Genomic DNA, 72,089 nt, shown 5'->3' on the forward strand with positions numbered 1-72,089 from the left:
GGAAGAGACGTGGAGGTCACAGTAGCTTAACAAGATGGTTTTAATGCCCCTTGGAAGAGACGTGGAGGTCACAGTAGCTTAACAAGATGGTTTTAATGCCCCTTGGAAGAATGGTGGAGGTTACAGTGGAATAAAAAGACAATATCAGTGCCCCTTGGAAGAGTGGTGGAGGTCGCAGTGGAATAAAAGACAATATCAATGCCCCTTGGAAGAGTGGTGGAGGTCGCAGTGGAATAAAAAGACAATATCAATGCCCCGTGGAAGAGACGTGGAGGTCACAGTAGCTTAAAAAGACGGTTTTAATGCCCCTTGGAAGAGTGGTGGAGGTTAAAGTGGAATAAAAAGACAATATCAGTGCCCCTTGGAAGAGTGGTGGAGGTCGCAGTAGCTTGAAAACACGATTTTAATGCCCTTTGATAGAGTAATGGAGGTTGCAGTGGGATTAAAAGACAATATCAATGCCCCTTGTAAGAGTGGTGGATGTCGCAGGAGCTTAGCAAGACGTTTTAATTTCCCCTTGGAAGTGTGGTGTAGGTCGCAGTGGAATAAAAACACAATATCAATGCCCCTTGGAAGAGTGGTGGAGGTCGCAGTAGCTTAACAAGACGGTTTTAATGACCTTTGGAATATACGTGGAGGTCCAAGTAGCTTAACAAGACGGTTTTAATGCCCCTTGGAAGAGTGGTGGAGGTTACAGTGGAATAAAAACACAATATCAATGCCCCGTATAAGTGGCGTGGAGGTCACAGTAGCTTAACAAGATGGTTTTAATGGTCCTTGGAAGAGTTGTGGAGGTAGCAGTGGAATAAAAGACAATGTCAATGCCCCTTGGAAGAGTGGTAGAGGTCGCAGTAGCTTAACAAGACTGTTTTAATGCCCCTTGGAAAAGTGGTGGAGGTTACAGTGGAATAAAAAGACAATATCAATTCCCCTTGGAAGAGTAATGGAGGTAGCAGTAGCTTAACAAGACGGTTTTAATGTCCCTTGAAAGACGCGTGGAGGTCAGAGTAGCTTAACAAGACGTTTTTAATGCATCTTGGAAGACTGGTGGAGGTTACAGTGGAATAAAAAGACATTATCAATGCCCCTTGGAAGAGTGTTGGAGGTCGCAGTAGCTTAGCAAGACGGTTTTAATGCCCCTTGGAAGAGTGGTGGACGTTACAGTGGAATAGAAAACAATATCAATGCCCCTTGGACGAGTGGTGGAGGTCACAGCAGCTTAACAAGACGGTTTTAATGCCCCTTGGAAGATACGTGGAGGTCACATTAGCTTAACAAGACGGTTTTAATGCCCCTTGGAAGAGGGGTGGAGGTTACAGTGGAATAAAAAGACAATATCAATGCCCCTTGGAAGAAGGGTGGAGGTCGCAGAAGCTTAACAAGACGGATGTAATGCCCCTTGGAATAGTGGTGGAGGTTACATTGGAATAAAAAGACAATATCAATGCTCCTTGGAAGAGTGTTGGAGGTCGCAGAAGCTTAGCAAGACGGTTTTAATGCCCTTTGGAAGAGTGGTGAACGTTACAGTGGAATAAAAAACAATATCAATTCCCCTTGGAAGAGTGGTGGAGGTCGCAGTAGCTTAACTAGACGGTTTTAATGCCCCTTGGAAGAGTGGTGGACGTTACGTTGGAATAAAAAACAATATCAATGCCCCTTGGACGAGTGGTGGAGGTCACAGTAGCTTAACAAGACGGTTTTAATGCCCCTTGGAAGATACGTGGAGGTCACATTAGCTTAATAAGACGGTTTTAATGAACCTCGGAAAAGGGGTGGAGGTTACAGTGGAATAAAAAGACAATATCAATGCCCCTCTGAAGAGGGGTGGAGGTAACAGTAGCTTAACAAGACGGATGTAATGCCACTTGGGAGAGTGGTGGAGGATGCAGTGGAATAAAAAGACAATATAAATGCCCCTTGAAAGAGTGGTGGAGGTCGCAGTGGAATAAAAAGACAATATCAATGCCCCTTGGAAGAGACGTGGAGGTCACAGTAGCTTAACAAGACTGTTTTAATGAGCCTTGGAGAGTGGTAGAGGTCGCAGAAGCTTAACAAGATGGTTTTAATGCCCCTTAGAAGAGTGGTGGAGCTTACAGTGGAATAAAAAGACAATATCAATGCCCCTTGGAAGAGTGGTGGAGGTCGCAGTAGCTTAATAAGACGGTTTTAATGCCGCTTGGAAAAGTGGTGAAGCTTACAGTGGAATAAAAAGACAATATCAATTCCCCTTGGAAGAGTTGTGGAGGTCACAGAAGCTTAACAAGTCGGTTTTAATGCTCCTTGGAAGATACGTGGAAGTCAAAGTAGCTTAACAGGATGGTTTTATAGCCCCTTGGAAGATTGGTGGAGGTCGCAGTGGAATAAAAAGTCAATATCAATGCCCCTTGGAAGAGTGTTGGAGGCTACAGTGGAATAAAAAGACAATATCAATGACCCCTGGAAGAGCCGTGAAGGTCACAGTAGCTTAACAAGATGATTTTAATGCTCCTTTGAAGAGTGGTGGAGGTTGCAGTGGAATAAAAGACAATATCAATGCCCCTTGGAAAAGTGGTGGAGTTCACAGTAGCTTAACAAGATGGTTTTAATGCCCCTTGGAAGAGTGGTGGAGGTTACAGTGGAATAAAAAGACAATATCAATGCCACTTGGAAGAGTGGTGGAGGTCACAGTAGCTTAACAAGACGGTTTTAATGCCCCTTGGAAGATACGTGGAGGTCACATTAGCTTAACAAGACGGTTTTAATGCCCCTTGGAAGAGTGGTGGAGTTTACAGTGGAATAAAAAGGCAATATCAATGCCCATTGGAAGAGTGGTGGAGGTCGCAGTAGCTTAACAAGACGGTTGTAATGCCCCTTGGAAGGGTTAGGAGGTTGCACTGGAATAAAAAGACAATATCAATGCCCCTTGGAAGAGTGGTGGAGGTCGCAGTAGCATAAAAAGACGGTTTTTATGCCACTTGGGAGAGTGGTGGAGGTCGCAGTCAAATAAAAAGACAATATCAATGCCCCTTGGATGAGTGTTGGAGGTCGCAGTGGAATAAAAAGACAATATCAATGTCTCTTGGAAGAGTGATGGAGGTTACAGTCGAATAAAAAATAATATCAATGCCCATTGCAAGAGCGGTGGAGGTCACAGTAGCTTAACAAGACGATTTTAATGCCCCTTGGAAGAGTGGTGGAGGTTACAGTGGAATAAAAAGACACTATAAATGCCCCGCGGAAGAGACGTGGAGGTCACAGTAGCTTAACAAGATTGTTTTAATGCCCCTTGCAAGAGTGGTGATGGTTACAGTGGAATAAAAAAGACAATATCAATGCCCCTTGGAAGAGTAGTAGAGGTCGCAGTCGCTTAACAAGACCGTTTTAATGCCCCTTGTAAGAGCGGTTGAGGTTACAGTGGAATAAATAGACAATATCAATGCCCCTTGGAAGAGTGATGGAGGTCGCAGTAGCTTAACAATACGGTTTAAATGCCCCTTGGAATATACGTGGAGGTCACAGTAGCTTAACAAGAAGGTTTTAATGCCCCTTGGAAGAGTGGTGGAGGTTACATTGGATTAAAAAGACAATATCAATGCCCCGAGGAAGAGACGTGGAGGTCACAGTAGCTTAACAAGACGGTTTTAATTCCCCTTGGAAGAGACGTGGAGGTTAGAGTAGCTTAACAAGACGATTTCAATGCCCCTTGGAAGATTGGTGGAGGTTACAGTCGAATAAAAAATAATATGAATGCCCAGTGGAAGAGACTTGGTTCTCACAGTAGCTTAACAAGACGGTTTTAATGCCCCTTGGAAGAGTGGTGGAGGTTACAGTCAAATAAAAAGATAATATCAATGCCCAGTGGAAGAGACGTGGAGGTCACAGTAGCATAACAAGATGGTTTTAATGCCCCTTGGAAAAGAAGAGGATGTCACAGTAGCTTAACAAGACAGTTTTAATGCCCATTGGAAGAGTGATGGAGGTTACAGTCGAATAAAAAATAATATCAATGCCCTGTGGAAGAGACGTGGAGGTCACAGTAGCTTAACAAGACGGATTTAATGCCCCTTGGAAGATAAGTGGGGGTCATAGTAGCTTAACAAGACAGTTTTAATGCCCCTTGGAAGATACGTGGAGGTCACAGTAGCTTAACAAGACGGTTTTAATGCTCCTTGGAAGAGTGGTTGAGGTTACAGTGGAATAAAAAGACAATATCAATTCCCCTTAGAAGAGTGGTGGAGGTCGCAGAAGCTTAACAAAACGGTTTTAATACCCCTTGGAAGATACGTGGAGGTCAAAGTAGCTTAACAAGATGGTTTTATTGCCCCTGGTAAGAGTGGTGGAGTTCGAAGTGGAAGAAAAAGGCAATATAAATGCCCCTTGGAAGAGTGGTGGAGGTCGAGGAGGAATAAAAAGTCATTATAAATGCCCCTTGGAAGAGTGGTGGAGGTCCCAGTGGAATTAAAAGAGAATATCAATGCCCCGTGGAAGAGACGTGGAGGTCAAAGTAGCATAACAAGTGAAAAGAAAAGAAAGGGCGCATGTGTAGACTCACAGGGCTATTTGCTGAATTTAAAAAGTGCCAGTACACTCACCTGTGAAGGTTGTGTACGTCTACACAACCAAGATTAAGCGTGTAATTAATGAGGCTCCGGGTCACCTCTATTTGTAGTACCGTCCTGTCGGTGTTTGCCTCGCAACTCCGTGCTCCTCAAGTGGTCACACGATCCTGCTGGACCAGATACCACGTCACCGCAGGTCCTCAGTAGTTTAACCCGGTGGTTGGATACCGCAGGTCCTCAAACATCCAAATAGACCAGGCCGCTCCTGCCGCTTTAGCTCCGCATGGAGATATCTCACAAGTAAACAATGGTGCAGCGGTCTCAGGGAGCGCCAAAGGAATACTGGACAATTTAGTAGATGTCAACCGACTTTTATTCTTCCTCCAATACCACTGCCACAACGCGTTTCAACGGTCTAAGCCGTCTTCATCAGGTGGGGTAAAAGTCGGTTGACATCTACTAAATTGTCCAGTATTCCTTTGGCGCTCCCTGAGACCGCTGCACCATTGTTTACTTGAAAGTAGCATAACAAGACTGCTTTAATGCCCTTTGGAAGAGACGTGGAGGTCACAGTAACTTAACAAGATGGTTTTAATGCCCTTGTAAGAGTGCTGGAGGTCGAAGTGGAATAAAAAGGCAATATCAATGCCCCTTGGAAAAGTGCTGGAGGTCGAAGTGGAATAAAAAGGCAATATCAATGCCCCTTGGAAGTGTGGTGGAGGTCGCAGTGGAATAAAAAGACAATATCAATGCCCCTTGGTAGAGTGGTGGAGGTCTCAGTGAAATAAAAAGACAATATCAATGCCCCTTGCAAGAGAGGTGGAGGTCGCAGTAGCTTAACAAGATGGTTTTATTGCCCCTTGGAAGACAAGTGGAGGTCACAGTAGCTTAACAAGATGGTGTTAATGCCCCTTGGAAGAGTGGTGGAGGTTACAGTGGAATAAAAAGACAATATCAATGCCCCTTGGAAGAGTGGTGGAGGTCGCAGTAGCTTAACAATACGGTTTTAATGCCCCTTGGAAGATACGTGGAGGTCACAGTAGCTTAACAAGAAGGTTTTAATGCACTTGGAAGAGTGATGGAGGTTACATTGGAATAAAAAGAAAATATCATTGTCCCTTGGAAGAGACGTGGAGGTCACAGTAGCTTAACAAGACGGTTTTAGTTCCCCTTGGAAGAGACGTGGAGGTCACAGTAGCTTAAAAAGACGGTTTTAATGCCCCTTGGAAGAGACGTGGAGGTCACAGTAGCTTAACCGATGGTTTTAACGCCCCTTGGAAGAGTGGTGGAGGTTACAGTCGAATAAAAAGATAATATCAATGCCCCGTGGAAGAGACGTGGAGGTCACAGTAGCTTAACAAGATGGTTTTATTTCCCCTTGGAAGAGACGTGGAGGTCGCAGAAGCTTAAAAAGATGGTTTTGATGCCCCTTACAAGAGCCATGCAGTACAGCATATTAAAAACATTATTTCCATTATTGGGTAGTTGGTCTCCCATAGTCTTTGCCTATGCCTTCCATCAAAAGCTGCCAAAAATTAGGACAGAGGAAGTTGCAATGTTGGCAACACGGACCACAGTCACCCTGGTGGTATAGTGGTGGTGGAGGCTGAAGATAAGGAGAAGAGCAAAAAACAGCCAAAATGAGGAAGCGCATACCAATGTGTGGGTGTGAAGCGGTGCATGGGAATACACCTCCCGAAACAACACAGTGGATTTGACTTTATGCTACTTTGCTGTCATTTGGTGGTGTTGAGAAGCCTGGCCCAATCCAGCCCTTGTTCATTTTGATAAGGGTCAGCTTGTCAGCATTGTCAGTTGACAGGCGAGTGTGCTTATCAGTTATAATTCCCCCAGCGGCACTAAAAACACGCTCCGATGACACGCTAGCGGCAGGGCAGGCCAGAACCTCCAAGGCGTACAGAGCGAGTTCATTCCAAGTGTCGAGCTTTGATACCCAATAATTAAAAGGCACAGAGGAATCATGGAGGACACTGGTACGGTCGGCAAGGTACTCCCTCACCATCTTTTGAAACTTTCCACTCCTTGTGAGAGTACCCCGCGCCTCAGGGCCTATAAGCTGGGTGGGTCTCAGAAAACTGTCCCATAATGTTGACATTGTTCCCCTGCCTCTGCTGGATTGGAGTTGCATCTCTCTCGCCTGTACGCCTTGGTTGGTAAACGAACTGTGACCTCTGCCGCTAGCATGTTCAGATGGGAATTTTTTTTAACAGTTCTGCAGCAAGGGTCTTCTGGTACTGCCACATTTTTGTTGACCTCTCCACTTCAGGAATAAGAGAGTGAAGTTCTCCTTGTAGTGGGGGTCTAAAAGTGTCACCAACCAGTAATGACTGTCACCCAACATTTTGACAACGCGAGGGTCACGGTTAAGGCAGCGTAACATAAAGTCAGCCATGCGTGCCAGACTGGTAACGGGAAAGACTTCCGTGTCCTCACCAAGATGACGACTGACCATGCTCTCTTCCTCCTCCTCCCCCTCCCCCCTGTCCTCAGGCCACCCACGCTGAACTGACGGTATGACAGTTGTACAGGTACTACTGTCTACAGAGCATGATATCAGCTGCTGTTCTTCCTCTTCCTCCTCTCCCTCATTGTCGCCCAATGCACGTTGGGATGAGATGAGGCTGGGCTGTGTGTAATCGCCCGCTTTGGCTTCTTGATCCATCTCATCATACTCTGGCTGCAATGCCTCCTCTTTAATTCTCTGCAGAGAACGTTGCAAAAGACAGACGGCATCATCGCCACTCACCATCTTGGTGGACTCCTCAAAGTTTGTCAGGATGGTACATATGTCAGACATCCAGGTCCACTCCTGAGGTCTTATGTGTGGAGTCTGACCTGAATATCGATGGCCTTGTTGCAGCTGATCCTCCACAACTGCTCTCTTCTGCTCACAAATCTTTTGCAACATGTGGAGGGTAGAGTTCCAACGTGTGGGGACATCACACACCAATCGGTGTGCCGGAAGCTGCAAACGCTGCTGCAACACAGCAAGGGCAGCGGATGCTGTAGCAGACTTCCGAAAATGAGCTGACAGGGGCGTACTTTGACGAGCAGATCTGGCAACTCGGGGTACGATTTAAGAAACCGTTGAACCACGAGGTTAAGCACATGGGCCAGGCATGGTATGTGTGTGATCTCACCTCGCCTCAGAGCCACCCTCAGGTTACGGCCATTCTCGCACATGACCATACCTGGATATAGGTTCAGCGTTCTCAGCCCCAGATCTGCCTGCTCTTTCACAGCTGTCCACAACTCACAAGCAGTGTGAAGTTTCTCACCAAAGCTTATGAGTTTCAGCACAGTCTGTTGCCGCTTGGCTGAGGCAGTACTGCAGTGCTTCCAGATTGTAACTGATGTGGTGATATCTGAGATGGAGGCTGAACATGAGGAGGAGGAGGATGATGCGCAGGAGCTGTACACTGTGGGGGCAAATCTGGCTGACATAGGGCCCGCAATCCTCGGTGTGGGGAGGATGTGTTCAAGGTCCGACTGGGTCAAGGTTTTCACTATGTTTACTCAGTGTGCCGTCAGGGAGATGTACCATCCCTGGCCACAACACTTGTCCACGTGTCCGTTGTCAGGTGGACTCTACAAGTAACTGCATTATTGAGGGCGCGGCAGATGTTTTGAGACACGTGCTTTTGTAGTGCGGGGATGGCAGACCAGGCAACATAGTGTCGGCTGGGGAGCGAGCACCGAGGGACGGCCACCGCCATAAAGTTGCAGAAGGATTCCGTCTCCACCAGCATAAGAGGCATCATTTCCAATGCAAGCAGTCGTGAAATGTGTGAATTTAGGACTGTGGCCTATGGGGCATTGGCTGCGAATTTGCGCTTTCGTTCAAAACTCTGGGATATGGACAATTGAACGCTGCGGTGGGACGTGGACGTGGACGTTCATGCTGTTTCTTGAGAAACTGCCATAACAAGTGAAGACTGAGAGGAGGGGGCATCTTTGCTTGCAGTATGGACAGGGGATAACCTTGCATGCACAACAGGGGGTTCTCTCTTACACTCACAACAGCGGAAGAAGCAGTGGTGACACCCGCTGACACTGGTTGTGGACCCTGGGGTTTGCCCCACAAAGTTGGGTGCTTTGCTGACATGTGCCTGATCATGCTGGTGGTCAGGCTGGTAGTTTTGTCTCCCCTGCTGATGCTGGCCTGGCAGGTGGTACAAATTGCCTTTTTGGGGTTATCAGCAGAGTCTTTAAAAAAATTCCAGACTCTGGAAGACCTACCGGTTGTACTGGCAACGTTCCTCGTGTTGGTGTTACGGGGAACTGTTGCCCGCCTTCTGTCTGCTGCCACCACACTGCTTCTTCCTGCCTATTGGGGTACTCTGCCTCCGTCCCCCTGTGTGCTGCAGGCCTCGCTCTGCGTGTCCTCCTGCCAAGTTGGGTCAGTTACTAGATCATCCACCACCTCCTCCTCTTCCACTTCCGCACCACGGTCCTCCTCCTCACTTTGTGGCAATTGTATCTCGTCATCATCCACCTCTTGTGACAAATTGCCAGGGTCGACTTGCTGTGGCCGTGGCTGTTCAAATATTTGGCCATCGCAACATGGGATCTCCTCTTCCACCACTTCAAGCGGAGCAGGCGAGCGGCACAAATATAGAAATGGAACAATGAACAGCTCTTCAGAGTGTCCAACTGTGGGATCAGTTTCTGTCTGACGACACTCGGCATGGTGGGAGGAAGGAGCATCAGGGTGAGGAGGCGTATGCAGTCGAGACTCACGGCTACTAAGACTTGACCGCGTGGAAGACAGACCGGAGGTGATGGTGCCCAGGTGACTGGAAGTATTATCTGCTATCCAATTAATAACCTGTTCACACTGATCAGTTCACAATAGCAGTGCTGTTGTGTGCTTCCCTAGTAATTCGGTGAAGAACTGGGAGTGAGAAGATGTGGCTCTTGGTTGTGGCACATTTTCACCTTGGCCACTGCTCTGAACGCACCATCACCAGAACATCCAGTTCCACGTCCCTTGCCATGCGCCTTGCCCATTGTAAATGAAGTATAATAGCTTACAATCGCACTATCAATGGCAAAAGGGTAATAAAAAGGAGATTTGAAACGTGGAAGAGGAAAACCACAGTTCTAGTTCTCTGGCCTACACCAGACTCTTTTAAACAGATATATTGGTATCTGAACAGTCAGCGAGACAGTGAAAATGTCAATTTTTATGCAAAAAAGACAAAAAAGTGGATAATACAGAGATTTGAACTCTGAAACTGCAAAACCACAGTTATAATTTCCTGGTGTATACCAGACTTGTTAAAATAGATATATTTGTGTCTGAACAGTCAGCGACACACTCAAACTGTTTTTTTTAATGGAAAAAAGGCAAGAAGGTTGAAAACACCAAGATTTGAACTGTGGAAGAGGAGAGCCACAGTACTAGTTCTCTGGCCTACACCAGACTCTTTTAAACAGAAATATTGGTGGCTGAACCGTCAGGGATACACTGAAAATGTTTTTTTCTTTGCAAAAAAGACAAAAAAGTGGATAATACAGAGATTTGAACCGTGGAAGTGCAAAACCGCAGTTATAATTTCCTGGTGTATACCAGACTTGTTAAAATAGATATGTTTGTATCTGAACAGTCAGCGACACACTCAAACTGTTTTTTTTATGGAAAAAAAGGCAAGCAGATTGATAACACCCTGATTTGAACCGTGTAAGAGGAAAAACACAGTTCTAGTTCTCTGGCCTACACCAGACTCTTTTAAACATATATATTGGTGTCTGAACAGTCAGGGAGACACTGAAAAAAGACAAAAAAGTGAATAATACAGAGATTTGAACAGTGGAACTGCAAAACCGCAGTTATAATTTCCTGGTGTATACCAGACTTGCTAAAATAGATATTTTTGTGTCTGAACAGTCAACGACACACTCAAACTGTTTTTTTTTATGGAAAAAAGGCAAGCAGGTTGATAACACCCAGATTGGAACCGTGGAAGAGGAAAAACACAGTTCTATTTCTCTGGCCTACACCAGACTCTTTTAAACAGATATATGGGTGTTTGAACAGTCAGGGAGACACTGAAAATGTTTTTTTCTATGCAAAAAGGACAAAAAGTGGATAATACAGAGATTTGTACAGTGGAACTGCAAAACCACAGTTATAATTTCCGGGTGTATACCACACTTGTTAAAATACATATATTTGTGTCTGAACCGTCAGCGACACACTCAAACTGTTTTTTTTTATGGAAAAAAAGGCAAGCAGGTTGATAACACCCAGATTTGAACCATGGAACAGTAAAAACACAGTTCTAGTTCTAGTTCTTTGGCCTACACATGACTCTTTTAAACAGATATATTGGAGTCTTAGCAGTCAGCGACACACTCAAACTGTTTTTTTTTATGGAAAAAAAGGCAAGCAGGTTGATAACACCCAGATTTGAACCGTGGAAGAGTAAAAACACAGTATTAGTTCTAGCTCTCTGGCCCCACCTGACTCTTTAAAACAGATATATTGGAGGCTGAACAGTCAGTGAGACACTGAAAATGTTATTTTTTTATGTAAAAAAGACAAAAAAGTGGATAATGCAGAGATTTGAACCGTGGAACTGCTAAACCACAGTTATAATTTCCTGGTGTATACCAGACTTGTTAAAATAGATATATTTGTGTCTGAACAGTCAGGGACACACTCAAATTGTTTTTTTTTTTAAGGAAAAAAAGGCAAGCAGGTTGATAACACCCAGATTTGAACCGTGGAAGAGGAACAACACAGTTCTAGTTCTCTGGCCTACACCAGACTCTTTTAAACAGATACAGTATATGGGTGTTTGAACAGTCAGGGAGACACTGAAAATGTTTTTTTCTATGCAAAAAGGACAAAAAAGTGGATAATACAGAGATTTGTACAGTGGAACTGCAAAACCACAGTTATAATTTCCGGATGTATACCACACTTGTTAAAATACATATATTTGTGTCTGAACCGTCAGCGACACACTCAAACTGTTTTTTTTTTATGGAAAAAAAGGCAAACAGGTTGATAACACCCAGATTTGAACCATGGAAGAGTAAAATCACAGTTCTATTTCTAGTTCTTTGGCCTACACATGACTCTTTTAAACAGATATATTGGAGACTAAACAGTCAGCGACACACTCAAACTGTTTTTTTTTATGGAAAAAAAGGCAAGCAGGTTGATAACACCCAGATTTGAACCGTGGAAGAGTAAAAACACAGTATTAGTTCTAGTTCTCTGGCCTACACCTGACTCTTTTAAACAGATATATTGGAGTCTGAACAGTCAGTGAGACACTGAAAATGTTTTTTTTTTATGTAAAAAAGACAAAAAAGTGGATAATGCAGAGATTTGAACCGTGGAACTGCTAAACCATAGTTATAATTTCCTGGTGTATACCAGACATGTTAAAATAGATATATTTGTGTCTGAACAGTCAGGGACACACTCAAATTGTTTTTTTTTTTAAGGAAAAAAAGGAAAGCAGGTTGATAACACCCAGATTTGAACTGTGGAATAGGAAAAACACAGTTCTAGTTATCTGGCCTACACCTGACTCTTTTAAACAGATATATTGGTGTCTGAACAGTCAGCGAGACACTGAAAATGTATTGTTTTATGCAAAAAAGAGAAAAATGTGGATAATACAGAGATTTGAACCGTGGAACTGCAAAACCGCAGTTATAATTTCCTGGTGTATACCAGACTTGTTAAACTAGATATGTTTGTGTCTGAACAGTCAGCGACACACTCAAACTGTTTTTTTTTATGGAAAAAAGGCAAGTAGGTTAATAACACCCAGATTTGTACCGTGGAAGAAGAAAAACACAGTTCTAGTTCTCTGGCCTACACCAGACTCTTTTATACAGATATATTTGTGTCTGAACAGTCAGCGACACACTCAAACTGTTTTTTTTTATGGGAAAAAGGCAAGCAGGTTAATACCAAGTAGATTTGAGGAAAAACACATCTCTGGCCTCCACCAGACTCTTTTAAACAGATATATTGGTGTCTGAACAGTCAGCAAGACACTGAAAATGTTTTTTGTTATGCAAAGAAGACAAAAAAGTGGATAACACTGAGATTTGAACCGTGGAACTGCAAAACCACAGTTTTAATTGCCTTGTGTATACCAGACTTGTTAACATAGATATATATGTATCTGAACAGTCAGCGACACACTCAAACTGTTTTTTTTTATGGAAAAAAAGGCAAGCGGGTTGATAACACCCAGATTTGAACCATGGAAGAGGAAAAACACAGTTATTGTTCTCTGGTCTTCACCAGACTCTTTTAAACAGATATATTGGTGTCTGAACAGTCAGGGAGACATTGAAAATGTTTTTTTTATGTTAAAAGGCAAGCAGGTTGATAACACCCAGATTTGAACCGTGGAAGAGGAAAAACACAGTTCTAGTTCTAGTTCTCTGGCCTACACCAGACTCTTTTAATCAGATATATTGGTGTCTGAACAGTCAGGGAGACAATGAAAATATTTTTTTCTATGCAAAAAAGACAAAAAAGTGGATAATAAAGAGATTTGAACAGTGGCACTGCAAAACCACAGTTAAAATTTCCTGGTGTATACCAGACTTGTTAAAATAGATATATTTGTGTCTGAACAGTCAGCGACACACTCAAACTGTTTTTTTATGGAAAAAAGGCAAGCAGGTTAATAACACCCAGATTTGTACCGTGAAAGAGGAAAAACACAGTTCTAGTTCTCTGGCCTACACCAGACTCTTTCAAACAGATATATTGGTGTCTGAACAGTCAGCGAGACACTGAAAATGTTTTTTTTTTATGCAAAAAGGACAAAAAAGTGGATGATACAGAGATTTGAACCGTGGAACTGCAAAACCACAGTTATAATTTCCTGGTGTATACCAGACTTGTTAAAATAGATATATTTGTGTCTGAACAGTCAGCGACACTCTCAAACAGTTTTTTTTTATGGAAAAAAAGGCAAGAGGGTTAATAACATCTAGATTTGAACCGTGGAAGAGGAAAAACACATCTCTGGCCTACACCAGACTCTGTTAAACAGATATATTGGTGTCTGAACAGTCAGCGAGACACCAAAAATGTTTTTTTTTATGCAAAAAAGACAAAAAAGTGGATAATACAGAGATTTGAACCGTGGAACTGCAAAACCACAGTTATAATTTCCTGGTGTAGACCTGTTAGGAGGGCGGTTGCAGACAACTTTATTAAAATGGAACGCAACCGACCCCGGGGTCCGCGATGCAGCCTGGAGGGCTGCAGCAGAACACTTTCCGGGTGGAAAGGAAAGCAGCCAACTTAAATGTTAAACCCTTCCGTGTTTCAGCACACAGGAATGGTTATAGCGGTTCACTCTATCTCCGTTAACTGCACTGGAGAAGAGTGACCGGGATAGCACCTACTTAACTGAAGAACCACTCTGAGTTAATGTACACGGAGTGGGTTTCAGTGGTTCACACAATCTTCAAGAACCGCAGGGAGATGTGTGACCGGAGGGAAAGCAGTAGCCCTGTCTTCGATACAGGCGCTACGCTGTAGGGATTGGCGCTAAGATGCGTGTGTGACTACGCGACGGGTACACGTGCCTCCAACCGGCGTGCCACCGGACTGAAGGGTACTACTCCACGTGGCTGACAGGCGATAGCCGTGGACAGGGTGTCTGCAGGCTGCTCAAGGTGTTAGGCGACCCATTTGGCTGAGCCAGGCTGCACGACGTAGCTACCTGCCAAAGCAAATCTAAGCCTGCCTGAGTGACCTGTGCTAATCAGCCGAGCTAACTCTGGCATCGGCAGGTCAAGGAGAGAGCAGCTAGTGGAATGCACTCGTCCACACAATAGCAACACTTGCAAAATGATCTGAGCGCGTCGCCATGTTTGTGGGCGGGCCTTTTAAAGACTAAGCCCTGCCCACCAATGCACCATTGGTGACGTTACCCGTGGACCAATCAGGCGGTGCCAGGTCACCGGGTCAGGTAGGTGCCAACCCACCAATCATGATCCGCCAGGTCACGGACATGCTCAGTTCGGCAAATCCTGGACTTGGATTCCACAAGCCCTGTCTCCTTCTGCAACCCAGGCATAACATTGCTTGGCACAACTACCTGGGAGATAAACAGTGCTCGCAGACCAGCTAGGCATTGAGGCTGATGGTGATGCTAAGCAGCATCAGCCCTGGCTGGACAGAAATAGGAGACAACAGAAAGTCCTGGACCCATTTCAAATCAAGCAGCAGACTAACAATACCAGACTTGTTAAAATAGATATATTTGTGTCTGAACAGTCAGCGAGACACTGAAAATGTTTTTTTTATGCAAAAAAGACAAAAAAGTGGACAATACAGAGATTTGAACCGTGGAACTGCAAAACCACAGTTATAATTTCCTGGTTTATACCATATTAGTTAAAATAGATATATTTGTGTCTGAGCAGTCAGCGACACACTCAAACTGTTTTTTTTTTATGGAAAAAAGGGAAGCAGGTTGATAACACCCAGATTTGAACCGTGGAAGAGGAAAACCACAGTTCTATTTTTCTGGCCTACACCAGGCTCTTTTAAACAGATATATTGGTGTCTGAACAGTCAGCGAGACACTGAAAATGTTTTTTTCTATGCAAAAAAGTGGATAATACAGAGATTTGAACTGTGGAACTGCAAAATCACAGTTATAATTTCGTGGTGTATACCAGACTTGTTAAAATAAATATATTTGTGTCTGAACAGTCAGCGACACACTCAAACTGTTTTTTATTATTGAAATAAAGGCAAGCATGTTGATAACACCCAGATTTGAACTGTGGAAGAAGAAAAACACAGTTCTAGTACTGTGGCCTACACCACACTCTTTTAAACAGATATATTGGTGTCTGAACAGTCAGGGAGTCACTGAAAATGTTTTTTTTTTATGTAAAAAAGACAAAAAAGTGGATAATACAGAGATTTGAACCATGGAAGTGCAAAACCACAGTTTTAATTTCCTGGTGTATACCCGACTTGTTAAAATAGATATTTTTGTGTCTGAACATTCAGCGACACACTCAAACTGTTTTTTTTATGGAAATAAAGGCAAGCAGGTTGATAACACCCAGATTTGAACTGTGGAGGAGGAAAAACACAGATCTAGTTTTCTGGCCTACATCAGACTCTTTTATACAGATATATTGGTTTCTGAACAGTCAGTGAGACACTGAAAATGTTTTTTTTTTATGCAAAAAAGACAAAAAGGTGGATAATACAGAGATTTGAACAGTGGAACTGCAAAACAGCAGTTATAATTTCCTGGTGTATGCAAGACTTGTTATAATAGATATATCTGTGTTTGAACAGTCAGCGACACACTCGAACTGTTTTTCTTTTATGGAAAAAAGGCAAGCAGGTTGATGACACCCAGATTTGAACCGTGGCAGAGGAAAAACACAGTTCTAGTTCTCTGGCCTACACCAGACTCTTTTAAACAGATATATTGGTGTCTGAACAGTCAGCGAGACACTGAAAATGTTTTTTTTTATGCAAAAAAGACAAAAAAGTGGATAATACAAAGATTTGAACCGTGGAACTGCAAAACCGCAGTAATAATTACCTGGTTTGTACCAGACTTGTTAAAATAAATATATTTGTGTCTGAACAGTCAGCGTCACACTCAAACAGTTTTTTTTAATGGAAAAATGGCAAGCAGGTTGATAACACCCAGATTTGAACCGTGGAAGAGTAAAAACACAGTTCTTCTTCTAGTTCTCTGCCCTACACAAGACTCTTTTAAACAGATATATTGGTGTCTGAACAGTCGACGAGACACTGAAAATGTTTTTTTTATGCAAAAAAAGTGGTTAAATCAGAGATTTGAAATATGGAACTGCAAAACCACAGTTATAATTTCCTTGTTTATACCATACTTGTTAAAATAGATATATTTGTGTCTGAACAGTCAGCGACGCACTCAAACTGTTTTTTTTTATGGAAAAAGGCAAGCAGGTTGATGACACCAAGATTTGAACAGTGGAAGAGGAAAAGCACAGTTCTAGTTTTCTGGCCTACACCAGACTCTTTTAAACAGATATATTGGTTTCTGAACAGTCAGTGAGACACTGAAAATGTTTTTTTTTTAATGCAAAAAAGACAAAAAAGTGGATAATACAGAGATTTGAACAGTGGAACTGCAAAACCGCAGCTATAATTTCCTGGTTTGTACCAGACTTGTTAAAATAGATATATTTGTGTCTGAACAGTCAGCAACACACTCAAACTGTTTTTTTTTTATTTAAAAATGGCAAGCAGGTTGATAACACCCAGATTTAAACTGTGGAAGAGGAAAAACACAGTTTTAGTTCTAGTTCTCTGGTCTACCCCAGACTCTTTTGAACAGATATATTGGTGTCTGAACAGTCAGCGAGACACAGAAAATGTATTTTTTAATGCAAAAAAGACAAAAAAGTGAATAATACAGAGATTTGAACCGTGGAACTGCGATACTACAGTTACAATTTCCTGGTGTATACCAGACTTGTTATAATAGATATATTTGTGTCTGAACAGTCAGCGAGACACTCAATTTTTTTTTTTGGGGGGGGGGATACCAAAAGTTTAATAAGACGTGTATTTTACAGTTTGACTGAGGAAAAACAAAACAAAACAGGATTTTGATGAAAAAAAAAGGATTTTTCCTGGCCCCTGAGACCTGGGGATAAGTCTAGCAATTTGACCAACAGGAGCACACAGGACTGTAATGCAGCGTTTTCTGGTATAACCACTGCGTCTCCTATACAGACTGCCTGCCTGCCTGATATCTGGGATGGATATTAGTCCTGAGAAGGACTGTTTGTTTGATTTGGCAGGCTTTAGAGATCCTACACTAACTATTTCGCAGTATATATCTCTCCCTAGCTCTGCAGCGCTGACCCTACACTGTCTGATCCGGAGCGACTGTGTCCAAGATGGCGGCGCCCGGTTTTAAATACTTGAGGTGACGCTGTGCGGCCAGCCAATCACTGTAATGTCCACAAACAACATGGCTGCGGCATTACAGTGACTGGCTGGCAATCCCTGCATGTTCATTTGCTCTGTAAAGAGCGCCAAACATGCAGGGCAGAGACCCGATCTCCCGCCCGAGTAACCCGGAAATGTTCTGTGCTCGCCGAACATCCCAAGTAGTGAGATGCTCGGGCGAGTACCGAGCAGTGTCGAGCATGCTCGCTCAACACTAGTGACAAACCACACAATGCTGAAGCGTTGTGGACAGCTCTGAAAGAGCAGGAAGATCTGTAGCTCACACCGCTGAACCTACAGCCAGGCATGGTCGTGTGTGACGATGGCAGGAACCTGGTGGCGGCTCTGGGGCAAGGCGAGCTCACACACGTACCATAACTGTCCCATGTGCTTAACCTCGTGGTTCAGTGGTTTCTCAAATCCTACCCAGAGCTGCCGGATCTGCTTGTTAAAGTACGCCGCCTGTGTGCCCATTTTAGAAAGTCAGCTACAGCTTCCGCCGCCCTTGCAGTGTTTCAGCAGTGTTTGCAGCTTCCTGCACACAGACTGGTGTGTGATGTCCCCACGCATTGGAACTCTACACTGCAGATGTTGGGAAGGATTTGAGAGCAGAAGAGGGCAGTTGTTGAGTAACAGCATCAACAAGGCCATCGGTATTCAGTTCAGACTCCACACATAAGACATAATGAGTGGACATGGATGTCAGACATACAGTGGTGGCCAAAAGTATTGGCACCCCTGCAATTCTGTCAGATAATACTGTTTCTTCCTGAAAATGATTGCAATCACAAATTCTTTGGTATTATTATCTTCATTTAATTTGTCTTCAATGAAAAAACACAAAAAGAATTGTCCTAAATAGTGTTGAGCCACCCCCGTAGTGTTCGAGTTCGGTTCGGTTCGTCGAACACCCGTGTGTTCGCCGAACTGTTCGTCGAACTGTTCGTCGAACACCTTCGAACACCGTTAAAACCAATGGCAGGCAAACAAAAACACATAGAAACACATAGAAAACACCTTCAAAGGTGTCCAAAAGCTGACAAACTGCTCAGAAGACACAACTAACACATGGAAAAGTGACAAGTACATATAGTCATGCGAAAAGAAAAGAGGTGGAGGAGTAAAAGGAGGGGGAGACACAGATATAGGCATGTCATGCCCTTCTAAAATCCAAAAAGTGAGAAGCCGAGACGGCCAGTCCGCTCCTGCCCGTGCCACCTCCGTGTCGCCGGGTTTGTGCCAGAGCCGCGGTGAACCCTGACGGCCAGCCCCCCTCTCCCAATACTGGTGCCTGTCCGCTGGTGGGTCAAGAGAGCCCCCCTGTGGTGGAGGCAGCTCTAAGCTTTTTAATTTAAATTGTCCCTCTAATTTGAATGAATACACTTTAAATCCATTTACAAGGATCTATTGGAGGGCAAGTCTCATGCCAGCAGCCGCGTAATTCCAGCTCCAGTAGCGTCCACTAAAGCTGCTGCAGCTAAAAAGCTTTTATAAGGATCGAGCTCGGCTGTCCACCGCAAGGCATCCTAGTGCCAGTCCCAGCCCCTATGCCTTGGGGTGCCTCCTGATGCTCTTCACTGAGTATCCCGTGGTCCCGAAGCATTTCCTTTGAAAAAATTAAGTGTCCAAACTACAGGTGGTGTAGCTTGCTTAACAGCCGGGATAATCCGCTGACTAGCAGACACTGCTACTAGGCACAAAGTATTTCCTGGGCTAGATGCAGTTAAAAATTTGTAAGTAGATACTCTCGTTGGATGCTGAGAAAGCATTCCTTAGAGTCTCCTGGCACGCCATATATGATTCTCTTAAAAAGCTTGGGGTAGGGGTCTAGGGGACCCTTTTATAGCCAAAATCACGGCCCTGTATCACAATACGTCACCTAGGCTGAAGATAAATGGAACTGTAGCACCGAGGGCTCGGTTGCTACAGACGTATTGCACCTCACCCAGAGGTGTGATATCTCACTCTCAGATAAGGATGGAGTGTGGATCAGGACCCGACACCTGCATGCATTACACCACATTGCCGTGGGGCAGGGCGACCAATATGCCCCTGAGATGGGCACGACAGTCCCTGTCCCTGGCTGGAGTGGGGGGAGGGAACACTGAGGAAGGGGAACCCTGCAGTGCAGGAGCAGGGAGGAAGCAGTTCCTGGGTGCATTGAGAAGGGAGTATAAAAGGTGGGCACCATCTTAGTTCAGTGCAGAGAAGTCTGAGCAGAAGTGGCAGGGAGCAGGGGCTCTGCATGAGCTCTGCTCCGGAGGCGGGCCTAGTAACAGAGGCCCAGGCCTGCAAGAGGGAGAAGGAAGGAAGAGGAGCGGAGAAGGCTCCAGGAACGAGGAATGAAGGGATCCCAGGGGTGCGGACGGGCGAGTCGCCACCGCACGCCCGAATCCACCTGCGTGGAGGGGTCAGGCCAAAGGGGGAGACCGGTCCCCGAACTAGTGGAGGCAGGAAACGACCCTCAGCTAGAAACCGGAGGCTCTGACATTTTATGTGGCGCAGCCCCTTGCTCCACCCGCTAGGAAGGCACCACATAGGGTCAGGGAAACTGGCGCCAAGTTTACCAAGAGGAGGCCCGAGGCAGCCGGACAGAAGTGTTGGTAAGAAAGGCCAGACAAAGGACACACAAAGGGGGTCCTGTGAAGTGCTCCAAAGTTATCTGGGAGTTGTCTGAGCCCCTCACCTGGTGAGCACAGTACGACGTGGGCAGCCGTTACCTGCAGACGTGGTCTGGATAATAAGAACTGTGAGTAAAGGCCCTGAACTGCATCACTGACTCCGTGTCGTTACTGCTGCTGCCCTGCACCATCACCCCCATCCTCCGCATACACTGCCCTGAGGCTATACTCCTCCCGTGGGGAGTTATGCTACGCTCTGCTGCACCCACAACACCAGCCTTAGCGGTCTGCCCTGTAGCGGCGGTTCACTCTGACCGCAATCCACGGGTGGCGTAGTCGGACATTTAAACATCAAAACCACATAAATAGTTCCGCCACTGGTTTGACCGCCCTGAGCCACGGAACCGGATCGCCGCCACGAAGACTACAACCACCAGCATCCACCAAAAAGGGTCCTGCTCCGGGTGTCCCAAGGCCCAGGGGGTGCGTCAGAACATTTTCATCACCTTTCACAATCACCAATGGGACAAGGCAGGGATGTCCTCTGTCCCCTCTCTTATACATCCTAGTGACGGAGCACCTGCTCTCATCAATTCGCCATAACCCCAATATTAGGTGGATTGAGGTGGGAGGCACCGAGTACAAGTGCTCTCTATTTGCTGATGATGTCCTAGTATATATCACTCAATCACATATATCCATCCCTGCTGTTATGGCTGAAATAGATCACTTTGTTACATGGTAAAGTTTTAAAATCAATGCAGCGAAGTCTGAGGCCCTCGATGTCTCCCTCCCTAAATCCATATAGGATTCCATCCAGTCCAACTTTCCCTTTGCCTGGCCCTCACAGGGTATCAAATACTTAGGAATTCCTATTCATAGAGACCTCTTCCATCTATGTTATCTTAATTTTGGGCCCTTTATTGAACAATTCCATACAGACCACGGTTGGCAAGTTAGAACTGTAAGATTCACTACGTGAACCACTGGTGTTTTGTGGAAAAGCACATGTACACCGCGTTCCAAATTATTATGCAAAAAGTGTTTAGGAGTGATAAGGGAAGAATTTGTTTGTTTGTCAGTTAAACTCATTGATGGTGATGTGTGTCAGGGCTCTTTATATCACTGTAAGCAATTGCAGACACCTGTGCTAATTAGTTTGGCAGGTGTGCCCAATGAAAGGCAAGACTACTTAAGAAGGCTCTCTCACATTATTAAGCAGCCTACATTTTCTGCCAAAATGGGAAAGAAAAAGGATGTGTCGGCTGCTGAGAAGCAACAAATTGTGGAGTGTTTAGGTCAAGGCATGACTACAATCAACATTGTGCGATGATCAGGATGAAGTGTCTTGGCAATCAAGAAGTATGTAGCTGATTCACAGTACACACGTGTGCGTGCTGATAAGGGCAAATTGAGGACTCTTTCCTACAGGCAATTACGTCAGGTTGAAAGAGCAGCGGCAAAAAAGCCTTGTCATAGCAGCAGACAAGTTTTTGAAGCTGCTTGTGCCTCCAACGTCCCCCGAACAACAAGATGCAGGGTCCTTCAGAGGTTTGCAGCTGTGCATACGCCATCCTGTCGACCTCCTCTATCCACTTCACACAAGCAGAAACGGCTCCAGTGGGCCAAACATTACATGAAGACTGATTTCAAAACTGTTTTGTTCACAGATGAGTGCCGTGCAGTGCTCGATGGTCCAGATGAATGGAGTGGAGGATGGCTGGTTGATGGACACCCCACGCAAACACGGCTACAGCGCCAACAAGGAGGAGGTGGAGTAATGTTTTGGGCTGGAATCATGGGGAGAGAGATTGTCGGCCCCTTTAGGATCCCTGAAGGCGCTAAAGATGAACTCCATAATGTATGTGGATTTTCTCAAACAGCACTTCCTGCCATGGTTCAAGAAGAAGAACCGTGTATTTCACAGCAAGATCATTTTTCTGCATGATAATGCACCATCTCATGCTGCACATAAAACATCTGCATCTCTGGCTGATATGGGCATAAAAGGGGACAAACTTATGGTGTGACCCCCATGCTCCCCTGACCTCTACCCCATTCAGAACCTTTGGAGCATCATTAAAAGGAGTGTCTATGATGGCGGGAGGCAGTTCACATCTAAGCAACAGCTCTGGGAGGGTATTCTGTCCTCATGCAAAACAATTGAAGCAGAAACCATCCAAAACCTGACAAATTCAATGGACGAGAGAGTTCAGAAGCTCCTTTCGAACAAGGGGTCCTATGTGAAAATGTAACATCACCTAGAATAAAGTTTTGAGTTGAAAACTGTTTGATTTCAGTTTCTAACAACCTGCTAATGCTTATAATTTCAAAAATGACCATTTTTTTGGTCTTTATTAAAATGAAAAGGTTGATCGAAAAGTTTGGGGGATCTAAGAGTGTGGCAACCCAGTAGTCATGATTACTTCGAATTCTGACAATATGAGGGTCATGCTGCAGGTAGTGCAGCAAGAAGGCACTTATGTGTCTTGCGCATCTCGGAGCCCCAAAATTATTTTCCGGGCTAGATGCAGCTAAAAATTATTTTTAATTTTAAATCTGGTGAAGCTTATTATAGATGGCCTAATAGGATCAGTGCTGCACACTGCTACAAAGCCCAAATTATTTTCCAGTCAAGATACAGATAAACATGATTAGTAATTTGAAAGCTTAAAACGGTTGGTAGGGTGATTTTAACCAATAATCAAGCTTTTACTCTCCCCAGGATGACACAGGGGTAGAAAAGTCGTTTCGGATCCATGATTTGTTCATCTTTATGAACGTGAGTCTGTCTACATTATCAGTGGAGAGCCGCGTGCGCTTATCTGTCAGCACACCAACAGCAGCGCTGAACACACGTTCAGACAGAACGCTGGCTGCGGGGCATGACAAGATCTCCAAGGCGTAAGTGGCTAGCTCCGTCCATTTATCCAGATTGGAAGCCCAAAAAGAGCAAGGGTCCAGTGACACAGTCGTGGCTTCAATGTTTACTTGGAGATACTCCTGTACCATCGTCTCTAGGCGTTGACTATGTGTCAGACTTCTTGTCTCCTGTGGCCTTGCAAAGGATGGGCTAAAAAAGTGGTGAAATGATTCCGCAAAATTGATGTTACCAGCAGATACTGTGGTTCTGTTACGGTTTGAGTGCTGAACACTTGACGGTCCCACGGTTGGCAAGTTGGAACTGTGATATTCACTACGTGCACCACTGGTATTTTGTGGAAAAGCACATGTAAGATTCTGCAACAGTCTCTGCTGATACTCCTGCATGCGTGCATCCCTTTCCATGGCAGGAATAATTTCTGCAAATTTACTTTTGTACCGGGGATCTAACAGTGTGGCAACCCAGTAGTCAGGATTATTTCTAATTCTCACAATTCGAGGGTCATGTTGCAGGTAGTGCAGCAAGAAGGCACTCATGTGTGTTGCGCATCCAGGAGCACCAAGTCCCTGTTGTGTTGGTGGCGAGGTAACAATCATGCTTCCTTCCTCTGTCCTCTCCCCCCAACCTCGCACAACAGAAATGTGATCAAGGTCTCCCTCATCTGATGAGTCTTCCATCAGTTCATCCTCCACTTCTTCCTGGGCTCCTGCACCTTCCTCACTAGTTTGGCTGCTACCATGCGCCCTGGTAAAATCATCTCCCCCACCCTCACATGCCTGCCGCCTTGGTGCTGCCGACCGTCTGGACCTTGCAGATGTTAGCCCTTCTGCATACAACTCCTCCTCCTCTACTTCCTCCACCTCCTCTTGTGCCACCACCTGACTCCGAATTCTGTTTAACATGTGCTCCAGCATGTAAATCACCGGAATAGTCATGCTGATAATGGCATCGTCAGCACTAAACATCTTCGTCGCCATTTCAAAACTGTGCAGAAGAGTGCATAGGTCCCTGATCTGAGACAACTCCTCCAGCGTGATTTGCCCCACCTCTGAATCTCGTTGGCCCAGGCTATACGTCAGAACGTATTGCACCAGGGCTTGTCGGTGCTGCCACAGTCGCTGCAACATGTGCAGAGTTGAATTCCACCGGGTAGGCACATCGCATTTTAGCCGGTGAAGTGGCAGGCCCAACGACTTCTGTAGAGATGTAAGTCGCTGAGCTGCGGGATGCGAACGGCGGAAGTGAGCACACAGCGACCGTGCCCTCTGCAGAAGGCCATCTAGTCTGGGATAGTGGGCTAAAAATTGCTGGACAACCAGGTTCAACACGTGAGCCATACAAGGCACGTGTGTGACATTGCCCCGGCGAAGGGCTGCATGCAGGTTTGCAGCATTGTCGCACACGGCCTTCCCTGGTTTCAGGTCCAGTGGAGACAACCATTCATGAAATTGGTTCTCCAGAGCTGACCACAACTCCTCAGCTGTGTGACTCACATTTCCCAGACATTTCAATGTAAAAACCGCCTGATGACGTTGAGCCCTACTGCCAGCATAGTAAGGAGGTGTGCAGGATCCCTTCTGCGCAGTTAGAAAGCTTGTGGCATGACCAGACAGGCTTTGGGTGCAGGTGGAAGACCGAGAGGAGGTTGAGGAGGCAGAAGCAGTGGAGGAACTTTGACATAAAGAGGATTGACGCACAACTCGTGGGGACGGCAAGACTTGGACAGCAGCCCCTTGTCCTGCTGTCACCATAGTTACCCAGTGCCCAGTCAGCGACATGTAACGCCCCTGTCCATGCCTACTCGTCCAAGTGTCTGTAGTGAAATGCACCCTGTCACACACAGAGTTTCTCAAAGAAGCGGTGATGTTGTGTGCGACATGCTGGTGGAGCGCAGGCACACCTTTCTTTGAGAAGTAGTGCCGACTGGGCATCTGGTACTTTGGCACTGCGACGGGCATAAGGTCTCGAAAATCCTCTGTGTCCACCAGGCGGAAAGGCAGCATTTCTGTAGCCAAGAGCTTGCAGATGGTGAAATTCAACCTCTTAGCTTTCTCATGGCTAGGAGGAAATGGTCTTTTACTTGTCCACATCTGAGGGACCGAGGGCTGGCTATTGTGCTTAGACGGGGTTGATAAGGGTGTCCCCGGCAAACTGCCGGTCTGTGAGGAAGATGCAGGCGGACATGTTAGGTTGCCTTGATCCAAAGGTGGTGCTATCGATGTCGGACAGCGCTCAAGACCAGCTGGTGTTACCACCTCCAAAGAAAATGATGACCTGCCAATCACGCTGGCTGTTGCGGGTAAAGAGGTGGCAGGTCTGCGCCCCAAAACAGGTGTGACTGCTGTCCCCCCAGTCACAGAGGATGAAGAGGCCGCGGATGCACAAGATATGGCAGACGGTGGTTGGCCCGGCCGGCTAGTCCGCATTGTAGCACACTGAGCTTCCCACTGCAACTTATGCTTCATGTCCATGTGCCGGTTCATGCATGAAGTACTCAAACTATGTATTTTTTGGCCTCTACTTAGTTTTTGCTGACAAATGTTACAGATAACACGAGTTGGGTCATCTTTATCGATCTGAAAAAATGCCCAGGCTATGCAAGGCTTAGCACCCATGCGACCTGAAGAGCCACCACGACTTGTGGTGAGAGGCAGAGTTGTGTTTGAGGATGCAGTTGTTGACGTGCTTCCAGTACTACGTCTCTGTCCAGGAAGGCGCAACCTGACCTAATCGTCACTAGCATCTTCCTCCACCTCCTCTGCTGACCTCATCTCTTGGCTGACTGTGGGTTGACAGTAAGTGGGATCTCCGACCTCATCATCATCACCCTGTGCGTTATCACACCCGTCGTCCTCAGAGCCAACCTGTTCCTGCCCTGACAAAAAACTAAAGTTGTCGCTCCAATCAGGTATTTGAGTCTTATCATCGTCTTCCTCATTGTCTCCACCAACAGGAGTTACAGTTTGGGAATGAGGGTCTACATTATGGTCAGAACCTTCTGCGTCTGGTCCTGGATCCGAGTCATAAAGATTCTGGGCATCAGTGCAGATCATTTCCTCGTCTGGATTCACAGAAGCGCTGGAGTCGACCTCTGATTCCCAGGCTATAGTATGAGTAAACAGCTCTGCAGACTCAACCATCTGTTCTACCTCATACTCAGACGGGCAGCTGGAGATTTGGGAGCTGTGAGGAAGCAAGTGTGATTTGGGTGACACCTTTGAGGACTGGAGTATTTGTGATGTTGAAGTTGATGTGGAGGAGAGCCCACTTAAAGGAGCACTTGATATCCGTTGAAGCACCTGCTGTTTTTGTGCCTCATCTGGAATTTGTAGCGATTGGCGTGGCCGTAAGAAAGGGATCTTATCACATTGTCCGCTAAAAGAAGTAGACATTTTAGTTTGGCTGGAAGATGGTCTTTCTTCCGCACCTACCCCACGGACACAACCTTTTTTCCCCTTCCCAACACGCCTATTCCCCTTTCCACCAGCAGCAGGCCTTTTTCCACTCATTTTGGTGGTTAACTAATTCACAACTCTGGAGTTGTTTGCACAAAAAAACAATGGATGGTAACCGAGCAGAGCTGAGTGGCCAAACTGTGGTATTAGGCCAAAACTATTGGCTGGGTTAGATGCAGAAAAAAATTATTTTTAATTTGCAACCTGATGGAGGTCAGTATAGATGGACTAATAGACCAAGTCCCACACACCGCTAGAAGCCCAAATATTTTTTCAGAGCTAGATGCAGAAAATATTTTTATTCAATTTGCAACCTGATGGAGGTCAGTATAGATGGACTAATAGACCAAGTCCCACACACTGCTAGAAGCCCAAATATTTTTTCAGAGCTAGATGCAGAAAAAAATTATTTTTAATTTGCAACCTGATGGAGGTCAGTATAGATGGACTAATAGACGAAGTCCCACACACCGCTAGAAGCCCAAATATTTTTTCAGAGCTAGATGCAGAAAAAAATTATATTCAATTTGCAACCTGCTGGAGGTCAGTATAGAAGGACTAATAGAACAAGTCCCACACACTGCTAGAAGCCCAAATACTTTTTCAGAGCTAAATGAAGAAAAAAATTATTTTTAATTTGCAACCTGATGGAGGTCAGTATAGATGGACTAATAGACCAAGTCCCACACACTGCTAGAAGCCCAAATATTTTTTCAGAGCTAGATGCAGAAAAAAATTATTTTTAATTTGCAACCTGATGGAGGTCAGTATAGATGGACTAATAGAACAAGTCCCACACGCTGCTAGAAGCCCAAATATTTTTTCAGAGATAAATGAAGAAAAAAATTATTTTTAATTTGCAACCTGATGGAGGTCAGTATAGATGGACTAATAGACCAAGTCCCACACACTGCTAGAAGCCCAAATATTTTTTCAGAGCTAGATGCAGAAAAAAATTATTTTTAATTTGCAACCTGATGGAGGTCAGTATAGATGGACTAATAGACCAAGTCCCACACACCGCTAGAAGCCCAAATATTTTTTCAGAGCGAGATGCAGAAAAAAATTATATTCAATTTGCAACCTGCTGGAGGTCAGTATAGAAGGACTAATAGAACAAGTCCCACACACTGCTAGAAGCCCAAATATTTTTTCAGAGCTAAATGAAGAAAAAAATTATTTTTAATTTGCAACCTGATGGAGGTCAGTATAGATGGACTAATAGACCAAGTCCCACACACTGCTAGAAGCCCAAATATTTTTTCAGAGCTAGATGCAGAAAAAAATTATTTTTAATTTGCAACCTGATGGAGGTCAATAGAGATGGACTAATAGACCAAGTCCCACACACCGCTAGAAGCCCAAATATTTTTTCAGAGCTAGATGCAGAAATTTTTTTTATTCAATTTACAACCTGATGGAGGTCAGTATAGATGGACTAATAGACCAAGTCCCACACACTGCTAGAAGCCCAAATATTTTTTCAGAGCTAGATGCAGAAAAAAATTATTTTTAATTTGCAACCTGATGGAGGTCAGTATAGATGGACTAATAGACCAAGTCCCACACACTGCTAGAAGCCCAAATATTTTTTCAGAGCTAGATGCAGAAAAAAATTATTTTTAATTTGCAACCTGATGGAGGTCAGTATAGATGGACTAATAGACCAAGTCCCACACACCGCTAGAAGCCCAAATATTTTTTCAGAGCTAGATGCAGAAAAAAATTATATTCAATTTGCAACCTGCTGGAGGTCAGTATAGAAGGACTAATAGAACAAGTCCCACACACTGCTAGAAGCCCAAATATTTTTTCAGAGCTAAATGAAGAAAAAAAATATTTTTAATTTGCAACCTGATGGAGGTCAGTATAGATGGACTAATAGAACAAGTCCCACACGCTGCTAGAAGCCCAAATATTTTTTCAGAGATAAATGAAGAAAAAAATTATTTTTAATTTGCAACCTGATGGAGGTCAGTATAGATGGACTAATAGACCAAGTCCCACACACTGCTAGAAGTCCAAATATTTTTTCAGAGCTAGATGCAGAAAAAAATTATTTTTAATTTGCAACCTGATGGAGGTCAGTATAGATGGACTAATAGACCAAGTCCCACACACCGCTAGAAGCCCAAATATTTTTTCAGAGCTAGATGCAGAAAAAAATTATATTCAATTAGCAACCTGCTGGAGGTCAGTATAGAAGGACTAATAGAACAAGTCCCACACACTGCTAGAAGCCCAAATATTTTTTCAGAGCTAAATGAAGAAAAAAATTATTTTTAATTTGCAACCTGATGGAGGTCAGTATAGATGGACTAATAAACCAAGTCCCACACACTGCTAGAAGCCCAAATATCTTTTCAGAGCTAGATGCTGAAAAAAATTATATTCAGTTTGCAACCTGATGGAGGTCAGTATAGATGGACTAATAGAATGATGCTATGCCCAAAAGATTTTACTTCACTAGGTGCAGTAAAAAAATTGGTATTCTATACACAGCTGGTATATCTTGCAACACAGATAGGCTACTCCACTGACTATCACACTCTGCAATAGGCCAAAAAGGATTAGCTTTGCTAGATTCAGCCAAATGCTGTGAAAAAAACTTGCACAGCACTGGCACAGACCTGCCTGGCAAAAACTGATAGGAACTGATGTAACCTAGTCCTGAAAAGGACTCCAATTACAATTAGTCTTTACTCCCACAATCTATCTATTTAAGAGCACAGACCTGCTTTATAAAAGTCGTAGGAAATGCTGTAACCTAGTCCTTAAAAGGACTGCAATCACAACTATTCCCTACTCCCAAGCTATCTGTATATTTGTGCGAAAATTGGCTTGAAATTAACAAGGTATAGCGCACACAGCAACAGCGGTGCCGTCTAACACGCAGCTGCAGCAGTGAGAAAATGGTGGCGACGGGGAAAATGGCTTGGTCTTATAGCGCAAAGACATGTGACATACACTGCCAATCACACATGCCCTTGCTTGTGTGAAAAAAAGCACTTCGCTCCGTGTGTGCGCTGCTGATAGGCTGACAGATTGCACCTCCCCACTGCAAATGCGGGAAAGAGAAAAAAAAATGGAGATCTTCATTGTTCCTGCAGAGATCCATCCCCTGCCCCTCCCCCCGCCCCGCTGTACACTCAAACTGCGTATTAACATTAATTTTCATCATTACTGAGAAAAAATCCAGTTATGATTTTGGTGCACGAACAGTTATCGAACATAACCTCGAACAGCCGAATTTTTCTCAAATTGTTCGTGTTCGCCGACCGGCTCGAACACCGCCCAAAACAGCTCGAATTTGAGATTGGCGAACAGTTCGAGTAGAACAACGCTCATCTCTAGTCCTAAAGCCAAATTGGATATAATTACACACCAAACCTAAAAAAGGGGGTGGACAAAAGTATTGGCACTGTTTGAAAAATCATGTGATGCTTCTCTAATTCGTGTCATTAACAGCACCTGTAACTTACCTGTGGCACCTAACAGGTGTTGGCAATAACTAAATCACACTTGCAGCCAGTTAACATGGATTAAAGTTGACTCAACCTCTGTCCTGTGTCCTTGTGTGTACCATATTGAGCATGGAGAAAAGAAAGAAGACCAAAGAACTGTCTGAGGACTTGAGAAACCAAATAGTGAGGAAGCATGAGCAATCTCAAGCCTGCAAGTCCATCTCCAAAGACCTGAATGTTCCTGTGTCTTCCGTGCGCAGTGTCATCAAGAAGTTTAAAGCCCATGGCACTGTGGCTAACCTCCCTAGATGTGGATGGAAAAGAAAGATTTCAATGCAAGATTGTGAGGATGGTGGATAAAGAACCTCGACTAACATCCAAACAAGTTCAAGCTGCCCTGCAGTCCGAGGGTACCACAGTGTCAACCCGTCCTATCCGTCGGCGTCTGAATGAAAAGGGACTGTATGGTAGGATACCCAGGAAGACCCCACTTCTTACCCCGAGACATAAAAAAGCCAGGCTGGAGATTGCCAAAACTTACCTGAGAAAGCCTAAAATGTTTTGGAAGAATGTTCTCTGGTCAGATGAGACAAAAGTAGAGCTTTTTGGGAAAAAGCATCAACATAGAGTGTACAGGAAAAAAAAGGGGCATTCAAAGAAAAGAGCACGGTCCCTACAGTCAAACATGGCAGAGGTTCCCTGATGTTTTGGGGTTGCTTTGCTGCCTCTGACACTGGACTGCTTGACCGTGTGCATGGCATTATGAAGTCTGAAGACTACCAACAAATTTTGCAGCATAATGTAGGGCCCAATGTGAGAAAGCTGGGTCTCCCTCAGAGGTCATGGGTCTTCCAGCAGGACAATGACCCAAAACACACTTCCAAAAGCACTATAAAATGGTTTGAGAGAAAGCACTGGAGACTTCTAAGGTGGCCAGCAATGAGTCCAGACCTGAATCCCATAGAACACCTGTGGAGAGATCTCAAAATGGCAGTTTGGAGAAGGCACCCTTCAAATATCAGGGACCTGGAGAAGTTTGCCAAAGAAGAATGGTCTACAATTCCAGGAGAGCATTGTAAGAAACTCACTGATGGTTACCGGAAGCGGTTGTTCGCAGTTATTTTGGCTAAAGGTTGTGCAACCAAGTATTAGGCTGAGGGTGCCAATACTTTTGTCTGGCCCATTTTTGGAGTTTTGTGTGAAATGATCAATGATTTGATTTTTGCTTCATTCTCTTTTGTGTTTTTTCCTTGCAAGCAAATTAAATGAAGATAATAATACCAAAGAATTTGTGATTGCAATCATTTTCAGGAATAAACTGAGTATTATCTGACAGAATTGCAGGGGTGCCAATACTTTTGGCCACCACTGTATGTACCACCCTCCAAAACTTTGAGGACTCCACCAAGATGGTGAGCGGCGATGACGCCATAATTAGCATCACCATCCCGCTTCTCTGTCATCTGAAACACTCTCTGCTCTCAATCAAAGAGGATGCATTGCAGGCGGAGCACGATGAGATGGAGCAAAGAACCATACAGGGTGATTATACAGAGCCAAGCCTCATCTCATCCCAACGTGGATTGGGTGACAATGAGCAAGAGGAGAAGGAGGAGGAAGGACAGGATTTAGTTTCATGCACTATAAATGGTACTACCTGCACAGCTGTCATACTGTCTGTTCAGCGTGGATGGCCAGAGGACAGAGAGGAGGAGGAGGAGGAGGAAGGGAGCATGGTCAGTCATCCTCTTGGTGAGGACACAGAAGTCTTGCCTGTTAGTACTCTGGCACGCATGGCTGAGTTTATGTTACGCTGCCTTTCCCAAGACCGTTGCCTTCTCAAAATTTTGGGGGACAGTCATTACTGGTTGGTGACACTTCTAGACCCACGCTTCAAAGAGAAATTTATATCTCTTATCCCTGAGGCGGACAGGTTTACAAAAATGGTGCTTTACCAGAAGGCCCTTGTTACGGGACTATTAAAAAAAATCCCATCTGAAAACGCTGGTGGCAGAGGACACCCTGCATTGGACAACCAAGGAGTACAGGCAGGAGAGACACAACTACAATACAGCAGAGGCAGGGGAACACTGTCAATGTTCTGGGAGAGTTTTCTCAGACCCTCCCATCGCACAGGCCCTGAGGCGCGGGGTACGCTCACAAGGAGTTCAAAGTTTTGGAAGATGCTGAGGGAGTACCTTGCCAACTGTACCAAAGTCCTCCATGATTCCGCTGCGCCTTATAATTATTGGGTATACAAGCTGGATATGTGGAATGAACTGGCTCTCTATGCCTTGGAGGTCCTGGTCTGCCCTGCAGCCAGAGTTTTATCAGAGCGGGTCTTTAGTGCCGCTGGTGGAATTATAACTGATAAGCTCATTCGCCTGTCAACTGAAAATGCTGACAGGCTGACTCTTATAAAAATGAACAAGGGCTGGATTGGGCCTGACTTCTCAACACCACCGAATCATAGAAGCGTAACATAAACTCAAATCCAGTGTCTTTTCTTTGGAGATGTATTCCCATGCACCTTTTCACACCCACACATGGATATACAGTACAGACCAAAAGTTTGGACACACCTTCTCATTTAAAGATTTTTCTGTATTTTTATGACTATGAAAATTGTACATTCACACTGAAGGCATCAAAACTATGAATTAACAGATGTGGAATTATATACTTAACAAAAAAGTGTGAAACAACTGAAAATATGTCTTATATTCTAGGTTCTTCAAAGTAGCCACCTTTTGCTTTGATGACTGCTTTGCACACTCTTGGCATTCTCTTGATGAGCTTCAAGAGGTAGTCACCGGAAATGGTTTTCACTTCACAGGTGTGCCCTGTCAGGTTTAATAAGTGGGATTTCTTGCCTTATAAATGGGGTTGGGACCATCAGTTGTGTTGTGCAGAAGTCAGGTGGATACACAGCTGATAGTCCTACTGAATAGACTGTTAGAATTTGTATTATGGCAAGAAAAAAGCAGCTAAGTAAAGATAAACGAGTGGCCATCATTACTTTAAGAAATGAAGGTCAGTCAGTCTGAAAAATTGGGAAAACTTTGAAAGTGTCCCCAAGTGCAGTTGCAAAAACCATCAAGCGCTACAAAGAAACTGGCTCACATGAGGACCGCCCCAGGAAAGGAAGACCAAGAGTCACCTCTGCTTCTGAGGATAAGTTTATCCGAGTCCCCAGCCTCAGAAATCGCAGGTTAACAGCAGCTCAGATTAGAGACCAGGTCAATGCCACACAGAGTTCTAGCAGCAGACACATCTCTACAACAGCTGTTAAGAGGAGACTTTGTGCAGCAGGCCTTCATGGTAAAATAGCTGCTAGGAAACCACTGCTAAGGATAGGCAACAAGCAGAAGAGACTTGTTTGGGCTAAAGAACACAAGGAATGGACATTAGACCAGTGGAAATCTGTGCTTTGGTCTGATGAGTCCAAATTTGAGATCTTTGGTTCCAACCACCGTGTCTTTGTGCGACGCAGAAAAGGTGAACGGATGGACTCTACATGCCTGGTTCCCACCGTGAAGCATGGATGAGGAGGTATGATGGTGTGGGGGTGCTTTGCTGGTGACACTGTTGGGGATTTATTCAAAATTGAAGGCATACTGAACCAGCATGGCTACCACAGCATCTTGCAGCGGCATGCTATTCCATCCGGTTTCGGTTTAGTTGGACCATCATTTATTTTTCAACAGGACAATGACCCCAAACACACCTCCAGGCTGTGTAAGGGCTATTTGACCAAGCAGGAGAGTGATGGGGTGCTAAGCCAGATGACCTGGCCTCCACAGTCACCAGACCTGAACCCAATCGAGATGGTTTGGGGAGAGCTAGACCGCAGAGTGAAGGCAAAAGGGCCAACAAGTGCTAAGCATCTCTGGGAACTCCTTCAAGATTGTTGGAAGACGATTTCCGGTGACTACCTCTTGAAGCTCATCAAGAGAATGCCAAGAGTGTGCAAAGCAGTCAACAAAGCAAAAGGTGGCTACTTTGAAGAACCTAGAATATAAGACATATTTTCAGTTGTTTCACACTTTTTTGTTAAGTATATAATTCCACATGTGTTAATTCATAGTTTTGATGCCTTCAGTGTGAATGTACAATTTTTATAGTCATGAAAATACAGAAAAATCTTTAAATGAGAAGGTGTGTCCAAACTTTTGGTCTGTACTGTACGCTTCCTGATTTTGTCTATTTGCTCTTGTCCTCCTCCTTCTCCTCATCCTCCACCACCATATCACCAGGGTGACAGTGGTCCGTGCTGCAACACCCACATAATTTTTTTAAAGGGTGTTAATGATGCCCGTAAAAAATTTTTTTATACACTATGTTCATGTATACCTCCCAGGGGTAAATGTTTGTCAGCCCATACACTTAATGCATGGGCATTACAAGTATAGAAGGCCCTCTCCTTTCTAATGGGAACATTTTTTTATGAGGCCCTCCTCCACGTCTCTTCTAAGGGGCATTGAAGTGCCTCCAAATTTTTGGCAGCCCTTGCATTCACTGCATAGGCCAACACCATGGGAGACTCTCTCCTTTCTATTGAGAATTTGTCATTACTGTGGCCCTGCTCTATGTGTCTTTAAATTTTTAGCAGGGTTTTTTCTAAAATTGGTCAGCCGTTGGACTCACTGCATACCATATAACTGTATAGCAGACTCTCTCCTTTCTAATGGGAACATGTCGTACTTGTTACTGTGGCCCTGCTCTGTGTGTCTTTAAATTCTTAGTGGGGTTTTTCCTAAAATTGGTCAGCCTTTGGACTTACTGCATACCATATAACTATATAGCAGACTCTCTCCTTTCTAATGGGAATTTGTCGTTACTGTGGCCCTGTGTCTTTAAATTCTTAGTGGGGTTTTTCCCAAATTTTGGCAGCCCTTGCAGTCACTGCATGGGCATTACCACTATAGGAGACCTGCTCCTTTATAATAGAAACATTTTTTTTACTGAGTCCCTCCTCTATGTCTCTTCAAACGGGTATTGGGTTGCGTCCAAATTTTTGGCAGCCCTTGCAGTCACAGGATATGCAATAACAGTATAGGAGACCCACTTGTTAATAATGGGAACAACAAAGCATAGCCGGCTGATGGCTCTCTAACTATAACGAGGGCCGACGGCTGGCCTTTTAAGAATAGTAAGGGCCATCTGATGGCCCTATAAAAATAGGCTTTATGACTTTCAAAGTCCCTCCATCATAAATAAAACAGGTATAATAACAGGAGAAACAGAGTACGTATAGGCATAAAAACATAATAACTTTATTAAATGGCAAATATAAAAGGAGGTGGCAGCATGGAACAAATAATAGAATTACAAAGTGCAGCACATGGTAATGTATATACGGAGTGTATATACCAGAAGAAATTCCCTCAAATTGGAGGGAGAAGAAGAGGCGAGCACAAAAAGTACCAATGGTACACACCATACATATGCACAAATCAGCACGGATGCACAGGTGAGTATACAATGACAATATAGATACAAGATATCGCTTACCAAATACAAATATAGATAAAAGTAATAGGCAGGCCAAGGGCCAGAAGAACTAGGGGTGCCAAGTGGCCCAAAATAGAGCCTCGACGCGCGTTTCGCCCCTTTGCTGAGGGCTTTCTCAAGAGGCATGAGTGTATAGGAGACCAGGGCCTTTTTAAAGTCTAAAGCATGGTCACATGACCGCATCATAGGTCACGTGGCCGGATATGAGGGAATGATTAGTGCCGAGCGGCGCATGCGCCGGACGCCGAGCGCCGTCAGCGCGGGCAGCGTCCGTCACCCAGCAACGCGCATAGCGGAAGCACAAGATGTGTGCCCCGGAAGTGCGCGGCTGGGGAAGAGGCGGCCGTGCCCGGGCCGAGAACACCGTACCTCCGGCGCATGCGCACCACAAATCAGTCCCCAAGGCATAAGGTTACCACAAATAGAAGGGAAAAAACACCCACGGGAGATAGACAAGGACCAGAGTAAAGGGGACAACATATATCTCGAATATAATATGGCAACATACAACATAAGATAGTAGATAAAATGCACGAGTTGTGAGGAGACAGACAGTTCTGTCAGACGTATGGCCGGTATCCATATGTCCATATATAGCAGCAGTCCCATAGGATCCAATTAAGTCATCACGTGGGTCAAAATGTGTTTATCCTTTGTATGTGGTATCTTGGCAACAGGAAAGGAAAGGACCAAGAAAAATAAGAACAGAAATGAAAAAATTAAATTAGTATAGTGGAAAAAATACAGAATAATAATAAAAACAACATGTACGAATTAAAAACAGCAAGAGCAATATTCAGGGCCACAGACATAGATAAAGCATAACATCTGAGGCGGAGAACGATCCGTGGAAAAGGAATCATGTCACAAGAAGGGAGCGAAACTAAGTGTCTCGTTAAGGCCTAGGGGAGACATGGTTTTCAAACGTATAATCCATTTCGTTTCCCTTTGGCCAAGAATCTTGGCCCAATCACCACCACGGGAGCCAAGGTGTAAAGCATCAATTAATAAATAAAACAGGATGTGACTGATGATGTGTCACACACCACATTGCCAGCTAAGGTTGTAAAATGTTAAAATGACATTTCCCGGTGAATGCATTTGTCTTAAAAAATAACGTAAAAGAAACAAAACAATAGGATCTTTCTTTAGTATAAAAAACAGCGTCACCAATTTAACCTCAATTTAATCACATTGTTCAGCTCATGCACCTCCTTCTCCATCTCCGAAATGACCACATCAGTCACAAGCTGGCAGCACTGCAGCACTGCCTTGGCCAAGCGGCAACAGGCTGTGCTGAAGATCACATGCTTAATGCTTAACTGACAAACTGCCTAGCGCTGCAGAGATGTTGAAAGCAGAAACACAGCAGACTGATCTGTGGCTCTCACCGCTCAACATACAGCCAGTCATGGTCGTCAGTAGATACGGTTTCCCTCTATGCCAGACCTTTCACCAAGCTAAATACAACTCTAAGCAAAAAAAGTTGTGGTCTGGCTTCGTACCGTCCCTGGCCACATTCACCTGTCCACGTGTTTGTGGTTAGGTGGTCCTTCCAAGTAAGTGCACTGGAGAGGACACGGGTAATGTTGTGGGACCCGTGCTTGTGGAAGGCGGAGGCGATCCCGGGAGAAACAGTGGCGGATGGGGACCGAGTATAGACACCCGGCCGCCGGCATAAGGTTGTGAAAAGCTTCCGCCTCCACGAGCTTAAAAGGCCATATTTCAATTGCAAGCAACTGCCCAGAAATCTGTCAGTTTAGTGTTGCAGCCTGTGGGTGGGTAGCTGGCTGCATACTTGCTCTTGCAGAAAACTAAGCAGATGGTGGCCTCTGTCATCATCATGGCCTCACTTTGGCACTATGAACTCTCCTGAAGGAGAAGCCAGGGCCGGCGGAGGAGTCTCCGGTTCTCTGGTGGGCCCGTCCAACCCTGCCAAGAAGCATCCCTGGCTAAAATAGTGTGGCGGAAGGTTCCCGCACACTCTGAGGCTGCTTTTTTAATGTGGATCGGCCATGCTTATGCATGTTATTTCTTAAACCGCATTACAGATCAGGCCATTGTATAACTCTGTATTCATGAAATTAAATGCGCAATGAAAGATGTGTGTGTATCAAAGCACCACTGACATGTGCGAGTTGATGTTGGACGGGCTGCCATTGCTTCTGGAACAAGCTGCATTTTAGGACTTCCTGGGAGAAATGAAACGCCGGGTAGATACGGTTTCCCTCTATGCCAGTCCTTTATCCAAGCTAAATACAACTCTCAGCAAAAAAAGTTGTGGACTGGCTCCGTACCGTCCTTGGCCACATTCACCTGTCCACGTGTTTGTGGTTAGGCGGTCCTTCCCAGTAAGTGCACTGGGGAGGGCATGGGCACTGTTGTGGGACCCATGCTTGTGGAAGGCGGAGTTGACACTGGGAGAAACAGTGGCGGCTGGGGACCAAGTATGGACACCCGGCCACCGCCGGCATGAGGTTGTGAAAAGCTTCCGCCTCCACGAGCTTAAAAGGCCATATTTCAAGTGCATGCAGCTGCCCATAAATCTGGCAGTTTAGTGTTGCGGCCTGTGGGTGGGTGGGTGGCTGGCTGCATACTTGCACTTGCATTCCAAGCAACAGAAAACTAAGCAGAAGGTGGCCTCTATCATCATCATGGCCTCACCTCGGCATTATGAACTCTCCTGAAGGAGAAGCCAGGGCCCGCCGGAGGTGTCTCCGGTTCTCTGGTGAGCCCGTCCAACCCTGCCGAGAAGCAGCCCTGGCTAAGAAATGTGTGGTGGAAGGTTCCAGGACACTCTGTGGCTGATTTTTTAATGTGGATCAGCCATGCTTATGCATGTTATTTCTTAAACTGCATTATAGATCAGGCCATTGTCCAACTCTGTATTCAAGAAATTAAGTGCGCAAAGAAAGATGTGTGTGTGTCAAAGCACCACTGACAAGTGCGAGTTGATGTTGGATGGCCTGCCATTGCTTCTGCAACAAGCTGCATTAGAGGACTTCCTGGGAGAAATGACACGCAGGGTAGATACGGTTTCCCTCTATGCCAGTCCTTTCACTAAGCTAAATACAACTCTCAGCAAAAAAAGTTGTGGACTTGCTCCATACCGTCCCTGGCAAAATTTAGCTGTCCACGTGTTTGTGGTTAGGTGGTCCTTCACAGTAAGTGCACTGGGGAGGGCACGGGTAATGTTGTGGGACCCATGCTTGTGGAAGGCGGAGGCGAAACCAGGAGAAACAGTGGCGGCTGGGGACCGAGTATGGTCACGCATACGCCGCCGGCATGAGGTTGTGAAAAGCTTCCACCTCCACGAGCTTAAAAGGCCATATTTCAAGTGCAAGCAGCTGCCCAGAAATCTGGCAGTTTAGTGTTGCCGCCTGTGGGTGGGTAGGTGGCTGGCTGCTTACTTGCACTTGCATTCCAAATAGCAGAAAACTAAGCAGATTGTGGCCTCTATCAACATCATGGCCTCACTTCGGCACTATGAACTCTTCTGAAGGAGAAGTCAGGGCCCGCAGGATGAGTCTCCGGTACTCTGGTGGGCCCGTCCAACCCTGCCGAGAAGCAGCCCTGGCAAAGAAAAGTGTGGGGGAAGGTTCCCGGACACTCTGTGGCTGCTTTTTCAATGTGGATCAGCCATGCTTATGCATGTTATTTCTTAAACCCCATTATACATCAGGCCATTGTCCAACTTTGTATTCAAGAAATGAAATGCGCAAAGAAAGATGTGTGTGTGTCAAACCACCACCAACAAGTGCGAATTAATGTTGGACGGGCTGTCATTGCTTCTGCAACAAGCTGCATTAGAGGACTTCCTGGGAGAAATGACACGCAGGGTAGATACGGTTTCGCTCTATGCCAGTCCTTTCACCGAGCTAAATGCAACTCTCAGCAAAAAAAGTTGTGGACTGGCCCGTACCGTCCCTGGCCACATTCACCTGTCCACGTGTTTGTGGTTACGCGGTCCTTCCCGGTAATTGCACTGGGGAGGGCACGGGTAATGTTGCGGGACCCGTGCATGTGGAAGGCGGAGGCGACACCGGGAGAAACAGTGGCGGCTGGGGAACGAGTATGAATACCCAGCCGCCGCCGGCATGAGGTTCTGAAAAGCTTCCGCCTCCATGAGCTTAAAGGCCATATTTCAAGTGCAAGATGCTGCCCAGAAAACTGGCAGTTTAGTGTTGCGGCCTGTGGGTGGATGGCTGGATGCATACTTGCACTTGCTTTCCAAGTAACAGAAAACTAAGCAGATCTTGGCCTCTATCATCATCATGGTCTCACCTCGGCACAATGAAATCTCCTGAAGGAGAAGCCAGGGCCCGCCGGAGGAGTCTCCGATTCTCTGGTGGGCCCGTCCAACCCTGCCGAGAAGCAGCCCTGGCAAAGAAAAGTGTGGCAAAAGGTTCCATGACACTCTGTAGCTGCTTTTTTAATGTGGATCGGCCATGCTTATGCATGTTATTTCTTAAACCGCATTACAGATCAGGCCATTGTCTAACTCTGTATTCATCAAATTAAATGCGCAAAGAAAGATGTGTGTGTGTCAAAGCACCACCGACAAGTGCAAGTTGATGTTGGACGGGCTGCCATTGCTTCTGCAACAAGCTACATTAGAGGACTTCCTGGGAGAAATGACACGCAGGGTAGATATGGTTTCCCTCTATGCCAGTCCTTTCACCGAGCTAAATACAACTCTCATCAAAAAAAGTTGTGGACTGGCTCCGTACCATCCCTGGCCACATTCACCTGTCCACGTGTTTGTGGTTAGGCGGTCCTTCCCACCAAGTGTACTGGGGAGGGCACGGGTAATGTTGTGGGTCCCATGCTTTTGGAAGGCAGAGACGACTCCAGGAGAACCAGTGGCAGCTGGGGACCGAGTATGAATACCTGGCCGCCACCAGCATGAGGTTAAGAAAAGCTTCCGCCTCCACGAGCCTAAAAGGCCACATTTCAAGTGTAAGCAGCTGTCAAAAATTTGTCATTATAGTATAGCAGCCTGTGGGTGTGTGGGTGGCTGTCTGCATACTTGCGCTTGTATTCCAAGGAATGGGGTAGGGACAACTGAACGCTGCACTTGGACAAGGACATGGACAGTGATTGTTGCAAGTCTGCAATGACAGGTGCATGGCGGGAGGCATCTTCACATGCGCCAAGGATCACTTATGATGGGCACACTTTTACGCAGTGACCTGGAAGTCAGAAATGCTTCCAGAGGTCTTCCTCATGCTGTTCCCATGTATTTTCAGCACTGTATGCATGTGTCTGATGATGTGTCACACACCACATGGCCAGATAAGGTTGTAAAATGTTAAAATGACATTTCCCAGTGAATGCATTTGTCTTTGTTGAAAGCAATGCAAAAACGCATCAAAAACGCTACGTGTGAACATAGCCCAAGGTGTGGAGGAGTATTTTGTTTTTGGTTATTTATTTTGCTTTATATACATTGTACATGTCATGGAATGGATGTTCCTTAACATATATCCCAAGAAAATCCATTTTGGTTTCATTTTGGTACGTTTTATTGTGAGTGCTTAAAAGTGGCGTAATACTTGTGACAACGTTGTTGAAAGCAGTGACCTGGGAGTCAGAAATGCTTCCAGGGGTCTTCCACATGCAGTTCCCATGTCATTTGAGCACTGTTCCCATCGATTTGGGCAATTTTTAGGCCCTCTGCAGACCGCCGGGGTGGAGCCGCCTGAAAAATGCTCGAGTTTCCCATAGACTTACATTGGGCTCGTTGCTCAGGTCGATCACCCAAGTATTCCAATTTGCTCAACCCGAGCAACGAGTACCCGAGCATTTTAGTGCTCGCTCATCACTAGTGGTCAGTAAGCGGAGGGTATAATGGAGTATATGTACAATAACTCATCTCAATCACTGAATGATGATGTAGCCTCTGTCAGGGGCCCCATCAACTGATGTAAGTGTTCGGCCTTATGCACTTTCTTAAATACCTACTCACTTAAATTTGTAAATAGCAGAATTTAAAATCCGGCAATGAAACCTGTTTCTGTTCTGACATAGCAAATGTGGTACCTAACTAATATAGCAGAGATAGCAAAGGGGTTAAAAAGTATCTCTTTATTATAATGTTCTCTTCCACATCACATGTACCTTGGTGATAGAATGGACCTTTTGGGCTATGAACTCCCCTGATGACAGAAAGGGAAATGCGTCGGGAACGCCTATGATATTTGAGCAATGCCACTGATGAAAGAAAGATAAGTCGTTAAAACTTCTTTCCATTTAAGCAATATGTGCTTCTGGTCTAATTTGCAGTTTTTGTGGATAGTTGGGTTTATGGCAGATGACACAATTTAGTCATTACTAGAGATGAGCGTTGTTCTACTCGAACTGTTCGCCAATCTCAAATTCGAGCTGTTTTGGGCGGTGTTCGAGCCGTTCGGCGAACACGAACAATTTGAGAAAAATTCGGCTGTTCGAGGTTATGTTCGATAACTGTTCGTGCACCAAAATCATAACTGGATTTTTTCTCAGTAATGATGAAAATTAATGTTAATACGCAGATAGCTTGGGAGTAGGGAATAGTTGTGATTGCAGTCCTTTTAAGGACTAGGTTACAGCATTTCCTACGACTTTTATCAGGGAAGTCTGTGCTCTTAAATAGATAGATTGTGGGAGTAAAGACTAATTGTAATTGGAGTACTTTTCATTACTAGGTTACATCAGTTCCTATCAGTTTTTGCCAGGCAGGTCTGTGCCAGTGCTGTGCAAGTTTTTTTCACAGCATTTGGCTGAATCTAGCAAAGCTAATCCTTTTTGGCCTATTGCAGAGTGTGTTAGTCAGTGGAGTAGCCTATCTGTGTTGCAAGATATACCACCTGTGTATAGAATACCAATTTTTTTACTGCACCTAGTGAAGTAAAATCTTTTGGGCATAGCATCATTCTATTAGTCCATCTATACTGACCTCCATCAGGTTGCAAACTGAATATAATTTTTTTCTGCATCTAGCTCTGAAAAAATATTTGGCCTTCTAGCAGTGTGTCGGACTATCTCTATTAGTCCATCTATACTGACCTCCATCAGGTTGCAAATTAAAAATAATTTTTATCTGCATCTACGGTACCTCTGAAAAAATATTTGGGCTTCTAGCTGTGTGTGGGACTTGTTGTATTAGTCCATCTATACTGACCTCCATCAGGTTGCAAACTGAATATATTTTTTTCTGCATCTACCTCTGAAAAAATATTGGGCTTCTAGCTGTGTGTGGGTCTTGTTCTATTAATCCATCTATACAGACCTCCATCAGGTTGCAAACTGAATATATTTTTTTCTGCATCTACCTCTGAAAAAATATTGGGCTTCTAGCTGTGTGTGGGTCTTGTTCTATTAATCCATCTATACAGACCTTCATCAGGTTGCAAACTGAATATATTTTTTTCTGCATCTACCTCTGAAAAAATATTGGGCTTCTAGCTGTGTGTGGGTCTTGTTCTATTAATCCATCTATACAGACCTCCATCAGGTTGCAAACTGAATATAATTTTTTTCTGCATCTAGCTCTGAAAAAATATTTGGCCTTCTAGCAGTGTTTGGGACTTTCTCTGTTAGTCCATCCATACTGACCTCCATCAGGTTGCAAACTGAATATAATTTTTTTCTGCATCTAGCTCTGAAAAAATATTTGGCCTTCTAGCAGTGTGTCGGACTTTCTCTATTAGTCCATCTATACTGACCTCCGTCAGGTTGCAAATTAAAAATAATTTTTATCTGCATCTACAGTACCTCTGAAAAAATATTTGGGCTTCTAGCTGTGTGTGGGACTTGTTGTATTAGTCCATCTATACTGACCTCCATCAGGTTGCAAACTGAATATATTTTTTTCTGCATCTACCTCTGAAAAAATATTGGGCTTCTAGCTGTGTGTGGGACTTGTTGTATTAGTCCATCTATACTGACCTCCATCAGGATGGAAATTGAATATAATTTTTTTCTGCATCTAACCCAGCCAATAGTTTTGGCCTAATACCACAGTTTGGCCACTCAGCTCTGCTCGGTTACCATCCATTGTTTTTTTGTGCAAACAACTCCAGAGTTGTGAATTAGTTAACCACCAAAATGAGTGGAAAAAGGCCTGCTGCTGGTGGAAAGGGGAATAGGCGTGTTGGGAAGGGGAAAAAAGGTTGTGTCCGTGGGGTAGGTGTTAAAGCAACAGTAACATCTGCAGAAGAAAGACCATCTTCCAGCCAAACTAAAATGTCTACTTCTTTTAGCGGACAATGTGATAAGATCCCTTTCTTACGGCCACGCCAATCGCTACAAATTCCAGATGAGGCACAAAAACAGCAGGTGCTTCAACGGATATCAAGTGCTCCTTTAAGTGGGCTCTCCTCCACATCAACTTCAACATCACAAATACTCCAGTCCTCAAAGGTGTCACCCCAATCGCACTTGCTTCCTCACAGCTCCCAAATCTCCAGCTGCCCGTCTGAGTATGAGGTAGAACAGATGGTTGAGTCTGCAGAGCTGTTTACTCATACTATAGCCTGGGAATCAGATGTCGACTCCAGCGCTTCTGTGAATCCAGACGAGGAAATGATCTGCACTGATGCCCAGAATCTTTATGAGTCGGATCCAGGACCAGACGCAGAAGGTTCTGACCATAATGTAGACCCTCATTCCCAAACTGTAACTCCTGTTGGTGGAGACAATGAGGAAGACGATGATAAGACTCAAATACCTGATTGGAGTGACAACTTTAGTTTTTTGTCAGGGCAGGAACAGGTTGGCTCTGAGGACAACGGGTGTGATAACGCACAGGGTGATGATGATGAGGTTGGAGATCCCACTTACTGTCAACCAACAGTCAGCCAAGAGATGAGGTCAGCAGAGGAGGTGGAGGAAGATGCTAGTGACGACGAGGTCAGGTTGCGCCTTCCTGGACAGAGACGTAGTACTGGAAGCACGTCAACAACTGCATCCTCAAACACAACTCTGCCTCTCACCACAAGTCGTGGTGGCTCTTCAGGTCGCATGGGTGCTAAGCCTTGCATAGCCTGGGCATTTTTTCAGATCGATAAAGATGACCCAACTCGTGTTATCTGTAACATTTGTCAGCAAAAGCTAAGTAGAGGCCAAAAAATACATAGTTTGAGTACTTCATGCATGAACCGGCACATGGACATGAAGCATAAGTTGCAGTGGGAAGCTCAGTGTGCTACAATGCGGCCTAGCCGCCCGGGCCAACCACCGTCTGCCATATCTTGTGCATCCGCGGCCTCTTCATCCTCTGTGACTGGGGGGACAGCAGTCACACCTGTTTTGGGGCGCAGACCTGCCACCTCTTTACCCGCAACAGCCAGCGTGATTGGCAGGTCATCATTTTCTTTGGAGGTGGTAACACCAGCTGGTGTTGAGCGCTGTCCGACATCGATAGCACCACCTTTGGATCAAGGCAACCTAACATGTCCGCCTGCATCTTCCTCACAGACCGGCAGTTTGCCGGGGACACCCTTATCAACCCCGTCTAAGCACAATAGCCAGCCCTCGGTCCCTCAGATGTGGACAAGTAAAAGACCATTTCCTCCTAGCCATGAGAAAGCTAAGAGGTTGAATTTCACCATCTGCAAGCTCTTGGCTACAGAAATGCTGCCTTTCCGCCTGGTGGACACAGAGGATTTTCGAGACCTTATGTCCGTCGCAGTGCCCCAGTACCAGATGCCCAGTCGGCACTACTTCTCAAAGAAAGGTGTGCCTGCGCTCCACCAGCATGTTGCACACAACATCACCGCTTCTTTGAGAAACTCTGTGTGTGACAGGGTGCATTTCACCACAGACACTTGGACGAGTAGGCATGGACAGGGGCGTTACATGTCGCTGACTGGGCACTGGGTAACTATGGTGACAGCAGGACAAGGGGCTGCTGTCCAAGTCTTGCCGTCCCCACGAGTTGTGCTTCAATCCTCTTTATGTCAAAGTTCCTCCACTGCTTCTGCCTCCTCAACCTCCTCTCGGTCTTCCACCTGCACCCAAAGCCTGTCTGGTGATGCCACAAGCTTTCTAACTGCGCAGAAGGGATCCTGCACACCTCCTTACTATGCTGGCAGTAGGGCTCAGCGTCATCAGGCGGTTTTTACATTGAAATGTCTGGGAAATGTGAGTCACACAGCTGAGGAGTTGTGGTCAGCTCTGGAGAACCAATTTCATGAATGGTTGTCTCCACTGGACCTGAAACCAGGGAAGGCTGTGTGCGACAATGCTGCAAACCTGGGTGCGGCCCTTCGCCGGGGCAATGTCACACACGTGCCTTGTATGGCTCACGTGTTGAACCTGGTTGTCCAGCAATTTTTAGCCCACTATCCCAGACTAGATGGCCTTCTGCAGAGGGCACGGTCGCTGTGTGCTCACTTCCGCCGTTCGCATCCCGCAGCTCAGCAACTTACATCTCTACAGAAGTCGTTGGGCCTGCCACTTCACCGGCTAAAATGCGATGTGCCTACCCGGTGGAATTCAACTCTGCCCATGTTGCAGCGACTGTGGCAGCACCGACAAGCCCTGGTGCAATACGTTCTGACGTATAGCCTGGGCCAACGAGATTCAGAGGTGGGGCAAATCACGCTGGAGGAGTGGTCTCAGATCAGGGACCTATGCACCCTTCTGCACAGTTTTGAAATGGCGACGAAGATGTTTAGTGCTGACGATGCCATTATCAGCATGACTATTCCGGTGATTTACATGCTGGAGCACATGTTAAACAGAATTCGGAGTCAGGTGGTGGCACAAGAGGAGGTGGAGGAAGTAGAGGAGGAGGAGTTGTATGCGGAAGGGCTAATATCTGCAAGGTCCAGACGGTCGGCAGCACCAAGGCGGCAGGCATGTGAGGGTGAGGGAGATGGTTTTACCAGCGCGCATGGTAGCAGCCAAACTAGTGAGGAAGGTGCAGGAGCCCAGGAAGAAGTGGAGGACGAACTGATGGAAGACTCATCAGATGAGGGAGACCTTGATCACATTTCTGTTGTGCGAGGTTGGGGGGAGAGGACAGAGGAAGGAAGCATGATTGTTACCTCGCCACCAACACAACAGGGACTTGGTGCTCCTGGATGCGCAACACACATGAGTGCCTTCTTGCTCCACTACCTGCAACATGACCCTCGAATTGTGAGAATTAGAAATAATCCTGACTACTGGGTTGCCACACTGTTAGATCCCCGGTACAAAAGTAAATTTGCAGAAATTATTCCTGCCATAGAAAGGGATGCACGCATGCAGGAGTATCAGCAGAGACTGTTGCAGAATCTTACATGTGCTTTTCCACAAAATACCAGTGGTGCACGTAGTGAATCTCACAGTTCCAACTTGCCAACCGTGGGACCGTCAAGTGTTCAGCACTCAAACCGTAACAGAACCACAGTATCTGCTGGTAACATCAATTTTGCTGAATCATTTCACCACTTTTTTAGCCCATCCTTTGCAAGGCCACAGGAGACAAGAAGTCTGACACATAGTCAACGCCTAGAGACGATGGTACAGGAGTATCTCCAAGTAAACATTGAAGCCACGACTGTGTCACTGGACCCTTGCTCTTTTTGGGCTTCCAATCTGGATAAACGGCCGGAGCTAGCCACTTACGCCTTGGAGATCTTGTCATGCCCCGCAGCCAGCGTTCTGTCTGAACGTGTGTTCAGCGCTGCTGGTGGTGTGCTGACAGATAAGCGCACGCGGTTCTCCACTGATAATGTAGACAGACTCACGTTCATAAAGATGAACAAATCATGGATCCGAAACGACTTTTCTACCCCTGTGTCATCCTGGGGAGAGTAAAAGCTTGATGATTGGTTAAAATCACCCTACCAACCGTTTTAAGCTTTCAAATTACTAATCATGTTTATCTGTATCTTGACTGGAAAATAATTTGGGCTTTGTAGCAGTGTGCAGCACTGATCCTATTAGGCCATCTATACTAAAGCTTCACCAGATTTAAAATTAAAAATAATTTTTAGCTGCATCTAGCCCGGAAAATAATTTTGGGGCTCCGAGATGCGCAAGTCACATAAGTGCCTTCTTGCTGCACTACCTGCAGCATGACCCTCATATTGTCAGAATTCGAAGTAATCATGACTACTGGGTTGCCACACTCTTAGATCCCCCAAACTTTTCGATCAACCTTTTCATTTTAATAAAGACCAAAAAAATGGTCATTTTTGAAATTATAAGCATTAGCAGGTTGTTAGAAACTGAAATCAAACAGTTTTCAACTCAAAACTTTATTCTAGGTGATGTTACATTTTCACATAGGACCCCTTGTTCGAAAGGAGCTTCTGAACTCTCTCGTCCATTGAATTTGTCAGGTTTTGGATGGTTTCTGCTTCAATTGTTTTGCATGAGGACAGAATACCCTCCCAGAGCTCTTGCTTAGATGTGAACTGCCTCCCGCCATCATAGACACTCCTTTTAATGATGCTCCAAAGGTTCTGAATGGGGTAGAGGTCAGGGGAGCATGGGGGTCACACCATAAGTTTGTCCCCTTTTATGCCCATATCAGCCAGAGATGCAGATGTTTTATGTGCAGCATGAGATGGTGCATTAGCATGCAGAAAAATGATCTTGCTGTGAAATACACGGTTCTTCTTCTTGAACCATGGCATGAAGTGCTGTTTGAGAAAATCCACATACATTATGGAGTTCATCTTTAGCGCCTTCAGGGATCCTAAAGGGGCCGACAATCTCTCTCCCATGATTCCAGCCCAAAACATTACTCCACCTCCTCCTTGTTGGCGCTGTAGCCGTGTTTGCGTGGGGTGTCCATAAACCAGCCATCCTCCACTCCATCCATCTGGACCATCGAGCGCTGCATGGCACTCATCCGTGAACAAAACTGTTTTGAAATCAGTCTTCATGTAATGTTTGGCCCACTGGAGCCATTTCTGCTTGTGTGAAGTGGATAGAGGAGGTCGACAGGATGGCGTATGCACAGCTGCAAACCTCTGAAGGACCCTGCATCTTGTTGTTCGGGGGACGTTGGAGGCACAAGCAGCTTCAAAAACTTGTCTGCTGCTATGACAAGGCTTTTTTGCCGCTGCTCTTTCAACCTGACGTAATTGCCTGTAGGAAAGAGTCCTCAATTTGCCCTTATCAGCACGCACACGTGTGTACTGTGAATCAGCTACATACTTCTTGATTGCCAAGACACTTCATCCTGATCATCGCACAATGTTGATTGTAGTCATGCCTTGACCTAAACACTCCACAATTTGTTGCTTCTCAGCAGCCGACACATCCTTTTTCTTTCCCATTTTGGCAGAAAATGTAGGCTGCTTAATAATGTGAGAGAGCCTTCTTAAGTAGTCTTGCCTTTCATTGGACACACCTGCCAAACTAATTAGCACAGGTGTCTGCAATTGCTTACAGTGATATAAAGAGCCCTGACACACATCACCATCAATGAGTTTAACTGACAAACAAACAAATTCTTCCCTTATCACTCCTAAACACTTTTTGCATAATAATTTGGAACGCAGTGTACATGTGCTTTTCCACAAAACACCAGCGGTTCACGTAGTGAATCTTACAGTTCTAACTTGCCAACCGTGGTCTGTATGGAGTTGTTCAATTAAGGGCCCAAAATTAAGATAACATAGACGGGAGAGGTCTCTATGAATAGGAATTCCTAAGTATTTGATACCCTGTGAGGGCCAGGCAAAGGGAAAGTTGGACTGGATGGAATCCTATATGGATTTGGGGAGGGAGACATCGAGGGCCTCAGACTTCGCTGCATTGATTTTAAAATTTGACCATGTAACAAAGTGATCTATTTCAGCCATAACAGCATGGATGGATATATGTGATTGAGTGATATATACTAGGACATCATCAGCAAATAGAGAGCACTTGTACTCGGTGCCTCCTACCTCAATCCACCTAATATTGGGGTTATGGCGAATTGATGAGAGCAGGTGCTCCGTCACTAGGATGTATAAGAGAGGGGACAGAGGACATCCCTGCCTTGTCCCATTGGTGATTGTGAAAGGTGATGAAAATGTTCTGACGCACCCCCTGAGCCTTGGGACACCTGGAGCCGGACCCTTTTTGGTGGATGCTGGTGGTTGTAGTCTTCGTGGCGGCGACCCGGTTCCGTGGCTCAGGGCGGTCAAACCAGTGGCGGAACTATTTATGTGGTTTTGATGTTTAAATGTACGACTACGCCACCCGTGGATTGCGGTCAGAGTGAACCGCCGCTACAGGGCAGACCGCTGAGGCTGGTGTTGTGGGTGCAGCAGAGCGTAGCATAACTCCCCACGGGAGGAGTATAGCCTCAGGGCAGTGTATGCGGAGGATGGGGGTGATGGTGCAGGGCAGCAGCAGTAACGACACGGAGTCAGTGATGCAGTTCAGGGCCTTTACTCACAGTTCTTATTATCCAGACCACGTCTGCAGGTAACGGCTGCCCACGTCGTACTGTGCTCACCAGGTGAGGGGCTCAGACAACTCCCAGATAACTTTGGAGCACTTCACAGGACCCCCTTTGTGTGTCCTTTGTCTGGCCTTTCTTACCAACACTTCTGTCCGGCTGCCTCGGGCCTCCTCTTGGTAAACTTGGCGCCAGTTTCCCTGACCCTATGTGGTGCCTTCCTAGCGGGTGTAGCGAGGAGCTGCGCCACATAAAATGTCAGAGCCTCCGGTTTCTAGCTGAGGGTCGTTTCCTGCCTCCACTAGTTCGGGGACCGGTCTCCCCCTTTGGCCTGACCCCTCCACGCAGGTGGATTCGGGCGTGCGGTGGCGACTCGCCCATCCGCACCCCTGGGATCCCTTCATTCCTCGTTCCTGGAGCCTTCTCCACTCCTCTTCCTTCCTTCTCCCTCTTCCAGGCCTGGGCCTCTGTTACTAGGCCCGCCTCCGGAGCAGAGCTCATGCAGAGCCCCTGCTCCCTGCCACTTCTACTCAGACTTCTCTGCACTGAACTAAGATGGTGCCCACCTTTTATACTCCCTTCTCAATGCACCCAGGAACTGCTTCCTCCCTGCTCCTGCACTACAGGGTTCCCCTTCCTCAGTGTTCCCTCCCCCCACTCCAGCCAGGGACAGGGACTGTCGTGCCCATCTCAGGGGCATATTGGTCGCCCTGCCCCACGGCAATGTGGTGTAATGCATGCAGGTGTCGGGTCCTGATCCACACTCCATCCTTACCTGAGAGTGAGATATCACACCTCTGGGTGAGGTGCAATACGTCTGTAGCAACCGAGCCCTCAGGGTGCTACAGTTCCATTTATCTTCAGCCTAGGTGACGTATTGTGATACAGGGCCGTGATTTTAGCTATAAAAGGGTCCCCTAGACCCCTACCCCAAGCTTTTTAAGAGAATCATATATGGCGTGCCAGGAGACTCTATGGAATGCTTTCTCAGCATCCAACGAGAGTATCTAATTACAAATTTTTAACTGCATCTAGCCCAGGAAATACTTTGTGCCTAGTAGCAGTGTCTGCTAGTCAGCGGATTATCCCGGCTGTTAAGCAAGCTACACCACCTGTAGTTTAGACACTTAATTTTTTCAAAGGAAATGCTTCGGGACCATGGGATACTTAGTGAAGAGCATCAGGAGGCACCCCAAGGCATAGGGGCTGGGACTGGCAGTAGGATGCCTTGCGGTGGACAGCCGAGCTCGATCCTTATAAAAGCTTTTTAACTGCAGCAGCTTTAGTGGACGCTACTGGAGCTGGAATTACGCGGCTGCTGGCATGAGACTTGCCCTCCAATAGATCCTTGTAAATGGATTTAAAGTGTATTCATTCAAATTAGAGAGACAATTTAAATTAAAAAGCTTAGAGCTGTCTCCACCACAGGGGGGCTCGCTCGACCCACCAGCGGACAGGCACCAGTATTGGGAGAGGGGGGCTGGCCATCAGGGTTCACCGCGGCTCTGGCACAAACCCGGCGACACGGAGGTGGCACGGGCAGGAGCGGACTGGCCGTGTCGGCTTCTCACTTTTTGGATTTTAGAAGGGCATGACATGCCTATATCTGTGTCTCCCCCTCCTTTTACTCCTCCACCTCTTTGATTTTCGCATGACTATATGTACTTGTCACTTTTCCATGTGTTAGTTATGTCTTCTGAGCAGTTTGTCAGCTTTTGGACACCTTTGAAGGTGTTTTCTATGTGTTTCTATGTGTTTTTGTTTGCCTGCCATTGGTTTTAATGGTGTTTGAAGGTGTTCGACGAACAGTTCGACGAACAGTTCGGCGAACACATGGGTGTTCGACGAACCGAACCGAACTCGAACACTACGGGGGTGGCTCAACACTAGTCATTACCCTTCAGTATACCTAATATCCTGTCTTGACTTTTTAACCAGTTGGCTCTCATTCTGCAATGTCTTTATTGGGTACTAGTTTGTATCACATATGAATAGATGGTGATGTGGTAGAGAACATAATTAAACGACTACCCATCATTGTATTTTGGTATTCTTCTGATTTATTGACGGGTCGACCTTCATTGTGCACCGGTCTTTATGTACTGTTTTCTTTCCAGGATGGTGGTTTCAGTGTTGTAATATGCACACGCTGTTTATGACCAGCACGTAGAGGGCCCCTGTGTGTTTCAAGGCCCTCATCATATCGTATAATCATGATCAAGATGATTAACGGTGCTATTGAACCAGAAACGACTTGATACAATATTGTTAATTTTATTTTTTCCTTGCACATTTTAATTGTACCTTGTACATGGCTATTTTTTTGTACTCCTTCACTGAATAAACAATTTTGAACCATTGTGGAGCTGAACATTTTCTCCTTTTACTCACTATGTCCTGGCACAGATGGCTTTTTGGCTCCGATTGTTTCAATCATTAATGCGGGTCAGCTGGACTTTCTTTTTTCTTCCAGCTAATATTTTGCAAGAGATGAACAGTCTTGGATGTTCTTGGATGTCATGGTGTTGGAGGAGATTGAAAACACCATTCTAACACCAAGCTGTGTTGCAGGATTTGTTAACTGTAGTAATAGGTAGAGATGAGCGTTGTTCTACTCGAACTGTTCGCCAATCTCAAATTCGAGCTGTTTTGGGCGGTGTTCGAGCCGTTCGGCGAACACGAACAATTTGAGAAAAATTCGGCTGTTCGAGGTTATGTTCGATAACTGTTCGTGCACCAAAATCATAACTGGATTTTTTCTCAGTAATGATGAAAATTAATGTTAATACGCAGTTTGAGTGTACAGCGGGGTGGGGGGAGGGGCAGGGGATGGATCTCTGCAGGAACAATGAAGATCTCCATTTTTTTTTCTCTTTCCCGCATTTGCAGTGGGGAGGTGCAATCTGTCAGCCTATCAGCAGCGCACACACGGAGCGAAGTGCTTTTTTTCACACAAGCAAAGGCATGTGTCATTGGCAGTGTATGTCACATGTCCTTGCCCTATAAGACCAAGCCATTTTCCCCGTCGCCACCATTTTCTCACTGCTGCAGCTGCGTGTTAGACGGCACCGCTGTTGCTGTGTGCGCTATACCTTGTTAATTTCAAGCCAATTTTCGCACAAATATACAGATAGCTTGGGAGTAGGGAATAGTTGTGATTGCAGTCCTTTTAAGGACTAGGTTACAGCATTTCCTATGACTTTTATCAGGGAGGTCTGTGCTCTTAAATAGATAGATTGTGGGAGTAAAGACTAATTGTAATTGGAGTCCTTTTCAGGACTAGGTTACATCAGTTCCTATCAGTTTTTGCCAGGCAGGTCTGTGCCAGTGCTGTGCAAGTTTTTTTCACAGCATTTGGCTGAATCTAGCAAAGCTAATCCTTTTTGGCCTATTGCAGAGTGTGTTAGTCAGTGGAGTAGCCTATCTGTATTGCAAGATATACCACCTGTGTATAGAATACCAATTTTTTTACTGCACCTAGTGAAGTAAAATCTTTTGGGCATAGCATCATTCTATTAGTCCATCTATACTGACCTCCATCAGGTTGCAAACTGAATATAATTTTTTTCTGCATCTAGCTCTGAAAAAATATTTGGCCTTCTAGCAGTGTGTCGGACTTTCTCTATTAGTCCATCTATACTGACCTACATCAGGTTGCAAATTAAAAATATTTTTTATCTGCATCTACAGTACCTCTGAAAAAATATTTGGGCTTCTAGCTGTGTGTGGGACTTGTTGTATTAGTCCATCTATACTGACCTCCATCAGGTTGCAAACTGAATATATTTTTTTCTGCATCTACCTCTGAAAAAATATTGGGCTTCTAGCTGTGTGTGGGACTTGTTGTATTAGTCCATCTATACTGACCTCCATCAGGTTGCAAACTGAAAATATTTTTTTCTGCATCTACCTCTGAAAAAATATTGGGCTTCTAGCTGTGTGTTGGACTTGTTGTATTAGTCCATCTATACTGACCTCCATCAGGTTGCAAACTGAATATATTTTTTTCTGCATCTACCTATGAAAAAATATTGGGCTTCTAGCTGTGTGTGGGTCTTTTTCTATAAATCCATCTATACAGACCTCCATCAGGTTGCAAACTGAATATAATTTTTTTCTGCATCTAGCTCTGAAAAAATATTTGGCCTTCTAGCATTGTGTGGGACTTTCTCTGTTAGTCCATCTATACTGACCTCCATCAGGTTGCAAACTGAATATAATTTTTTTCTGCATCTAGCTCTGAAACAATATTTGGCCTTCTAGCAGTGTGTCGGACTTTCTCTATTAGTCCATCTATACTGACCTCCATCAGGTTGCAAATTAAAAATAATTTTTATCTGCATCTACAGTACCTCTGAAAAAATATTTGGGCTTCTAGCTGTGTGTGGGACTTGTTGTATTAGTCCATCTATACTGACCTCCATCAGGTTGCAAACTGAATATATTTTTTTCTGCATCTACCTCTGAAAAAATATTGGGCTTCTAGCTGTGTGTGGGACTTGTTGTATTAGTCCATCTATACTGACCTCCATCAGGTTGCAAACTGAATATATTTTTTTCTGCATCTACCTCTGAAAAAATATTGGGCTTCTAGCTGTGTGTGGGTCTTGTTCTATTAATCCATCTATACAGACCTCCATTAGGTTGCAAACTGAATATAATTTTTTTCTGCATCTAGCTCTGAAAAAATATTTGGCCTTCTAGCAGTGTGTGGGACTTGTTCTATTAGTCCACTTATACTGACCTCAATCAGGTTGCAAATTCAAAATAATTTTTTGTATGCATCTAGCTCTGAAAAAATATTTGGCCTTCTAGCAGTGTGTGGGACTTTCTCTGTTAGTCCATCTATACTGACCTCCATCAGGTTGCAAACTGAATATAATTTTTTTCTTCATCTAGCTCTGAAAAAATATTTGGCCTTCTAGCAGTGTGTCGGACTTTCTCTATTAGTCCATCTATACTGACCTCCATCAGGTTGCAAATTAAAAATAATTTTTATCTGCATCTACAGTACCTTTGAAAAAATATTTGGGCTTCTAGCTGTGTGTGGGACTTGTTGTATTAGTCCATCTATACTGACCTCCATCAGGTTGCAAACTGAATATATTTTTTTCTGCATCTACCTCTGAAAAAATATTGGGCTTCTAGCTGTGTGTGGGACTTGTTGTATTAGTCCATCTATACTGACCTCCATCAGGTTGCAAACTGAATATATTTTTTTCTGCATCTACCTCTGAAAAAATATTGGGCTTCTAGCTGTGTGTGGGACTTGTTGTATTAGTCCATCTATACTGACCTCCATCAGGTTGCAAACTGAATATATTTTTTTCTGCATCTACCTCTGAAAAAATATTGGGCTTCTAGCTGTGTGTGGGACTTGTTGTATTAGTCCATCTATACTGACCTCCATCAGGTTGCAAACTGAATATATTTTTTTCTGCATCTACCTCTGAAAAAATATTGGGCTTCTAGCTGTGTGTGGGACTTGTTGTATTAGTCTATCTATACTGACCTCCATCAGGTTGCAAACTGAATATATTTTTTTCTGCATCTACCTCTGAAAAAATATTGGGTTTCTAGCTGTGTGTGGGTCTTGTTCTATTAATCCATCTATACAGACCTCCATCAGGTTGCAAACTGAATATAATTTTTTTCTGCATCTAGCTCTGAAAAAATATTTGGCCTTCTAGCAGTGGTGGGACTTTCTCTGTTAGTCCATCTATACTGACCTCCTTCAGGTTGCAAACTGAATATAATTTTTTTCTGCATCTAGCTCTGAAAAAATATTTGGCCTTCTAGCAGTGTGTCGGACTTTCTCTATTAGTCCATCTATACTGACCTCCATCAGGTTGCAAATTAAAAATAATTTTTATCTGCATCTACAGTACCTCTGAAAAAATATTTGGGCTTCTAGCTGTGTGTGGGACTTGTTGTATTAGTCCATCTATACTTACCTCCATCAGGTTGCAAACTGAATATTTTTTTTTCTGCATCTACCTCTGAAAAAATATTGGGCTTCTAGCTGTGTGTGGGACTTGTTGTATTAGTCCATCTATACTGACCTCCATCAGGTTGCAAATTGAATATAATTTTTTTCTGCATCTAACCCAGCCAATAGTTTTGGCCTAATACCACAGTTTGGCCACTCAGCTCTGCTCGGTCACCATCCATTGTTTTTTTGTGCAAACAACTCCAGAGTTGTGAATTAGTTAACCACCAAAATGAGTGGAAAAAGGCCTGCTGCTGGTGGAAAGGGGAATAGGCGTGTTGGGAAGGGGAAAAAAGGTTGTGTCCGTGGGGTAGGTGTTGAAGCAACAGTAACATCTGCAGAAGAAAGACCATCTTCCAGCCAAACTAAAATGTCTACTTCTTTTAGCGGACAATGTGATAAGATCCCTTTCTTACGGCCACGCCAATCGCTACAAATTCCAGATGAGGCACAAAAACAGCAGGTGCTTCAACGGATATCAAGTGCTCCTTTAAGTGTGGTCTCCTCCACATCAACTTCAACATCACAAATACTCCAGTCCTCAAAGGTGTCACCCCAATCGCACTTGCTTCCTCACAGCTCCCAAATCTCCAGCTGCCCGTCTGAGTATGAGGTAGAACAGATGGTTGAGTCTGCAGAGCTGTTTACTCATACTATAGCCTGGGAATCAGAGGTCGACTGCAGCGCTTCTGTGAATCCAGACGAGGAAATGATCTGCACTGATGCCCAGAATCTTTATGAGTCGGATCCAGGACCAGACGCAGAAGGTTCTGACCATAATGTAGACCCTCATTCCCAAACTGTAACTCCTGTTGGTGGAGACAATGAGGAAGACGATGATAAGACTCAAATACCTGATTGGAGCGACAACTTTAGTTTTTTGTCAGGGCAGGAACAGGTTGGCTCTGAGGACGACGGGTGTGATAACGCACAGGGTGATGATGATGAGGTTGGAGATCCCACTTACTGTCATCCCACAGTCAGCCAAGAGATGAGGTCAGCAGAGGAGGTGGAGGAAGATGCTAGTGACGACGAGGTCAGGTTGCGCCTTCCTGGACAGAGACATAGTACTGGAAGCACGTCAACAACTGCATCTTCAAACACAACTCTGCCTCTCACCACAAGTCGTGGTGGCTCTTCAGGTCGCATGGGTGCTAAGCCTTGCATAGCCTGGGCATTTTTTCAGATCGATAAAGATGACCCAACTCGTGTTATCTGTAACATTTGTCAGCAAAAGCTAAGTAGAGGCCAAAAAATACATAGTTTGAGTACTTCATGCATGAACCGGCACATGGACATGAAGCATAAGTTGCAGTGGGAAGCTCAGTGTGCTACAATGCGGCCTAGCCGGCCGGGCCAACCACCGTCTGCCATATCTTGTGCATCCGCGGCCTGTTCATCCTCTGTGACTGTGGGGACAGCAGTCACACCTGTTTTGGGGCGCAGACCTGCCACCTCTTTACCCGCAACAGCCAGCGTGATTGGCAGGTCATCATATTCTTTGGAGGTGGGAACACCAGCTGGTGTTGAGCGCTGTCCGACATCGATAGCACCACCTTTGGATCAAGGCAACCTAACATGTCCGCCTGCATCTTCCTCACAGACCGGCAGTTTGCCGGGGACACCCTTATCAACCCCGTCTAAGCACAATAGCCAGCCCTCGGTCCCTCAGATGTGGACAAGTAAAAGACCATTTCCTCCTAGCCATGAGAAAGCTAAGAGGTTGAATTTCACCATCTGCAAGCTCTTGGCTACAGAAATGCTGCCTTTCCGCCTGGTGGACACAGAGGATTTTCGAGACCTTATGTCCGTCGCAGTGCCCCAGTACCAGATGCCAAGTCGGCACTACTTCTCAAAGAAAGGTGTGCCTGCGCTCCACCAGCATGTTGCACACAACATCACCGCTTCTTTGAGAAACTCTGTGTGTGACAGGGTGCATTTCACCACAGACACTTGGACGAGTAGGCATGGACAGGGGCGTTACATGTCGCTGACTGGGTACTGGGTAACTATGGTGATAGGAGGACAAGGGGCTGCTGTCCAAGTCTTGCCGTCCCCACGAGTTGTGCGTCAATCCTCTTTATGTCAAAGTTCCTCCACTGCTTCTGCCTCCTCAACCTCCTCTCGGTCTTCCACCTGCACCCAAAGCCTGTCTGGTCATGCCACAAGCTTTCTAACTGCGCAGAAGGGATCCTGCACACCTCCTTACTATGCTGGCAGTAGGGCTCAGCGTCATCAGGCGGTTTTTACATTGAAATGTCTGGGAAATGTGAGTCACACAGCTGAGGAGTTGTGGTCAGCTCTGGAGAACCAATTTCATGAATGGTTGTCTCCACTGGACCTGAAACCAGGGAAGGCCGTGTGCGACAATGCTGCAAACCTGGGTGCGGCCCTTCGCCGGGGCAATGTCACACACGTGCCTTGTATGGCTCACGTGTTGAACCTGGTTGTCCAGCAATTTTTAGCCCACTATCCCAGACTAGATGGCCTTCTGCAGAGGGCACGGTCGCTGTGTGCTCACTTCCGCCGTTCGCATCCGGCAGCTCAGTGACTTACATCTCTACAGAAGTCGTTGGGCCTGCCACTTCACCGGCTAAAATGCGATGTGCCTACCCGGTGGAATTCAACTCTGCACATGTTGCAGCGACTGTGGCAGCACCGACAAGCCCTGGTGCAATACGTTCTGACGTATAGCCTGGGCCAACGAGATTCAGAGGTGGGGCAAATCACCCTGGAGGAGTGGTCTCAGATCAGGGACCTATGCACCCTTCTGCACAGTTTTGAAATGGCGACGAAGATGTTTAGTGCTGACGATGCCATTATCAGCATGACTATTCCGGTGATTTACATGCTGGAGCACATGTTAAACAGAATTCGGAGTCAGGTGGTGGCACAAGAGGAGGTGGAGGAAGTAGAGGAGGAGGAGTTGTATGCGGAAGGGCTAACATCTGCAAGGTCCAGACGGTCGGCAGCACCAAGGCGGCAGGCATGTGAGGATGGGGGAGATGCTTTTACCAGGGCGCATGGTAGCAGCCAAACTAGTGAGGAAGGTGCAGGAGCCCAGGAAGAAGTGGAGGACGAACTGATGGAAGACTCATCAGATGAGGGAGACCTTGATCACATTTCTGTTGTGCGAGGTTGGGGGGAGAGGACAGAGGAAGGAAGCATGATTGTTACCTCGCCACCAACACAACAGGGACTTGGTGCTCCTGGATGCGCAACACACATGAGTGCCTTCTTGCTGCACTACCTGCAACATGACCCTCGAATTGTGAGAATTAGAAATAATCCTGACTACTGGGTTGCCACACTGTTAGATCCCCGGTACAAAAGTAAATTTGCAGAAATTATTCCTGCCATAGAAAGGGATGTACGCATGCAGGAGTATCAGCAGAGACTGTTGCAGAATCTTACATGTGCTTTTCCACAAAATACCAGTGGTGCACGTAGTGAATCTCACAGTTCCAACTTGCCAACCGTGGAACCGTCAAGTGTTCAGCACTCAAACCGTAACAGAACCACAGTATCTGCTGGTAACATCAATTTTGCGGAATCATTTCACCACTTTTTTAGCCCATCCTTTGCAAGGCCACAGGAGACAAGAAGTCTGACACATAGTCAACGCCTAGAGACGATGGTACAGGAGTATCTCCAAGTAAACATTGAAGCCACGACTGTGTCACTGGACCCTTGCTCTTTTTGGGCTTCCAATCTGGATAAATGGCCGGAGCTAGCCACTTACGCCTTGGAGATCTTGTCATGCCCCGCAGCCAGCGTTCTGTCTGAACGTGTGTTCAGCGCTGCTGGTGGTGTGCTGACAGATAAGCGCACGTGGCTCTCCACTGATAATGTAGACAGACTCACGTTCATAAAGATGAACAAATCATGGATCCGAAACGACTTTTCTACCCCTGTGTCATCCTGGGGAGAGTAAAAGCTTGATGATTGGTTAAAATCACCCTACCAACCGTTTTAAGCTTTCAAATTACTAATCATGTTTATCTGTATCTTGACTGGAAAATAATTTGGGCTTTGTAGCAGTGTGCAGCACTGATCCTATTAGGCCATCTATACTAAAGCTTCACCAGATTTAAAATTAAAAATAATTTTTAGCTGTATCTAGCCCGGAAAATAATTTTGGGGCTCCGAGATGCGCAAGACACATAAGTGCCTTCTTGCTGCACTACCTGCATCATGACCCTCATATTGTCAGAATTCGAAGTAATCATGACTACTGGGTTGCCACACTCTTAGATCCCCCAAACTTTTCGATCAACCTTTTCATTTTAATAAAGACCAAAAAAATGGTCATTTTTGAAATTATAAGCATTAGCAGGTTGTTAGAAACTGAAATCAAACAGTTTTCAACTCAAAACTTTATTCTAGGTGATGTTACATTTTCACATAGGACCCCTTGTTCGAAAGGAGCTTCTGAACTCTCTCGTCCATTGAATTTGTCAGGTTTTGGATGGTTTCTGCTTCAATTGTTTTGCATGAGGACAGAATACCCTCCCAGAGCTGTTGCTTAGATGTGAACTGCCTCCCGCCATCATAGACACTCCTTTTAATGATGCTCCAAAGGTTCTGAATGGGGTAGAGGTCAGGGGAGCATGGGGGTCACACCATAAGTTTGTCCCCTTTTATGCCCATATCAGCCAGAGATGCAGATGTTTTATGTGCAGCATGAGATGGTGCATTATCATGCAGAAAAATGATCTTGCTGTGAAATACACCGTTATTCTTCTTGAACCATGGCAGGAAGTGCTGTTTGAGAAAATCCACATACATTATGGAGTTCATCTTTAGCGCCTTCAGGGATCCTAAAGGGGCCGACAATCTCTCTCCCCATGATTCCAGCCCAAAACATTACTCCACCTCCTCCTTGTTGGCGCTGTAGCCGTGTTTGCGTGGGGTGTCCATCAACCAGCCATCCTCCACTCCATCCATCTGGACCATCGAGCGCTGCACGGCACTCATCCGTGAACAAAACTGTTTTGAAATCAGTCTTCATGTAATGTTTGGCCCACTGGAGCCGTTTCTGCTTGTGTGAAGTGGATAGAGGAGGTCGACAGGATGGCATATGCACAGCTGCAAACCTCTGAAGGACCCTGCAACTTGTTGTTCGGGGGACGTTGGAGGCACAAGCAGCTTCAAAAACTTGTCTGCTGCTATGACAAGGCTTTTTTGCCGCTGCTCTTTCAACCTGACGTAATTGCCTGTAGGAAAGAGTCCTCAATTTGCCCTTATCAGCACGCACACGTGTGTACTGTGAATCAGCTACATACTTCTTGATTGCCAAGACACTTCATCCTGATCATCGCACAATGTTGATTGTAGTCATGCCTTGACCTAAACACTCCACAATTTGTTGCTTCTCAGCAGCCGACACATCCTTTTTCTTTCCCATTTTGGCAGAAAATGTAGGCTGCTTAATAATGTGAGAGAGCCTTCTTAAGTAGTCTTGCCTTTCATTGGACACACCTGCCAAACTAATTAGCACAGGTGTCTGCAATTGCTTACAGTGATATAAAGAGCCCTGACACACATCACCATCAATGAGTTTAACTGACAAACAAACAAATTCTTCCCTTATCACTCCTAAACACTTTTTGCATAATAATTTGGAACGCAGTGTACATGTGCTTTTCCACAAAACACCAGCGGTTCACGTAGTGAATCTTACAGTTCTAACTTGCCAACCGTGGTCTGTATGGAGTTGTTCAATAAAGGGCCCAAAATTAAGATAACATAGATGGGAGAGGTCTCTATGAATAGGAATTCCTAAGTATTTGATACCCTGTGAGGGCCAGGCAAAGGGAAAGTTGGACTGGATGGAATCCTGTATGGATTTGGGGAGGGAGACATCGAGGGCCTCAGACTTCGCTGCATTGATTTTAAAATTTGACCATGTAACAAAGTGATCTATTTCAGCCATAACAGCATGGATGGATATATGTGATTGAGTGATATATACTAGGACATCATCAGCAAATAGAGAGCACTTGTACTCGGTGCCTCCCACCTCAATCCACCTAATATTGGGGTTATGGCGAATTGATGAGAGCAGGTGCTCCGTCACTAGGATGTATAAGAGAGGGGACAGAGGACTTCCCTGCCTTGTCCCATTGGTGATTGTGAAAGGTGATGAAAATGTTCTGACGCACCCCCTGGGCCTTGGGACACCCGGAGCCGGACCCTTTTTGTTGGATGCTGGTGGTTGTAGTCTTCGTGGCGGCGACCCGGTTCCGTGGCTCAGGGCGGTCAAACCAGTGGCGGAACTATTTATGTGGTTTTGATGTTTAAATGTACGACTACGCCACCCGTGGATTGCGGTCAGAGTGAACCGCCGCTACAGGGCAGACCGCTGAGGCTGGTGTTGTGGGTGCAGCAGAGCATAGCATAACTCCCCACGGGAGGAGTATAGCCTCAGGGCAGTGTATGCGGAGGATGGGGGTGATGGTGCAGGGCAGCAGCAGTAACGACACGGAGTCAGTGATGCAGTTCAGGGCCTTTACTCACAGTTCTTATTATCCAGACCACGTCTGCAGGTAACGGCTGCCCACGTCGTACTGTGCTCACCAGGTGAGGGGCTCAGACAACTCCCAGATAACTTTGGAGCACTTCACAGGACCCCCTTTGTGTGTCCTTTGTCTGGCCTTTCTTACCAACACTTCTGTCCGGCTGGCTCGGGCCTCCTCTTGGTAAACTTGGCGCCAGTTTCCCTGACCCTATGTGGTGCCTTCCTAGCGGGTGTAGCGAGGGGCTGCGCCACATAAAATGTCAGAGCCTCCGGTTTCTAGCTGAGGGTCGTTTCCTGCCTCCACTACTTCGGGGACCGGTCTCCCCCTTTGGCCTGACCCCTCCACGCAGGTGGATTCGGGCGTGCGGTGGCGACTCGCCCGTCCGCACCCCTGGGATCCCTTCATTCCTCGTTCCTGGAGCCTTCTACGCTCCTCTTCCTTCCTTCTCCCTCTTCCAGGCCTGGGCCTCTGTTACTAGGCCCGCCTCCGGAGCAGAGCTCATGCAGAGCCCCTGCTCCCTGCCACTTCTGCTCAGACTTCTCTGCACTGAACTAAGATGGTGCCCACCTTTTATACTCCCTTCTCAATGCACCCAGGAACTGCTTCCTCCCTGCTCCTGCACTACAGGGTTCCCCTTCCTCAGTGTTCCCTCCCCCCACTCCAGCCAGGGACAGGGACTGTCGTGCCCATCTCAGGGGCATATTGGTCGCCCTGCCCCACGGCAATGTGGTGTAATGCATGCAGGTGTCGGGTCCTGATCCACACTCCATCCTTACCTGAGAGTGAGATATCACACCTCTGGGTGAGGTGCAATACGTCTGTAGCAACCGAGCCCTCAGGGTGCTACAGTTCCATTTATCTTCAGCCTAGGTGACGTATTGTGATACAGGGCCGTGATTTTGGCTATAAAAGGGTCCCCTAGACCCCTACCCCAAGCTTTTTAAGAGAATCATATATGGCGTGCCAGGAGACTCTATGGAATGCTTTCTCAGCATCCAACGAGAGTATCTAATTACAAATTTTTAACTGCATCTAGCCCAGGAAATACTTTGTGCCTAGTAGCAGTGTCTGCTAGTCAGCGGATTATCCCGGCTGTTAAGCAAGCTACACCACCTGTAGTTTAGACACTTAATTTTTTCAAAGGAAATGCTTCGGGACCATGGGATACTTAGTGAAGAGCATCAGGAGGCACCCCAAGGCATAGGGGCTGGGACTGGCAGTAGGATGCCTTGCGGTGGACAGCCGAGCTCGATCCTTATAAAAGCTTTTTAACTGCAGCAGCTTTAGTGGACGCTACTGGAGCTGGAATTACGTGGCTGCTGGCATGAGACTTGCCCTCCAATAGATCCTTGTAAATGGATTTAAAGTGTATTCATTCAAATTAGAGAGACAATTTAAATTAAAAAGCTTAGAGCTGTCTCCACCACAGGGAGGCTCGCTCGACCCACCAGCGGACAGGCACCAGTATTGGGAGAGGGGGGCTGGCCATCAGGGTTCACCGCGGCTCTGGCACAAACCCGGCGACACGGAGGTGGCACGGGCAGGAGCGGACTGGCCGTGTCGGCTTCTCACTTTTTGGATTTTAGAAGGGCATGACATGCCTATATCTGTGTCTCCCCCTCCTTTTACTCCTCCACCTCTTTTATTTTCGCATGACTATATGTACTTGTCACTTTTCCATGTGTTAGTTATGTCTTCTGAGCAGTTTGTCAGCTTTTGGACACCTTTGAAGGTGTTTTCTATGTGTTTCTATGTGTTTTTGTTTGCCTGCCATTGGTTTTAACGGTGTTCGAAGGTGTTCGACGAACAGTTCGACGAACAGTTCGGCGAACACACGGGTGTTCGACGAACCGAACCAAACTCGAACACTACGGGGGTGGCTCAACACTAGTAATAGGTACATTCAGTGGTAGTAGCATTCTGAGCAAGAGTAATATTGGGGTAGGAATTAAGCAGGGGGAAAAGGACCACTGGCCATTTTACAAATGGAGGTACACGTCAGCTGAGCTATAGATGATCATTAGTGTTGAGCGAGTATGTTTCATTAACTCTTTCTGGCGAGCACGCTCGGGTGCTCGACGAGCGTGCTCACCGAACAGGTAATCTCTGCATGTGTCACATCTGTCTAACAGCCATAACACTTGCAGCTGCGACAATAGTAAAAGAAATGCCAAGTACGCCAAAATACTCAGCGAGCACTCAAGCGTGCTCACCGGAAAGGGTTAATGAAACATACTTGCTCAACACTAATGATGATGAAGAGTTGAGATCATCAAAGGAGGAGGTTCTTATATCAGCGATACAGTGCAGGTGATGTGCATCAAAAATATTCTCTGGAGTTAAATCAGTTTTCTGCAGCCTGGTCTGAAGCAGATGATGCCACATGTAGTGGAGGATGATTTACAGCGTCTGAAAGGTCTTGTTATGATAGTTACAAGTTGTATTTGTGGCTTCTTATGTATGAGAGTTATTTTGTACTTTGTTGCAAGATGATTCTTTTTCACTCTGCAAGCTTTGCAAGAAGAAAATAAGCTGTGGCTGTTGTAATTGCTGGCATTACGGTAATGGTCTAGGATGTGTTTTACCTGACCATAAACCTTCCCCCTCAGGTGACTGGTCACATGACTGTAACATCACACAGGTCCTGTATGCACAGTAAAGGTCGGTACACATGACTGGGACAGCACACAGGACCTATACACACAGCTGACTGATCACATGACTGTGACATCAGCAAGGTCCTGTCTGTGTATGTTTGTGTGCTACAGGATATATAAACCCTGGTAATGGGAGACAGGTGTGTTCGGGGTGTTTGGTGTGTTGGGCGTGAGGCCTGTTCCCTGTGCGTGTGGGACACCGTGATACCGTGAAGCCTGGCAGCCTGAAAGGTCGAGCCTGGATCTTGTGTAGATGCCAGTGGCCTTGGAAGGCAGCGGCTTGGTGAAGAATCCGGAAAGGCGCAGACTGGACGGGTGTGAGTGAAACATTCCAGTAGCCTTAGACGGAACGACGGCTGGAGACCCCTACCTGGGAAGCCACAAAGCCACAGTGGTGGCGGAGTAATGGACAGAGACAGCAAAACCCAGCAAATGTAATACCCTGTGTTATATGGACATTAATATGGACATTGCTATTTTATTACCTTGCTGAAGGCTGTTACTTGGGCCACTTGGGCCTGTCTGCTACTTGAGAGACTCCCGGATGTTAAGTGTGTAAACATGCCGGTGGTGGACTAAGATGGACTGTGTGAACTGTGGTTTATGAAGTGTAATAAACTGCAGCATTAAGAAATACCGGAAGGACATTGCTGGTGTGCTTTGATTTACCCGGTGCAGCGAGTATTCCCCATTATGATGACTAGTGCTGCCTTACACTGTCCTGGCTCGCATCGACTAAGAACAATTGCCGTGCATCAGCAAATAAATCAATATCACCAGTTTATTTGGCAAGCCATCCAGCAATGAAGGCAGGTCTCAAGTTGTCCTCCTCCCCCTTTTTGCCATGCTCATTTTACTGTCAGCCAAGCCATGCTCTCAAGTAGCACCTGGTCGGTGTTGTCATCACCACCATAATCAATGTCATCTTCCTCTAGTGTTTGTCAAAGCGTAGACTTTCAATCATCTTGCTTGCCAAGTAAACTTGCAACTCGTTAAGATGTTGATGGTGCCGTTGCTGTGTTACCAACTTGAGGATTCTTCTGCCTTTAAAAAAATGATGGTTCACACTAAAAGAAACCAAGCCACCATTAATTTTCTCAGAAAGGGGTAATTGATCTTTGTTCTTATGTGCATCAGAATGTAGGCCTCTCCCAGAACTTGTCTTTGAGCTCCAAAATACACTGGACTGTTGATAACTAGAAGAGCAATTATGGCCAAAGACAAAACATGAGTTTCACAGCTCATTGAGAACATTTTTCATTAACAGTGATGCACCTCCACTTCTGGGACAGGTGGTGAGTAGAGATGAGCGTTGTTCTACTCGAACTGTTCGCCAATCTCAAATTCGAGCTGTTTTGGGCGGTGTTCGAGCCGGTCGGCGAACACGAACAATTTGAGAAAAATTCGGCTGTTCGAGGTTATGTTCGATAACTGTTCGTGCACCAAAATCATAACTGGATTTTTTCTCAGTAATGATGAAAATTAATGTTAATACGCAGTTTGAGTGTACAGCGGGGCGGGGGGAGGGGCAGGGGATGGATCTCTGCAGGAACAATGAAGATCTCCATTTTTTTTTCTCTTTCCCGCATTTGCAGTGGGGAGGTGCAATCTGTCAGCCTATCAGCAGCGCACACACGGAGCGAAGTGCTTTTTTTCACACAAGCAAGGGCATGTGTGATTGGCAGTGTATGTCACATGTCCTTGCCCTATAAGACCAAGCCATTTTCCCCGTCGCCACCATTTTCTCACTGCTGCAGCTGCGTGTTAGACGGCACCGCTGTTGCTGTGTGCGCTATACCTTGTTAATTTCAAGCCAATTTTCGCACAAATATACAGATAGCTTGGGAGTAGGGAATAGTTGTGATTGCAGTCCTTTTAAGGACTAGGTTACAGCATTTCCTACGACTTTTATCAGGCAGGTCTGTGCTCTTAAATAGATAGATTGTGGGAGTAAAGACTAATTGTAATTGGAGTCCTTTTCAGGACTAGGTTACATCAGTTCCTATCAGTTTTTGCCAGGCAGGTCTGTGCCAGTGCTGTGCAAGTTTTTTTCACAGCATTTGGCTGAATCTAGCAAAGCTAATCCTTTTTGGCCTATTGCAGAGTGTGTTAGTCAGTGGAGTAGCCTATCTGTGTTGCAAGATATACCACCTGTGTATAGAATACCAATTTTTTTACTGCACCTAGTGAAGTAAAATCTTTTGGGCATAGCATCATTCTATTAGTCCATCTATACTGACCTCCATCAGGATGCAAACTGAATATAATTTTTTTCTGCATCTAGCTCTGAAAAAATATTTGGGCTTCTAGCGGTGTGTGGGACTTGGTCTATTAGTCCATCTATACTGACCTCCATCAGGTTGCAAATTAAAAATAATTTTTTTCTTCATTTATCTCTGAAAAAATATTTGGGCTTCTAGCAGCGTGTGGGACTTGTTCTATTAGTCCATCTATACTGACCTCCATCAGGTTGCAAATTAAAAATAATTTTTTTCTTCATTTATCTCTGAAAAAATATTTGGGCTTCTAGCAGCGTGTGGGACTTGTTCTATTAGTCCATCTATACTGACCTCCATCAGGTTGCAAATTAAAAATAATTTTTTTCTGCATCTAGCTCTGAAAAAATATTTGGGCTTCTAGCAGTGTGTGGGACTTGGTCTATTAGTCCATCTATACTGACCTCCATCAGGTTGCAAATTAAAAATAATTTTTTTCTGCATCTAGCTCTGAAAAAATATTTGGGCTTCTAGCAGTGTGTGGGACTTGGTCTATTAGTCCATCTATACTGACCTCCATCAGGTTGCAAATTAAAAATAATTTTTTTCTTCATTTATCTCTGAAAAAATATTTGGGCTTCTAGCAGCGTGTAGGACTTGTCCTATTAGTCCATCTATACTGACCTCCATCAGGTTGCAAATTAAAAATAATTTTTTTCTGCATGTAGCTCTGAAAAAATATTTGGGCTTCTAGCAGTGTGTGGGACTTGGTCTATTAGTCCATCTATACTGACCTCCATCAGGTTGCAAATTAAAAATATTTTTTTTCTGCATCTAGCTCTGAAAAAATATTTGGGCTTCTAGCAGTGTGTGGGACTTGGTCTATTAGTCCATCTATACTGACCTCCATCAGGTTGCAAATTGAATAAAAAAAATTTCTGCATCTAGCTCTGAAAAAATATTTGGGCTTCTAGCAGTGTGTGGGACTTGGTCTATTAGTCCATCTATACTGACCTCCATCAGGTTGCAAATGAAAAATAATTTTTTTCTTCATTTATCTCTGAAAAAATATTTGGGCTTCTAGCAGCGTGTGGGACTTGTTCTATTACTCCATCTATACTGACCTCCATCAGGTTGCAAATTAAAAATAATTTTTTTCTGCATGTAGCTCTGAAAAAATATTTGGGCTTCTAGCAGTGTGTGGGACTTGGTCTATTAGTCCATCTATACTGACCTCCATCAGGTTGCAAATTAAAAATAATTTTTTTCTTCATTTATCTCTGAAAAAATATTTGGGCTTCCAGCAGCGTGTGGGACTTGTTCTATTAGTCCATCTATACTGACCTCCATCAGGTTGCAAATTGAATAAAAAAAATTTCTGCATCTAGCTCTGAAAAAATATTTGGGCTTCTAGCGGTGTGTGGGACTTGGTCTATTAGTCCATCTATACTGACCTCCATCAGGTTGCAAATTAAAAATAATTTTTTTCTGCATCTAGCTCTGAAAAAATATTTGGGCTTCTAGCAGTGTGTGGGACTTGGTCTATTAGTCCATCTATACTGACCTCCATCAGGTTGCAAATTAAAAATAATTTTTTTCTGCATCTAGCTCTGAAAAAATATTTGGGCTTCTAGCAGTGTGTGGGACTTGGTCTATTAGTCCATCTATACTGACCTCCATCAGGTTGCAAATTAAAAATAATTTTTTTCTTCATTTATCTCTGGAAAAATATTTGGTCTTCTAGCAGCGTGTGGGACTTGTTCTATTAGTCCATCTATACTGACCTCCATCAGGTTGCAAATTAAAAATAATTTTTTTCTGCATCTAGCTCTGAAAAAATATTTGGGCTTCTAGCAGTGTGTGGGACTTGGTCTATTAGTCCATCTATACTGACCTCCATCAGGTTGCAAATTAAAAATAATTTTTTTCTGCATCTAGCTCTGAAAAAATATTTGGGCTTCTAGCAGTGTGTGGGACTTGGTCTATTAGTCCATCTATACTGACCTCCATCAGGTTGCAAATTAAAAATAATTTTTTTCTGCATCTAGCTCTGAAAAAATATTTGGGCTTCTAGCAGTGTGTGGGACTTGGTCTATTAGTCCATCTATACTGACCTCCATCAGGTTGCAAATTAAAAATAATTTTTTTCTTCATTTATCTCTGAAAAAATATTTGGGCTTCTAGCAGCGTGTGGGACTTGTTCTATTAGTCCATCTATACTGACCTCCATCAGGTTGCAAATTAAAAATAATTTTTTTCTGCATCTAGCCCAGCCAATAGTTTTGGCCTAATACCACAGTTTGGCCACTCAGCTCTGCTCGGTTACCATCCATTGTTTTTTTGTGCAAACACCTCCAGAGTTGTGAATTAGTTAACCACCAAAATGAGTGGAAAAAGGCCTGCTGCTGGTGGAAAGGGGAATAGGCATGTTGGGAAGGGGAAAAAAGGTTGTGTCCGTGGGGTAGGTGCAGAAGAAAGACCATCTTCCAGCCAAACTAAAATGTCTACTTCTTTTAGCGGACAATGTGATAAGATCCCTTTCTTACGGCCACGCCAATCGCTACAAATTCCAGATGAGGCACAAAAACAGCAGGTGCTTCAACGGATATCAAGTGCTCCTTTAAGTGGGCTCTCCTCCACATCAACTTCAACATCACAAATACTCCAGTCCTCAAAGGTGTCACCCAAATCGCACTTGCTTCCTCACAGCTCCCAAATCTCCAGCTGCCCGTCTGAGTATGAGGTAGAACAGATGGTTGAGTCTGCAGAGCTGTTTACTCATACTATAGCCTGGGAATCAGAGGTCGACTCCAGCGCTTCTGTGAATCCAGACGAGGAAATGATCTGCACTGATGCCGAGAATCTTCATGAGTCAGATCCAGGACCAGACGCAGAAGGTTCTGACCATAATGTAGACCCTCATTCCCAAACTGTAACTCCTGTTGGTGGAGACAATGAGGAAGACGATGATAAGACTCAAATACCTGATTGGAGCGACAACTTTAGTTTTTTGTCAGGGCAGGAACAGGTTGGCTCTGAGGACGACGGGTGTGATAACGCACAGGGTGATGATGATGAGGTCGGAGATCCCACTTACTGTCAACCCACAGTCAGCCAAGAGATGAGGTCAGCAGAGGAGGTGGAGGAAGATGCTAGTGACGACGAGGTCAGGTTGCGCCTTCCTGGACAGAGACGTAGTACTGGAAGCACGTCAACAACTGCATCCTCAAACACAACTCTGCCTCTCACCACAAGTCGTGGTGGCTCTTCAGGTCGCATGGGTGCTAAGCCTTGCATAGCCTGGGCATTTTTTCAGATCGATAAAGATTACCCAACTCGTGTTATCTGTAACATTTGTCAGCAAAAGCTAAGTAGAGGCCAAAAATACATAGTTTGAGTACTTCATGCATGAACCGGCACATGGACATGAAGCATAAGTTGCAGTGGGAAGCTCAGTGTGCTACAATGCGGCCTAGCCGGCCGGGCCAATCACCGTCTGCCATATCTTGTGCATCCGCGGCCTCTTCATCCTCTGTGACTGGGGGGACAGCAGTCACACCTGTTTTGGGGCGCAGACCTGCCACCTCTTTACCCGCAACAGCCAGCGTGATTGGCAGGTCATCATTTTCTTTGGAGGTGGTAACACCAGCTGGTGTTGAGCGCTGTCCGACATCGATAGCACCACCTTTGGATCAAGGCAACCTAACATGTCCGCCTGCATCTTCCTCACAGACCGGCAGTTTGCCGGGGACACCCTTATCAACCCCGTCTAAGCACAATAGCCAGCCCTCGGTCCCTCAGATGTGGACAAGTAAAAGACCATTTCCTCCTAGCCATGAGAAAGCTAAGAGGTTGAATTTCACCATCTGCAAGCTCTTGGCTACAGAAATGCTGCCTTTCCGCCTGGTGGACACAGAGGATTTTCGAGACCTTATGTCCGTCGCAGTGCCCCAGTACCAGATGCCCAGTCGGCACTACTTCTCAAAGAAAGGTGTGCCTGCGCTCCACCAGCATGTCGCACACAACATCACCGCTTCTTTGAGAAACTCTGTGTGTGACAGGGTGCATTTCACCACAGACACTTGGACGAGTAGGCATGGACAGGGGCGTTACATGTCGCTGACTGGGCACTGGGTAACTATGGTGACAGCAGGACAAGGGGCTGCTGTCCAAGTCTTGCCGTCCCCACGAGTTGTGCGTCAATCCTCTTTATGTCAAAGTTCCTCCACTGTTTCTGCCTCCTCAACCTCCTCTCGGTCTTCCACCTGCACCCAAAGCCTGTCTGGTCATGCCACAAGCTTTCTAACTGCGCAGAAGGGATCCTGCACACCTCCTTACTATGCTGGCAGTAGGGCTCAGCGTCATCAGGCGGTTTTTACATTGAAATGTCTAGGAAATGTGAGTCACACAGCTGAGGAGTTGTGGTCAGCTCTGGAGAACCAATTTCATGAATGGTTGTCTCCACTGGACCTGAAACCAGGGAAGGCCGTGTGCGACAATGCTGCAAACCTGGGTGCGGCCCTTCGCCGGGGCAATGTCACACACGTGCCTTGTATGGCTCACGTGTTGAACCTGGTTGTCCAGCAATTTTTAGCCCACTATCCCAGACTAGATGGCCTTCTGCAGAGGGCACGGTCGCTGTGTGCTCACTTCCGCCGTTCGCATCCCGCAGCTCAGCGACTTACATCTCTACAGAAGTCGTTGGGCCTGCCACTTCACCGGCTAAAATGCGATGTGCCTACCCGGTGGAATTCAACTCTGCACATGTTGCAGCGACTGTGGCAGCACCGACAAGCCCTGGTGCAATACGTTCTGACGTATAGCCTGGGCCAACGAGATTCAGAGGTGGGGCAAATCAC

This window comes from Phyllobates terribilis, unplaced genomic scaffold (genome assembly GCF_046119375.1).
Source record: "Phyllobates terribilis strain yellow unplaced genomic scaffold, ASM4611937v1 Scaffold_9__5_contigs__length_417890890, whole genome shotgun sequence".
In the NCBI taxonomy this organism is placed as follows: Eukaryota; Metazoa; Chordata; class Amphibia; order Anura; family Dendrobatidae; genus Phyllobates; species Phyllobates terribilis.